Here is a 72089-nt window from a genome sequence, read left to right on the forward strand (position 1 = left end):
AATCCAACATTCGCTGCGATTTATCCACTTCTACACATACATATGGATGCATTGCTTAACTAATAGTGTTTCCTTATGTTATTCCGTTCGAGACAGACAGCCAGCCAGCCAGCCAGCCAGCCAGCCAGACAGACAGACAGACAGACAGACAGACAGACAGACAGACAGACAGACAGCCAGCCAGCCAGCCAGACAGACAGACAGACAGACAGACAGACAGACACACAGACAGACACACACACACACACACACAGTATACATTATATAAATTATAATGTTTCATGTTTGAAAATAGATTTTGTTTCTCTTAAGGTGTCACGTTACTCCTTTTCTGATCTCGGCGAAGGCTTATGATTGACACACCCACACACATATTACAAAAAGCAAATTCATTGATCAATAGATCGAAGAAAATAGGAAAATACAGCGATGAGAACTGAAAACTATATCAGATTGCAGTGATAAGCTATGTTGATAAAGCTTACTTTCATTCCATCTACTACTCACACTATTTACATTGATTCAAATTGACACTAAAAGACTTCGTACACAGGTTTCAGCCAACAATACCCTATTGGGATATAAACTGAATTGTGAGGTTGTTTCCTCCAGCTATGACGTAAAAGAACTTAATTCGTGTTTGTTCCAAAGTCAGGTATTAAATACGTTAAAATAAACCTAACAACGATTAAAGTATATCTTCATGAAATGTTTAAAAATGATGATGAAGTTTAGAATGTATATGGACATATAGTCTTTGAAGTGCGATCATAGAACGACTCGGCCGACTTATTCTCAAGCGCGCCTATAGTAATGCATGTGGAGCGGGTGGAGCGGAAGTTATGGTGTCGACCAAGAAATTGAATAGACGTTATTTTTACCTAGGTGATAGAATTGTAATGCAGGTACCGAGAGTTTGCAAACTTGGGGTATGATCAACCGTACATATATCGCATTACGCATTTAGTGTCCGCTATTAGAATGCATGAACCTAGAGGAGTGCATTTTAAAATAAATTCCCGAGGAAATCTATCTCGATTGTCCGAGTACCAATCAACAAAATGTTTAAACATTACGAGATTTGACCTGTTCGTAGTACTGTTACAACTACGTGGAAACTAAGCTACGATATATGACATTCGATATTATGAAAGTATTGCATCTTGGCGTCTTACCTTTCAGCGTCGGGTTGATAAATTATTAGACTCGGCGATGTTTTTGTTTTCAAGTGAATGTGATATCTCCAGACGACATATATTTCTTTGGTACCAGAACCCAATACTCTTTTCTGTAGTTGTGCCGTTTTATGGCGACGTCACTCCTGTCTCGATAACTACAAATGAATAAATAATACGCAATGTTACAACGCAAACATGTTATGGCGTACACCTAATCCTGCATGGCTTATAAAAGCATAAATCAATATCGAACATTATAATAGCTTACCCTGTATGATCGTTTCTCCCGGAAGGGTGATCATCAATAGTTGTACTTGCCAATGGGCAATACGCCTTCTGTTTGATAGGTTTCATTCTCTAAAGGCGGGTTATGATTGTATTGGTCGGAAACCAATAACAGTGTGTACAGATGTTGCATGCTGGTGATACAGCTGTGATGCTATAAAATCTGTGACAAAACAGTTCCAAATTATGCGTACACCCAGATCGTTTATAGCATGAGGAAACGTGCGTTAGGCTCGGAGGCACATATGCCAGATAATCCAAAGGATCAATATATATGTTTTTAGATAGTCTTGTCCGGATAATTGAATCCTCGGGAGATGCGTTTAAGCCATTCGCTTCCGATTTAAGATGTCAAAAGACACCTTTCTTTGTACTGTGCCAGCATTTATCTGAAGCTGGTGATACATGCAGATGATAAGGAGACAAAAGGACAAAATAACAAAATAAGATATCATGATACAATTTTCCATTATTAATTGATTAATATACATTGAAAACACGATTTGCACTTATCTTCATGCCTATTGCCGTACAATTAGTCCGATTAAAATCTTTCATAAATGTGGCGTTTTACAACTAGCACTTCGATAAAAAAAAAAGGGGGGGGGAACGAACTCGCGAGTTTCTAAACTGCATAAATATGTGAGGTAAAGGCTGGATAGACATTTAATCACCCTAACGGGATAAATAACAAGTATGTATCAATTTTGGAAATAATCAAACCATTACAGTCTTCGTTGTAAGATTCAGATTTACAATTTGAGAATAATATACTTATCAAAGACAAAACACGCATGTCCATTCATGCAATTGCTTTTATATTATGGATACTACGCACAGATGTATGTCAATCCGTTAGATGTCTGCTATCACTAAAGAAGCGTCTAGCTCGAAAGAAAAAAAGGATGTTGTGATTCAGATGGGAATTTGACTGTCCTAATAACAATTCAATCATTGCAGACATACATTGCTTAGTTTACGGTCAGTCATTTCCTTACTCGGCCCTCATTGTTGGTAATCAAATAGTACAAGCACGACGCACACATATGTGGCAATATATGTTTAACGCTGGTTTACACTTTCAATTGGCTTAATGAAGGTTAATAGTGTCAAAGAACCAATAAGGCAAGGTTCGTATTGATCCCCGACCCTTTATACTCCTCGAAGGACAAACTTAATACGATAGATTATATAAAACACTTAGGTATCACGTACAATTAACGGTCATGCGATGTACGATATCGAAAATCGAAAAAGACTTTAAGTGCTTGAATGTATTCGCCTTGGGTGTAACATTCATACAATGTACTCAATTTGTCTAAGTGTCTGCGTTTCCGGGTCTAAGAGAATTTTTATATAACCATAACTGATATATTCTTCATTATGACATTTTTTCAACTCAGAAAATAAATATTGTAGGATAATTTGTTATTCATTTATTTATTTATATATCTATTTCATTTTAAAGTCCTCATGGATGCAAATAAAAGATAATACCTTGGTGACATAATTCGAAAAACAAATCCTACAGTTGGGAAATGTAGAAGACAACCCAAAGGCTATCTTTACATGTCTGATATTAGATTAATGCAGGTGCAGGTGCAAGTCTTAGACTGTTTTCTACCAAGGCGTAGCTAGTCTGACTGTCAGAAAATACATCTGGAGATATTAAACACATTTTCTCAACAATGTTTGCATCAATTCCTAAGGATAGACGGTACAATTTCTTTACATACGTCTGTTGCAAACATTGTCAAATCTCCTTAAAATGATGACCCTTTTAGCCTGGAGAATGGCGTGAACAGAGCAACACCACGTGACGAAGGATTTCCAATGCCAGGTATTAAATCATACACTCCAGAGGCAAGGACAGATGGTAAAAGGTGTGATATGATATGAAGTCTACAGGAACTGCACAAAGCTTCTTATATAAATAGAATAGTGGGTGGGTGAATAGGTATACGATAAAATTCACTCGAAACATAAACAGTGAGACGGTTTGTCTTTATCCAATATTGATAAGATTAGCAGGAAGGAGTCTGTTCTGACCCGCTGTACAAACTTCAAAAATTTCAAAATCAACACCAGTAAACGATTGCTAATGCCGTACAGGCCAATATTTTGATACATAAAGGGTTTTAGAAAGATTGTAGATTGGAAAGGTAAAATGAGTGAACTAGGACTATCACCACGAAAAATAATTTCTTATAGCCAAAAGGAAGCAGATGACTTTAATATTTTCGACTAACATAAATACGGTTTCACAATGGTGACATTGTAACGTGGCGGATATAAATCATGGTAGATGGAAAGGAACTATACCGGTCATGCTAAAATTAAGAAATTACACACATGTATAAAAGGTTCACCCTTTGGTGAAATGTAGAGTCTATTCATGATCATATATGAAGATGCGTGGAAAGTGCAAGATACAATGTGTTCGATGTCTTCCCGTCAATCTCCGATTGGTAGATGGAAAGGAACTATACCTGTCCTGCTAAAACTCAGACATTACACGCTCAAAAGGATAAAAGGTTCGCCCATTGGTAAAATCTAGAGTCTATTCCCATTATGAAGAAGCGTGGCATATGCAAGATACTGTAGTCATATGTGTTCAGAGTCTTCCCTTCAATCTCCTTTTGAAGCAATACATGTGCAATAGGTCCCTTCCACTGTATTGAATTTTTGCCATATGTATTGCTTTAAGGCTCACGAAGATTATATTGTTGTCAAAAGCAAAGAAGGGGTCGTCACAACAAGGTGTTTTAGTGCATTTACACCAAACATGATGTTGTAAAGAGAGGTACCTAAGATAAGGTATCATATAAATAGCGTACTTCATGAATGTCTAATTTCCTCGATTCTTTAACCAGGTGTTCATAAACCTTTGGGCAGTTCTGTAATCGTGGTTTCTTTACGCAACATAGGGTAACGTGATATAATGTATGTATTTACGCAGTTAATAACTTCAATTATGTTCCAATTTGACACAATGTTAGTATAAATTACAAAGGCCTCTCTTCATTCGACTGATGCATTCAAATGTTACGGCTCGATCTCAGCAAGTAAATTGTAGGTTGTTTTTATCATGTGGAAGAAAACAATTCTGGCATCCATCACTACAGTTCTGGTTTTAATAGACATGTGACATACTTCCACGGGAAATTACGTTTTTAAGTTATATGTAAATATCACGACATATTACTTAATGTGCCTTTTGGCAATTTCCTTTCTACCTCTCCACATCATACCGAAATCTCGTATAACGCCATTACATGTAAGATCGTAAAATCTGCCTAATGTCACGTTTTGTCCTATCAGGTCCTGATTAGAATGCAGTTCACGATAAACACTGTGCAAGAACGTGAAAAATCGACGAAAATAAATACTGTCGCTTCTGTTATGTCTTTTCCAATAATTACGTACAATGTTATTTGGTTACAGATATAACGACATTTGCTTTTGGACAGTATCGACTTCTTCTGAAAATGACAACATTGCTCAGATTACCATATTTTATTCTGTGTCACGGCTTGTTATTTGTGTCATTATTGACTTCAGCTTTTCCAAATATCTTGGAATTAGTGCCTCTGATGAGTCAAAAGAATGTACTGCAGACATGACATGGAAACGTTTAGTGAACTTTTTATCATTATATTATCCTGCAAAATTGATACGACGATGAAGTGTTCCAATACCAACAACAATATCGCTCACAGAGAGGCTCACATGTACGTACGTGCGTACATGTATGCATATTGTCCGTCTGTCTCTGCCTGTCTGCCTGACTGTCTCCATGCTTGTCTGCTTGCCAACGTTATGTATGTATGTATGTATGTATGTATGTATGTATGTATGTCTGTCTGTCTGTCTCACTCTCTGTCTCGGGATGTAATCCTGTTGAGTAGCGGAAATAGAGATACACTGACAGATGGTTGTAGTTGAGCTCTATTGTGGTGAAAATGTAACAACCACTAAATGTTTTAGTATAATACATTCCACCTTAAACCAGTCTAGAAATATAAAAACAGCTCGGTATTCGTAGCTCGTTATGAGATACTTCAAAATATGTTAGTGCTCTGTAACATAGCTATCTTGATTGTTAATCTTGGATTTTTGAATTTAGTTGTCACTGCGCTGCATTGCAGGTCGAACATCTAGAACTCATCTAAAATGTGTTAATAGGCAACAATCGTTATGATACGAATTTACCTCTTACACAATCTGCAGCGGCCATCTCAAAATACCAATCAGTCTGTGTAAACAACTGTAGTATACACTTGAGACTACCATGAACAACTTCGAAACAAGTAAAATGGCGCCAATGCGGTACACGCGCCGATGAATGTCACCTGCAACGATTACTACAGAGTAGAAGTTAGTGTATACTGATAGACTAAGCCAGCTGGTTACCTTGCGAGGCATGGTGTCATCAAGTGAAAGCTGTGATGCATATGACTGATTAAGAAATCAAACCGTGACATTAAATTAATCCAGAATCATTGACAGAATATTGGGTTCTGTGTACCATTCAATTCCAGCAGTTCTTAATAGACACAAGATCATCTTAGGTTTAATGATGTTTTAAAGTAAATTCCCCCTCCCCCACCGGTCATGTTTGAATATTCAACAGAATATATATATACAAATTATAATTATATGATTATATTGAAAAGGAGAATGATTTACAATTGTATTTTCTCTTGTAAACAAAATTTAAGGAAAATTATTCCATTCATTTATGTGCCTTCCTTTGTAGTCACAAATTTAGTTTAAACGTTAAAATAAAAACGAACAATGTACTATAATCAGTCTTTTAACATTATAACTACATAATGAAGTCAGAACTAGAAAAACGCTTAAAAATACGCATATTCTGGTTGAATTTAAAAACGTTTGGACTTCTAATCGCTTTAACGTAAATTTTCTGAAAGTCTGGCCTATTCAACATATGAAGTAATGGAATAACTTAGTATTTGGTTAGTTTTGTTGCAGTAATGTAATATATTAAACCTTTGTTGTTGAATTATGTTGGGGACCAAGGCTGTCAAATCTACATCCACACGCGACGATTCTACATTGACATACACAACATGCAGACATTGCAGTGACGTCAATATCAAGTTCTAGGATTGAGTCATCTCTGAAATCAATTATCGGTTTACAGAACTGCACTTTAAATACAGATAAGAAGTACTTCCCCGCTTGACTTTATTACTTTGCTCTTGTGCGACAATCCGTAAACTAACACCGTTTGCCATTTATAGTTCATCAAACTAATAGATTTTTAGGTCACAAAAGTCAAGTTGATAAAAAGGTGCATAACAGGGTACACAGTTTTATCAATTTAAGGAACACAGACAATGATTAATTCCAGCATCATATGAAGTGATTTCAGGTTGTTTAGCACCGCCATTTGTTCCTAATTTCCATGATCAACCTTGTAGACTTTCCGCATGGTTTGCCATGCATGATACCCATGTTATTTCAATACAGTGAACAACGGTTGGATATGTACACAGAACACCTGTGGAACTTCCTTTAACATGCAGATGATTTCATCAGATACGGTTTCCAGATGAAATGTGTAATGGTAAAATAGACACACTGACTGTGGCGCCAACATGGAATTGATTTATTGTCAAGTCAGATAAAGTTAGGTTTATTAGAAGTCTGTAAACGAGAAAGAAGTCGTGTAATACAAGTATATCGAAAGCGGTAACTCGCCAGACGTGCCTAATCCCAGAGAACAACCTGATAGAATGAATCCACACTAAGATTGAGAATAAGAAAGAGAATGGTGGCAAATTTGTTACATGATGCGGTCAACGCTTGCATTTGGAAAATACCCAAATCTAGGATGTAAAATAGTGCCATTCTGATTATTCGGCCATTTGTAGTACTATGTATAGAGAAAATTATTTTTAAAAATACACTAATCAAAACGTTATGTGAATGTCTTTCGGACAACACAATGAAATTATTGCCACTTATTTTGTATATGACAGAATCTGATACATTAAGTTGATGTAATGTTGATTGGTTAACTGATTGATTGACTGAATTATTGATTGATTGGTTTATTAACTGATAGATTGAGACCCAACCTAGTCGCTTTTTCATCAAATTTAATAAAGTTTTTTTTTTATAATGTACGTGTCCAGAGGTAATGAAAGTCACTAAAAGTGATCAGTCACTGTCATCACTAGCTATGAAGAAATCTTCTCCGAAAACAACTATCTTAATAGGGACGGTTAAATGACCACAAAACCTTACTGGATAATTTGTAATCATGATATGTGTTATCATATGATAAAGAGGTAAACGGTTACATTAATTGGACTGTTGTCGTATGACTTTTTTGGTTACAAATGTTACTGCTATTTCATAATTTGTGATATAAGACCAATAAACGTTTGAGAAGAAACCATCTAAATTTCACTACCATAAACCGCCTTTGATATCTAGGAAAATCCCATTTTGAGTTTTCACATATTTTGACATTTTAGCTGAAGATTAATTAATTTTACGTGATGTTGTTACATCTTTCGAAAGAGATGAAATTATCTTTTCAGATTTTTATCTAGTTCGTGACTGTGTATTGTACAATACTCACAATGTGTTTGGTGTGTGCGTGACACGATTTGAGAATAAATAGAACTTCGAATAATATCTCATAGGGTACGTAAATCCAGCATTGTGTGCGGTCATAAACTGAGTTCATAAAAACGACACTAATAAAGCAAACAGTAACCCCAAATATCGTAGTGACTTATCATGTTGCTTTATAAGTGTCATGGGGTGGTGAAATACGTGGAGTTGGTTTCAAAGCAGAGTAATGGTCTTGAGATCGGCTAAAATTCCCATTGCATATATTGTCATGTATTGTATTTTAGAAAATAAATATTGTTCTTTAATATTTCCAAATAAAATGATTAAACAAATGCATGATACATAATTATACCAAGTAACTGAGCTCAAGATTTGTCATTAGTTACGTCATATATGACGTAAATACAGACTCGTTAGGCCTGGAAAATTACTTTTAAAGGGCGAAGGGATGTACTAGATGACTATATATTAGAAACCAAGCATATTTTACACAGTGAGTTTTTCTAAAGAGGAAATAAATAATATTTTCGACTTACCTTTGAATACTATTAATGTTTACACTTTTAAACTGGGTCTTATTTAAACTTGTGTATCTATACTCTGGAACCTTATTGGGTTTATTTTTGTGAATTTGCATACAGGAGAAATGACACTAATATACTTTAATTATCTTGTGTTTCTTTTCTCGTCTTAGATTGGTCGTATTCCTTTGTGGTGCAGTGAATCACACGAGATGACATGATGTCATAATTTTACACCACATTGAGTTACACAAAACATTATCAATCAGATTGACTGATTGTTATGCCAGTAATATTGACTTAAGTATTCAAAGTTATCCTTCTTCTGCTTAACTAGCGTAAATGTGAGTTTCCCAACGCATTATCATCACAGATCATTCTGTGTTTAATCAAAATTACTTTCTCAAAACAGAATTCGACAAGGCGCAGTAGTGTACCAAAGTCAGCATATGGCGAAACAAGTACTCTACCAGATGTAAACTGAATGTCTTCCATAAGGGCAAAGTTTTGAGATTGTCGTTGCTACAGACAATTGTTGGAATACAACAGAACATATGTAATAAGTTATTTTTTCTCATTGATTGCTATTTGCTCATTGCTGTTAGTGATCCCCTGGCCAAGCACAACATGTACTGTAACATTTGTTGACAATGTAAAAAAAAATAAACGCATCGTCGTACCACTTTAGACAACATTTCCTGACGAGAAACTATTTTTTCCGTTTTAGTGGCCTACAAAAATATGCCAATAATTTATTAAAACTAAAAGCTACATCAATAATATTTTCAGGACAAGTGCGCTTTGGTATCCCAAATGCATGTATCAAATTATATTGAATTTGAAGTGTGCATTCTTGAGATATAGCCTAAATACCGAAAACCATTAATTATGTAAATTGCTCATTAATATCCATGGATTTTTACCAAAACCTAATCAATTCTTGCCATTAAACTACGGAATTTCGTTTGAATTGGGCATGCCGTTATGGAGAAAACGATGACACAGACAGACACACAGACACACAGACTTCCACCCATAAATATATCTCTTCGAATTCCTTACGGAAGAAAAAATGACATACAAGAAAGACTGGATGCTGACATGTACCATGTAAGATGAAATGTAAGTAGGTTAATGGATGAATACCACACTGGGTGTGTGAGAATTTGGAAATAAGCTCACAATGTCCAATGAAACATGCTTGTTGTCACCGCAAACAAAAACGATTCTACAAGTCGGTTTTTCGGTATTTTGATCTCAAACTGAGATAATAATTAAATTGCCACGACCAAAATAGATTGACAGTATCAAAGTGTGCGCATACAAGCAAATGTAAAGAGCCTGGAGAATAAACGGCATTGCCGAAAATTAGCAGGTCTGAATATGTCGAAATGTTACAATTTGTCGTATCATTTTAGTAGGCAGGACTTTGTATACCTGCTGATGATAGTTGGATTGAATCAAACAGGTAGGGGAGAAATCAAACACTTATGTCTCAGCAGCCAATCACCTCAACCCGGCGGGTAAACTTAGAACTGTGAATCGCGCAAACAAGGGAAATTCGGTGATGTATGAAAGGAAATGCGTCATGGCTGTCGTATCAATATATTTTACAACCATTGGAACTTGTTTCCCATCAGCGACAAAATAACATAATTATACCTGCATATCTACGACTGTATAGGGCGGCCAGTATATTGGTTGGTATGACTTCTGTTCGGTTTGTCAATATTTTCCAACATAAATACTATATTTTTTCTGTCAGTGTGTTACATCAGAACTGTCATTGATATGCAAGTCCGGTCCTTTGTTGTTCTTGTTCTCGTCATCATCATCGTCGTCGTCGTCGTCGTCGTCGTTGTTGTTGTTGTTGTTGTTGTTGTTGTTGTTGTTGTCGTTGTTGTTGTTGTTGTTGTTGTTGTTGTTGTTGTTGTTGTTTGGTTGTTTTTTAATATACCATGGAAGTGTAACGTAGCTAACTATTTTCAGGCAGAAGTTAATTTATTCCGATTTCAACTATTCGTCATAACACTGTCGACATGTGTCTGTCGTCCAAGGCTGTGAACGGTTCATGTTTGAGTGATGCATCACACAACAACACCTGTTTGTTTGTGTTGATTTAGTGTTAGATTAATTTCTTTTAAATGAAATCACCAACACACACCTGTTTTATGGTGTGAATTCATTCCAGGATAAAAACCATCAATCACCTTAGATAAATTGATATATTTATGGAATGATGATGTGTCATTTAATCATTACTGTTGCTGTGAATGGTATGCAAATGATACAAAAATCTGTTGACCAGAGTTTGAAGTGAAGACAGCCAGGATATTGTGTCCTATTTTAATTAAAACTGCACAGGCTGCAACTATATTGTTATATATAATGACTAATTTTCAATGTTGTACACCATCAAGTGTGTAATCATCTATAGGTAAACTTGTGTGTGTAGCTCTACTCATTTAGTGAATTAGCATTTTACGGCACGGGTCCTTAAATCAATGTCTCCGTCGACCACAACGCGTTGACTTTTGATACCAAACGTAATCATTCACGGCACGCCATGAAATAACACATAACGATCTCTGTGACTGCACAGTGTGTGACCAAGCTAATACCTCAATATTGCATATTCAATGAACTTTGCCGTATATTTATCGAGGCAAGTCACAACTAACATGGCGTCGGATTTAAAAAACCGTGCTCACTCAAGATTTAAACTTACCGCTACCTATGGATAAAACATACCACTAATGAACCGATATATTTTATATAAATAATTGAACAAGTGATATATCTTTGGTTGGTTGATGTAAAAAGTGAATATAGATAGATACATTGTAATTTGTAATTGCGTTTGGAAAACGTGAATGACTATTATATAAGTAGTTTCCATCATTTCATTTCTCTATCGAACCATTTACAAAATTTTACAAAGCCACAAGAGACGATCGTTCAATGAACATATTTTTACTATCTTGTTTTCATTTGCCACCCTCCCTAAGTTTAAAGAACATAATTCTGTAACATTCGCTGTTTGACAGGAGACCTATTGCGATCACGTTCTTGCGTTTTGATAGTCTTTAATAACCAGGCAAGTACACTAAAACAGGGCTTACATCGATGGACAATTAGGTGCACAGATTTCAAACATATGTGACTCAATAGAAAAAAAAACCAAATTTTTTTCTTCAAAAGGAATACTACTGTGAAATATATGTTCAATTCTAATTTCAGAGTAAATGTGTGTTTCTGCAGAAATCTAAATGCTTCCGTTATAGAAATTAAACAGCGCCATCATTTAGTTAAAATCTCACCATAGTCAAGCAGCCTAAGTCCCAGTTTAGAACCAACGGCTGAATCAAGCATCTCAAACTTTGATGCATGACGTGCTGCATGGGGTGATTAGGAAGACGTGAAAAACACAAGTAAAAATAGTGTAAGCTAGATTGATTTCTTAGAACTCATACAATGTTATTCTTTTCACGTATATGGCTATGTCGTCATAACATACCTATCGGTACTTCACGATGAACAATTTTCCGTTTATGTTTTGAGTCTTACTGCACTCCATGACGTTTCAGCAAACGGTATATTTGGAAATGTTTAGACGTGATATTCAATAAAAAACATTTCTTTTCCGTATTAATTGGCGAAGTTTCAACTCTTAACATTTCAAAGATAATGTCTTTTTTGAACAGACAATTCTGAATTTTGGGAAGCTACTCGTTTTTTTCGGATTAACACTGTTGAAAGCCATGATGAATGGAACTCTTCTAGAACAAAACTCCAGTATCGCCTCCAGCGAAGCATGCGGAAATGGAGTATTTTATTGCCTGCAAGACTAGCAAATACTACGTTAAATGGTGGTATTACACCTCCTTGTGTCTGTTTCTGTGACATCTCAAGAAAAAATAGTGTCATTAACGTTGTTAAATACCGTATCGGTACCGTCTGACTTTGATGACAGCGTGAAAAATTGCATTACGGTTTTCCGGGTCGATGGAGATGTATTATGCCTTGCAGAGTCGACTATATTAAAATGAAACCGTGAATTCAGACAGAACATTTTGTTTCCTTTAGAAGTTATGGTAGTAATATGACATAAAGCGATCTCTTTAAAGAGAGGGGGGAGATCAGACTTTCATTTTCGCCATACTCTTGCGAAAAGCAAAATTAGCTTTTTGATGTTTATTTAGAACTACCGCATTCACATAGGCTGATTTATAACCGTATAAAAAACGAATATCCTCCACGGCTATGTATCACAACTTTCTTCACAGTGGGAAATCACGTAGCGCTAGGATTCAATAAAAGTGTTACGATCGCCAATATTCCGAGTGTTCCTCCACGTAAAAAGAATTCACTGCCATTCTATTTGGTAACCGTCGCCGTTAAAATAGCAGACGTTCGCCGATTACGAAGTCCTTGGACATCATCAGTGTAGACAGTCTACATTACACAGCAATATGGCATTTCGACTATCGAGTATATATACCGAAGACTACAGTTTCAAGTTGCCATCATCGAATATGCCTCTCCACGTAATACAGTTAATGTACTGAACAAACATTTACAATAAGACACAAACACACCATCTATATGAGCTCTAGTTGTTACAGTTATAATATATGAAAAAAGGTGTTTAATATCTTATAGTGTGTGACATTAAACTGAGATTATTTTTTTTAAACACGGTATCAAAATTGAGCTAAATATTTCGGGTGAATCCCCACGTATTGGGCTAAGAGGGTCGTGATTGCGAGATGAACATCATGTCTGTAATTAAATGGGAAATAGAAGCTGTGAAACGTATACACCGTCGTTCAAATATTACGACTCTGTTTAAAAAAAACACTCTCATAATGTATATTTATTCATATTTTTGATGAGAAGCTTGTTAAAAGGTGATATCAATATGATTTCATATCGTCAGCAATAAGATACCTATTTATTAGTATAAAATATTGAAAAGAACACTACAATTATTTCCACTGTTTAACGATTTACTAATAACCCGATCTTGATAATCCCAATTCAGGATCGTGAAATCTATTAACTCCCCAACCGTATAACTTCTATATTCAGGAAAACACTGTGTCTGTGTACATTGATGACAAATGAGTTTTATATTCTTATGACATGCCTGCAATTGTAGCCATTTGTGTCATGAGGTCAAACGTGATATCACCTCCTGGGTCGATCGTGTGACGTCACGGACATAACATGGAACAGTTATACAACCCGAGAGAGACATGTTGTCTTATCCAATCATGCATTCATGCCTATGCTTTCAGTGTTACTGGAAACACTGATAAAACGTGAGAGAGAGTTATAGATCTTTTTGATGACTGTATCTTATTGTGTAGTAATATGACGTCTCACTCCTTAATAAAGCACATCAACAACCACTGAAGTTCTAAAAGCTCATTTGGTGTCAAATATCTTTAAATTTACGGCTTTCCTTTTTATCTGTTTGTGATGATTGTGAATTGTTCTTTGAAATATCATTGATCACAGCTAAAAGAACGATTTTGCTCAAAGTTTTGAAAAGAAAATTGTGCTTATATAGATGGTAGATCAACTTGTTCGTCATAATGTACTTGCAGTTTAGGATGCTATGTACCCGCGTATTGCACAGGTTGAGACCAATTCTCAATCCATAATTGGAATGAACATGCCATGATATTATAAGTCTGCACTGTTCAATAATATTGGGTCAAAATATATTTCTAGATTTTCCTTTGTCCCCCCCCCCCCCCCCATATCTGGACAGAAATGTGATCAAGTACCTTCTCATAATGTTCACACCCTTGCAGTATGTCGACATGATGCCGTGAAATTTCGTAAAGAAGTAAATGAAAAAATTATTATATGATCTGTTATCATTCAATAGACCATAATATCAAACATTAATTAACAGCGTGAATGTGTTACAAATTTAGACACTGTAAATATCTGTCATTTCAAAGTGACGTATGGCGGGCGCTTCCTTAGGATCTATAATTTGAATATAGAATCTATATGGTTATTGTCTCATCCCAACATTCATGTTATATGTCATGATATATGATATGATATGATATGATATGGTGTTCCTCGACAGAGGCTGCTGTCACATGGTATATTACATAACTGTATTACTATTACTATAGATCCATTGTGAAGCACATTCTTTTAAACATTAGTAAAAATTGTGCACAAAATAGTATCAATCTAAAAGAAATTATTATATGATCTGTTATCATTCAGTAGACCATAATATTAACATTAATTAATAGCGTGAATGTGTTAAATGTGTTACAAATTTAGACACTGTAAAGATACCTTATTTCCACACTATCGCGATCGGTTCATTCCGATCAGGTGTTCTTACATTAATAGCCGGGTAACACATAATTAGTATGCAGATTTGGGTAATTAACTGACACCCAGTAATAAAGTGTCATTAGCCTCTATCCACACAGTGTAATTAAAGTCGCATGAAGAGTGCTCTCTTCGAAACCTCATTACTGCCATCTATATTAATGTCACGACCTTGCAACAAAATATAATTTGAACGACGATTCAGTTATAATTAACATGCTAATTGGCATATTTACCATCTTTGAAAAATTTCATGTGTAAATAGAGTCATGTTTGATTTGTAACATGAATTTCATTTCAATCACGTCACCATTACCTCAAAACAATGATAACATATTAACTGTCATGGACAGGGGACAAAAAAAATTAAATTCAGTAAATAGATGCGTGGACATCTACGGGAAAACACAATTATAATAACACCATATCGGCATACCCCAATTAATAACTGCAAAGATTTTATCTACATGTACATCATGAGTTAAAAGTCGACCGATCTGCGAGGTGTATCCGCGCAATCATTTTACGCAGTAAATTCGCAGACACTACTGAAAGTAACAATGCTATATGCGGACAGACAGACAGACAGACAGACAGACAGACAGACAGACAGACAGACAGGCAGGCAGGCAGGCAGGCAGGCAGGCAGGCAGACAGACAGACAGACAGACAGACAGACAGACAGACAGACACAGACAGACAGACAGACAGACAGACAGACAGACAGACAGACAGACAGACAGACAGACAGACAGACAGACAGACAGACAGACAGACAGACAGTAGCTAGCTTAACAGAATTGAAAGTAATAAAGTGAGGAATTCAGTATTTCTTGTCTTCAATGTGGAAACCTTATAACACATCATTAGTCGGGAATCATCATAATATCAGCGACATATCGTATCCTTTTACAGAAACATATATGTCGCCTCGTGGATGAATTCATCCTTAACATTTCCATTTCTAAAATTATTTGCTAAAACAGTTTCACTTAATCTAACTCGAGTCTTCGAAACATCGAGGACTACATCACAACCGGGTATTTTAAGATATCTTGACATTCACATTTCCAACCTGTAGAACTTTAAATAAGCAAATTCACTTGATAAGATTAATTAAAAAGTCACATGATTGACGATCCTGTCCCGTTAAACGTAGAGAAAACACTTCCTAAAATAAAGAGTGTGCTAAGTATTCAAAGAGCAGTAATGATTTATTAATATTTGAAAACGTACAGATAGATATTTTTTAAATGAAAAGAAAAAAGTTTGAACTGAGACTGTAAATGAAACAGCACTCCTAAACAAGACGCGACTTTTGAACTGTTCCCACGTCTAAAAGTCAGAAGGTATGCTTGTGTTATCAAACCTTTGGCATTGTTCTTTGTTTTGTCAAATGTTTTATTGTCGAAACTAGATCTGTCTCTGACTTCTTTAGAGCCAGACTTCTTTAGAGCCAACATACTGTTTTGCAATTTGTTGAACGTAAGGTATAGCTACGAGAAATCGTCACTGAAATATTTGCACAATCAACAAAAATGTGCTTACTGTATTGCAGACAAAATGTCAACATTTGAAGAGACAGGGTCGGCTGGTTTATCGACCGAATGATTTTCTACCATTAGGAATTATCGTCAAAGAGAATGCAAATAATTAACAGTGCAAAACTATATCCTCTAGGCAGGAGATGTACCATCGAATTGATTTATGGAGATTATCAAAAAATGTAGTTGTAGTAATGAGAATTTTCTTGAGCCACCTGCAGATTACTTTGAGATAAAGTAAATCCCGCTAAAACGGGGCTATATTAGGAACCCCATTACCATTCGTCATATTTTTCAAGGAGCTAAAGTATCATGACAAACCTTCCACGTTCCGCTTATTTCTTGCAAAGATAGAAAAAATCAATCGTCTTTTGAAGTTTTCCCAGTTAAGCACAATCAAAGATTCTCAATTAACGTTAGCCCACTGAATTATTTAACCTTTAAATGTCTACAAGTGTTTGAGTGTTGTTTGATATTTGCTTACTTCTGTGGGGTTGTCGTCTTCAGCTTTTACATTTTAGCTATGAATCAGTGATGGAACATTCGCTATGCATCTAACGATTGAAGGATCAAATATCACCAGCTGTAACAATATGCGAAAAACGAAAAGCTTCTTGACATGTGTGATGAAGGTCATAGTTTTTCCCTCAATGAATAGTTGAGTCCAGTGTGCATATAAGACAGTGTCCAATCAAACTTTGCTAGTTAGCATTTTAAGTGTATGATTTCTGTACACGATTCTTGCAATTGTAGAGTGACATATTTTGATAATTATACGGTCGAAATATCTGTACGACAACCATTTTGTAGAAAATTGAAGGTTTAACTAACTCACATCTGATAGAATGAAAACGATGGCTATAAGGAATATTAATAAAACAAACCACTCTCGCTCATTGTTTAATTCCCATACTTGGTAAACCTTATCGCGTTCCCGTGAAATGTCATTAACCTTGTGCCCATGTAATCCCCTAAAGAACTCAACATCTCAGAACATCTAACCATAGTCAATACAGCCGTGCGACAATCGTGACATACAATTACTTTAGCCCTCAGGGCCATATTTAACGAATCCCTTTGAAAAGTACAGTAAGAAGCGTGTGTGCCATTGCCAAAACACCGCTAATATAAAAGGTTGCTGTATCGTTGGCTCGGGGAGGTAGAATTTCTTTACACGAATATTAAAGTCTTGTGAAAGGAACGATTTTATTAGCGCAAAAACACAGCCTTTAAAAACTGTAGAGCACGATACTACTATTATGCTTCGAATGTGCAATTTTGTAAGTAGTTTTAATAGTGTAGGTAATCAATCATGGCAAATTGTTACAAAATAATGTCTTATTACAAGACATGTCTTTGGGAATAAACAAAATTACAACTACTAGTAAAACTGATATCAGATGAAACGATCTATACGTGCACGGGGTCTTGCGTAGTTCATTGAAAACATTTGTATGGCGTTAGAAGAATGATTTTGTGTCGACGACATCATTCAATCAATGACTTTTGTAGGAGAGTTTGACCTCTTCGTGTACAGTTACGAAGGAAATAGAATTTGACGGGATCATTTCTTCTAAGCAATTACACGCCCTGGTGAATAAGACCGGGAGATAACATCCATCATGCGAGGCATTGATAACTTAATCGTGAGAAAATGCTGATGACGTCGCGTTGTCTACATTTTCGGATGGGATTGTCATATCACTGTCACTTACTGCATAAACACGACACTGTCATTTGTATCGTTTCCGTACATCTCTATATAAGCATTACTAATGTATCATCTGTAATGGAGAGGAATATGCCTGTACAGTCACTCATGTGAAAGGTGTATGTTACCACTAAAACATGATTTCTTTACCTCAGACCTACCATGCATGATGAAATATAAATGATAAGGCACATTAAAATAGTTCACACACAGGCAATTTACATTTCATAACTTTTCTCGGTAAGGTATGAATGTTTAGTCGAACACCACTGAGCTCATTCACTGTTTTGTATAAACTACATTGTACATTTAATATTATGACATAGTCCGATGGACAATATATTATACATCCTTTCTGACATCTAGACTTTGTGAAAAACATATCAGAACCTCCTGAAAGAATGTTTCTTTTGGAAGTATTCTTTCGACCACATTGATAAACCCACCACACCTTTGCATAACTAGCAAAACACATTTCTAGTTCCGAACATCTGATGAAAATGTTACTCATATAGTCACTTCAATATGTACAGTGATGTCGGGGTCGAATGCTTTATTTTCTTGTGGTCAGGGATGAAAATGCTTGATCCCTGACCAAACAATTCCTACGACCATTTTGAATAGTGTACTTTTGATTTAGTACACTCTACTGTCCCTAGAGTAAAATAAAATATGTAAAATATATTTCAATATCAGCATCTATAAACCATTGCGCATTGGGAGTATGTGATTGATGTTGCTTATTCACCCCATATGTACGGTTGGGTTTATGGTGTGAACAGTGCAGAAAATTAATTCACTTTCTGCCTCCTGTCATGGTTAATGTTGCATATTGTATATCATCGCGATCATTCAATCCCTCCAGTCTTAGTGAATATCACATTTACAACATGCCCATATCATCTGTATGTTTTAATTGAACAGGGCGCTTTCATTCAAGTAACGTTCGCTGAACCGATATACTGCTTGTTTATAATGGTTCTACCAAAGTATTTTTGTCAGGTTGTGTTTTTACATAAATGCAAAGTTGTTCTGTGTTCATATATTAGACCTACTTACACATTACGCATAACCAGGATGTCATATACTGACAAAGACACAATCTGCCTGAAAGTTATGAATATATATACTGTCAGATGGATGGACAGACATACAGGCAGGCAGGCAAACAGACAGACAGAAATACAGACATGCAGACAGACAGTCAGATAGACAAACAGAGACAGAATAACAGACAGACAGACAGACAGACAGACAGACAGACAGACAGACAGACAGACAGACAGACAGACAGACAGACAAGACAGACAGGCAGGCAGTCCCAAAGCAATAAACAGGTGGAACAAAACAAAAGTAGTCAAGTAATTGTGATCCTATGATTATTCTTGTAGCATTGCCGACTTCATTATAGCTGTGTTGTTAATAAAAAGACAAATTGCTCACCAAAGACTTGCTGAAGGTTTCCATTAAACCCACACGCATCAGCTGATAAATTTACGACATCATAAAAGAGTTCGGCAGAAAGTCATTATATTTGTACCAGGGAAAAGAGATTAACGTCAATCAACAATCGAATTCTCGTAACTCAACCATGTAAATGCTCACAATTTTATGCGTGTACGAATGCTTTCGGGAACATTAAGATACAGAATCCTATTTATACAGGCGAGTTCCATTTTTTTGCAAAAGAATAAGTAGTGTTGGGTTTGTTTTGTTAACGTTTCAAAACTGTTCCAACTCCTTTAGTTAAAAGTACATGCAGAGGTAACTTTCTGAAAACCTGGAAATGTCGTGTGCTTTCTTTTCTGAAAACAGTAATACAAGTATTGAGTTTTACGACAAGACAAATTTGACATTGTGTTATTCTTTAATTTCATTATCCGTGCCATCAGATTGAAAGTGTTGGTTGGTAATAGGAAAAGACACACGCTCTAAGAACCAGTAAAACCTAAAGTTTGCCATTTTAGTGTACATCACTACACTTTGGTTAGTATTACAAGGGTCGAACCTGGTCGTTTAGATGATCTCAAATGTTAGTTTGGTAACTTTCTCTAGTCTTTGTATACAAATAAGTTTGGATAAATATAGTTTAAAATTAAAGATGGAGTACGTCAAGACGTACATGTATGACGGATGGGAAACAATGTGTGTGTGTGTGTGTGTGTGTGTGTGTGTGTGTGTGTTTGGTGGTTGGAAATATGATACAAATACAGTATATTAACAAAACGTGACGAAACGTTGATGTTTTTCATCTGTAAGGAACTATAATGACAATTCCTTATCCCAAAGTTCCTCAAGATAACGGTAAAAGTCTATCATATTGTAAATGGCACGAGGGGTGGCCAAGCTTATGATATGCATATTAACCACATATGCATTGTTCAATTCAATTACTCTCAAGTATGTCATGCAACGATCAACAGTCTTTGTACATAATTGATGCAGCCGAGAGTGATATTACCAGGACGAACCTGAAAAGCCTTTTAAATTCTGATAAAACCCTATACGTGCAAACGTTCAGTCTAGATTTTTTGGTGCAAAATTAAGTTAAATCTATGAGCTTAGATTTAATTTCTGATGGAAGCCTATCATTTACCAAAAGGTTTGAATAGCTTAGATATTTGCCGTCTCCTTATCTCAAAAGTGTCGTGAAATTGAAGACCGGGTATTTTGTTTAATCATGACGAATTGTTGGGCTAAGGACAGGCAAAGACCAATACTTTTCAAACAAGCTTTTTTCGAGAAATTGCTGATGTCCTTGTATAACACGGCATACGCTCACATGGAATTTGTTTGCCAATGGACATAAATTTGCATATTTAATAGCAAATCATTCAAACCTTAAATGTCAGGAGTAAAGGTGACTTTTACTTTAATGACATTTATTGAGTACAGCTGCGATAACGTCTACAGAAGTCTCTTTCAGTACATCGTTTTTTGCACTTCTGACCCATTCAATTGTAATTTTGGCCTAAAATTTAATTGCAAGAATCGATAGTAACCTCCTACGTACACAGTTTTCTTTACGTATGGCATGCTGATGGGTATATGTACGTATGCATGAAGTGCCAAATTTTAATGTGTACTCGATGTTGAGTTGAAGCTCGTAAATACGTTTACGACTACTTACTAATACGAATTAACTACATCATTGCGCAGTTTACTGCCTTGCATACAATTTTCCCAATTGATTATTGTCCAGCTGTTAATTACTATGATTTACGGTGGCTTTGATTCATATTGTTTTGGAGGTCACGGTTATATTTACGGTGTAGATTAATGTGGAACGCTATTTATTCAATGAGGGATAAAGTTATCAAGTGGGACGAATCGGGTGACTGCTAATGTGTAAATGCTCTAAGGCTTCGTATAATGGGGAATTGTTCCAAATTCTATGACATTGCCCAAGTATTATTTATGTTTTAAGCTCGTTAGAGTTCTCAACAATAGATGTGTTCATCGTGTAAATTTTATTAAGTTTATTAAGTCTATTAAGTTGGCCAAGGAAAATGTAAACCAACACGTATGTTTTATAAACAATACGTGATTAACAGATTACCTGAGACTCAGGTCAGTGAGTTAAAAGAGCAACACAATGTACATGTGACAAATATTGACTTCAAAGCCGTCATCAAATTATGTATGACTTAATTATAAAGTAGTATAATTACATTAGGTATAGTTTATTAGCTAGGAGATTATATTTCAAATATTTGGCAGACAACTGTGATTGTGTCACAGTACTTCATCCATTCATAATGTCAAAAATTATTCTTTATCTGTATCTTTCCAAAATAAATTTAGTCTAAACCAAACGTTTGATCATAGGAAACATTTCCACAAAACATTCCACGACGTTTTTTTTAAAAAAACCAAAAAACTCAATTCTAAAGCAACTGAGGTTACCAAAGATTTTATCTTTAAATTCGTGCATTTGTGTAGTTGAGGTCTTTTGACCCAATACCACAAATACAATTATATAAGGAATTTGATTACTGGAGATCTCTATCTACAACTGCAATCAAATATGATAGCAATAGTAGATTACCAGAACATCCTGTGACCCTGGAGTAGTACGTCAAGTGCCATTTTCGAATAAATGCACATCCCATTATAAACATTTCGTCCAACTGCTGTCGTCCATATTGCAACATTCTTTCTCCAAGAACGAATATTTGTATTTTATTAGCTTCCAAAGTGACACAAGCTAAAACATTGAAGCGAATTAAAAGTATCGTTCGCATTGAGTGATTTTTCACTAGCTCCCATGAACGCTGGGATATGAGTTAAACATTGGCCAAGAATTTGTGAAAGTGGCGAATTTCGATGTAGCCATGAAGTTTAGATCTTTTGACAAAAAAAATCTACAGTACGTTTTATTTACCAGGAATCTGGACATATTGTCTTGGACAACTTTCCATCTACATGAAAATCACGACCACGTATGTGGTGGCCAATTCCCTCCATGATATAGTACTGTTGTTAAGACGACATGACATTCTGGATATTAAATACTATCAGACTGTATGAGTATTTTATTTTGAACAAGATACAGAGTAACATCACAAGGAAGTACTATAGAAGCGGTTGAAGCGGTTTTCAAACGATAAAGCTTTTAACCAAATTGGATAAATTTGCATACTATGAGATCATTTTACATTTACATCGATTGTCTTTTTATCAAGTCGTGTCTATGAAGACAGTTAATTATGCCATCAAACTTGAAAACCAAGTCTGCTGAAAACATCTACAACGACCTATTTTACATGCCCGTTTATTTTACTCGCCGTGACAACCAAAAATCCAAAGTATATCCATAATGATGCAATGATGACAGTTACACACGATTTATCAATGTAAGTCCTTTAGCCAAAAATGACATGTTATTTCACATTCTAAGAGAAATCTTGCGTTGAATTGAACATCTAGATACGAAACAGTGCACCTGAATATCGTACAAATTTACTTTGCAGTTTTTCAAATCAATCGTTTTTCAAAACAATTTTCTAAAATGCGATATCGACCGCAAGGCTCATCACAACCAACATCAATACAACGCTTGTTCAGTTTAAGTTTGTTTTCTAAAGCGTGTAATCCTCTTTCTACCTCTTTGTACACGAAAAACTACAAGCTGGGACAGGATTGACTGACTTTTATGACTCCATTTGCATATTGAGACATAGTTTGTTTACTAAGGGGCCTATTGAGTAAGAATAAGCATGTAAGTGTTGATATCCACAGTGGTTACTAAAACTCGTAACTATTTCTCATTTAACACGCTTCCTATTTAAAGGAGTGGGCTGCAAATAAACCTCCAAAACACTCTGATTCATTAGAGTTCCTGCAGCTACAAAAAACAACTAAGTACTAAGTGGTATCACACCAGCGCGGACTACACAAACGCTTATTCATCCAATTCATCGAACATCATCAAATGAAGTGACTGGGAGATAGCTGGACGCAATAAGCCTAAAACCTTGTTCTGTCGATAGAATTATGTGAAATAACTATAGTACTTTGCAATAATTGCGTAACCGTTTGATTACATACTGTAGCAATCGTTTGATGTACCTCCAGGGAAATGTCGGAGTGTGTTTGTATTGATCTATCATTATAATGAAAAGTACATCTCATTCACATCTATCGTTTCTAATTACACTTAACGCATGTTGTATTTCACTAGACTATATAACAGTCTTTTATTCATGGCACATAAAGATATTAGTCATAAAGCCCAGCCGACGTTGTTAGGTTCCATGATTCATTAAGGCAATTCCTCCGCCAATACTACTATGGGCATTTTAGTCTACATCCTACATATTTTCTCGTGACAAAAGGGTCTCACTAATTAGGTAACAGACAGACAGACAGACAGACAGACAGACAGACAGACAGACAGACAGACAGACAGACAGTCAGTCAGACAGACAGACAGACAGACAGACAGACAGACAGACAGACAGACAGACAGACAGACAGACAGACAGACAGACAGACAGACAGACAGACTCAGTCGCTGTATCTAATACAAATTTCTAAATCTACTACAGATACACACAATTTTGAGCATACATCTCTTCTCAAAATAACACGTTGGAATAATTGCACCAAAGGCAACAAGGGAGTCATGTTTTGCCATGCTTTGACAGCTGCCCAGACGAATCACGCTAGCTTTTTCATAATTAAATCTAACAGTCCCTGAGAGCATACATTATTTCTAGAAAGTACACTTAAATGAATTATATGACTTGACTCTATTACAGAAATTCTCTCAATTCTTTATCCAAATATCACAATTGAGTGAATTAAATAAGCCTGTAGGACATGGCTGCGGTAAAGGGACATAAGCTCATTTGATGTTTGTGTTTGTGCTTAAAATATGTCAACGCTGTTGTGCTTTTTTATGCAATGAAAGAGGCCAAATATCGGGGAAAGAAGCCTCGCGAAGACCATTTGTAAATCTTTCAAGTTATGCAATTATCGTGATAGAAGTAATTTTAAAAATGTTTTGTGAACCATGTACTAGACAAAATAACCATGTGCTCATTTGTTGTAGTTGTGATAAATGACAACTGCACTGATTTCCCTGGCCCAACATTAAATATCACATAATGAATAAACTATCATATATGTTATTTACATTTTAATTCCTATTTACAATGAAATTAAAATGACCTATCCAACATTCTGACTGATGTGACTTAAGTGTGTGTGTATATGTATGTATGTATGTATGTATGTATGTATGTATGTATGTATGTATGTATGTATGTATGTATGTATGTTATGCATATTGTAATGTATATCCATATAATTATGGACTTTTGCTACATTTACAAATGTATGTGTTTGATAGATTTTAAGCTTAATTGGAAACATGTTATGTATTGGTAAGTTTCAAATGTAAGTGATGTTATTCATATAAATATGAATTTTATGAACCGCTGTGAAAAAATATTCTTTCAAAAAGAAGGGTAGACCAAGACTGACAAATCGGTGTTTGCTACTTGATTTTCTCGGAATATAAGTTGATTTAGTCGAAATTCATCTGAGCAGCTTCACACAAAACTGAAAAGGTAAACGACCACCAGCTATAGATGGAACATTCAGAAGTCTTTGATTTTTCTCGATCATTAACCTGGGGTAGCCAAATAATCACCAGATCAGCGGTAACCTCGTCAAAGAACCATTCACTTTGTTGACACCGCTGGACAGTCGCTAGAAATGTCTATTAAATTGTATAAACCGAAGCATTCCATTGCGGCGATATTATGCGAGAAAAAAAATTGTTATCTGTTTATTTTTGCTAGAGGACACAGACTCGGTTTGAATACTTAAATTTAGCAGAATATCTTGCTGCATAGAATGTTCTGCTGTTGTGCACGCCAAGACATTGTTCAAGATATAATCCGATATCTATACTTTTACTGTAATGATACGGTTTAAATATCTATTAGAGCTTCCAGAACATCTAATCTAATGTTACATTTTGTTCATTCTATATATCTATGATGTAATGTTTATGGATTGCTATTTCGGAGGTCCTTTAATGTCTTGCATGTAATAATACATGAACGCGTATTCTATAGTGCAGATGATTATGCATGTTATATACATTTTAATTCCTATTTAAATGACCAGCGTGAAAGGAATAGACACAACTGTGATTTTCAGGATAAACTCCATGATAAGACCCCTGTATATAAACAATTGCACTCTTTGGAAAGTCAAACGATCAACGCCAAGTGTGGTATCTGATGACAGGAGGTCGTAAACTAGATGTCTTGTCAAACCACTGTATTCAAGATTGTCTATAAAAATAGTGTTTCTAAGAAAGGCCACCTTCACTCGGTCTAGATATAGTCGTCGTTGTATTTTACGACCTCCTGTATCAGATACCACAGACAGGCAGGCAGGCAGGCAGGCAGGCAGACAGACAGACAGACAGACAGACAGACAGACAGACAGACAGACAGACAGACAGACAGACAGACAGGCAGGCAGGCAGGCAGGCAGGCAGGCAGGCAGGCAGGCAGGCAGGCAGGCAGGCAGGCAGACAGACAGACAGACAGACAGACAGACAGACAGACAGACAGACAGACAGACAGACAGACAGACAGACAGACTGACTGACTGACTGACTGACTGACTGACTGACTGACTGACTGACTGACTGCCCTTTACTTTTCTATGTCAAAGGATTCGGACAGACAGACAGACAGACAGACAGACAGACAGACAGACAGACAGACAGACAGACAGACAGACAGACAGACTGACTGACTGACTGACTGACTGACTGACTGACTGACCTTTACTTTTCTATGTCAAAGGATTTGGACAGACAGACAGACAGACAGACAGACAGACAGACTGACTGACTGACTGACTGAATGCCTGTCTGCCCTTTACTTTTCTATGTCAAAGGATTCGTGATAGCCTACGGTTACTTAAAAAATCCAAAGGATCAACATTACTTGATATTAGGATTAATTCAAAAGCGGCTCTGGGCACATTTGTAGCGAAGTATTAATATTAATAATTATGATATTACTGATAGAAAACATTGGTAAAATTCATAGATAACAAACAAAACTAGTGTTATTCACAGTTACAATTCTAAACTTTCAAATTATGTGGTTTTTCAAAAAAAACTAGCTCATCGTGTGTTTGAATAATTAAACTACCTTTTAGCCGTCATAATTTAGCCAGACAGTGTTTAAATGTTTCACGTCACCCTCCTCTAAAATATTTAAAAAATTACCTTCAGTAGCTATAGGTAGGGTGTAGTTGTATTGCCGTTTTTCTGTAAAGCTTCTAGCCTCAGGACAACGAATGATAACCTCAAATTGCGTTACGTCTTTGCCCATAAAATCTTTAGTGATCTGACCGGCAGTTAAACAGCGGAATCGGTTAAAGAGTTGGCACATCGACGTTCTTGAATAATATATACTCTATTCACATGTAGGGGCTATTTGTTGGAAGCCATAAAGATAAGAATTCACATCTGATATTTTATTTACACAAGCTTAATAATTTTAGAGCTGATAGGTTCACCTTTCACTTTTTTGCGTGATTAAAGTGAATTTTGTGGTGTCGTAAAGTGCAAGTGATTAGTAGAACTGATAGTAAATATGACAGGAGAAATTGAAAGGTTCGTTTCCTCCAACAGGATAATATCTCACAGTTTAAAATGTTATTACTTTGCTTGAGCATGATACTTTTATTAAACAGTTCAACGATACAACCACTGAGTGGGATATAGGATGTGCTGCAGACGCCTAGTCAGTGGTTATATCAGTAAGTGATCAGATTCATTTTGACAATGTCGTTTCGTCTGTGATCCTGTACGCAATATTATAGCGCTCTAAACGCCACCTAAAATGATTGGGGTCACTAGTTCTTCAAGACATTGCTGATCGATAAGCTGCTCGGTTATTTCCGTGCAATTTCAACTTTTAAAAACGAACTACAAACGTGAGGTGGGGGTAAGTCCAAAGAAATCGCAAACAATAGAGGCTGACTTGCGGTAAAAGAAGATGTTGGTTCCACTCTGGAGATGTTTAAATTTGCAGATAAAAGCGAGACCTGTTTAATATGTAGTTTATGCGTATACAAGGCGTACCCTGAAAACAGCTCACAAACTGAAAAATGCAGAAACTCCTAAATTTTTATATTTTGACGATGTTCGATATCCTGCCCTCTGAACTGCAAACGATTTTATATTTATCTCCCCTCTCTCTCTCTCTCTCTCTCTCTCTCTCTCTCTCTCTCTCTCTCTCTCTCTCTCTCTCTCACTCTCTCTCTCTCTCTCTCTCTCTCTCTCTCTCTCATATACATACATATACATGATTCTAAATTACACCATGTATGTTATTTCTCGATGAAAGATTTAGAATATCTCATACTTGAAAAATGTATATATTTTCTACTTTACGATGCTATCCGTTCTACCAACAATACACTGAAAATACAGTAGCAGAAGGCGATAAAACTCAGTATTTTCACATTAATATTTCATCTGCCATCTGGACACACTCCAATAAGTAATTTATATAAATATAATACACAATCAAAATATTCATCCTTGCAATTAAGAAAGGCTAGCAAGACAGTTTCATAAAATTATTTGTGGTTACTGTTTACAAGCCTTGAAAACAGAAAACCTGTATATCATTACTGAAGCGCAGAATTCCATATACAGTATCCCATTGATTGCTATATACGTGTGTACTTTTACCAATGTTATGAACAAGGCGCAAGTTTATTATTGATTTTGGATTTTCTATTCACTTAAATAGGACTTTATTAGATTTCAATTGTACATACGACTAATGATTAACATTCCTTGCATTTTCATATATATATATAGAAATCAAACAGACTGCTGGTGAACGTATAGTACTTTCACTTTAATTTCCTTAATGACTGTATTATATTTTACTAAACTGAATTTACTTATTAAGGCAAAGAGGATAACTTACTGTAGTTTCATTTACTGAAACACATCAATATACTTGTTCCCAGTTGAAATGGGTTAGACAGACGTTGAAATGGGTTAGACAGACAGACAGACAGACAGACAGACAGACAGACAGACAGACAGACAGACATACAGACAGACAGACAGACAGACAGACAGACAGACAGACAGATAGACAGACAAATAGTCTCATTAATGGTAATCAGCAATCAGTAGTACCTTGAGTCATGTACATATAGGTTAAACATACATGCCATTATTTGCTATCTTATAACATAGGAAATGAATAATAATTACCCTCGATGCCAATAAGGTATAACAGTTTACGAAGTATCAAGAAAGATGTGATAAAATACTTGAAGTTTGAAATTGACATAATGATTTATGTTATTTGTTTTAAATGACCATTTTTGTGACTGTCTAATGGGTGCCATTTATTGTTTTTCAGACGACAAATCCATAAAACAGTGTCATCCTGGGACTCATCATTTGGGATTAGACAGTGATACTATAAGTTTGACATTGCGGACAGCCATGTTAATGACGCAGGTATGCTGTGGAATACCTCAATAACTAGCAAGCCATATAACTTTACTCATTCAAACCTGAAGATATATAGTGGTTAATTTGCTTGTTTTTGACATTTCAAGTAAATCATGCCCCGTAGGTTTACACTGAAGACCCACAAAGAGAGGGGAAACTGACACACAAAAACGAATGTTTGATTGTTTCCCAGGTCAATGGATATCATGCACATCTGCTGGTTTTCGTTTCATGGCCGGGAGTCACTGGAGAAGACTGCACTATATTTTTATTTATTCTACGTGTCAATTCTCTTAGAAATGATGAATGTCACTCGTGTCAGTTTGATTTGCATAAAACGTATCTTCCCCACTCATTGGTCGGCGAGAACTGTTATGATGTTCGCAGAGCTGATATGCCTTCTATTTTAGACTTTTTAATTTTTCCAAGGAATTGACAATTTTCATGAAAGGCACAACATTGCGATCAACTTTTACCTGGCCAAATAAATATTTTGTCATGTTTTGGGAGAAATAAATTAGAACAATCATCCTATGAGTCCCAGCATGTAAAAGGCTGAAGCTGTGCAAATGTATTGTACGTGGAGTTCCGGTACACATGAACTGGTGACATAAACACGCATTATCATGACGTAGAACAACATATTGAAATTTAGCATTAAAACCTGAGGAATCACTACGCATATTCCACATTACATCTGTTGGAAGAATTTACATTCGTTACAACTATACATGCGTTCAGACAACCCTAATGTTTGATCGTACAAGGCGACAGATGCTTTGGTAAAATATCTCATTCATATATCAAAATGGAAGTCAGTCGATGCTTAATTGCAACTGTTATGGCCACTCGCTCGGATTGAGAAGTGATACGATCGGCCGTGACACAACTACTCAAAAAAATTGGCTACTACTGCAACTATACTAAATGTATCTTTTAAAAATGTGTCTCTAAAACTGAGATCGAGTTACTGAATAGAGGGACGACACAATAGCTCTGATGGAAAGAAACCTTCTAGTAATAAGCTCACAATAAGATATTCACTTCTTACAGTCAATACTGGTGAATAGCGTTGTGTCACTTCATAAATTAATTACAATAATAAAAAGACACATCTCTTGAATTCAATATTACGTAAAAAGTCATGTAATAACGGTACAAACTATTATCTCATCTCCGTTTACACACCTGTAATGTAGTATATACAGGTATATCAAATTCACCGTAATCCTTGGCTAAGAAGCTTTAAGCCAAGGTATTCCTTAATGATTAGAAATCAGTTGGTACGTATATCAGACTTTTCACATTGCACTCCAAACATACTCTTTCTGATAAAAGACACACTGTCAATATTTGGAGACGGTTAGAAATCAATTTCTAAAATAATAATATATTTTCTTATTTCACTCAAAATTAAAAAGCATGCCACAACTATATCAGTTGCATCCAGATGTATCCATATTGTATTGTATTTTTTGTGTATGACATTGCAGACCATTTTAAGAAATATTGTATATATTTTTGTTGCGTATATTCACTTTGGATATCTGCATGCTATATTGTAAGCTTCGTAATGAAACGGCATATGTATTGCTGAGTGAAAGTTAAGAGTCTGGGATCTGGGATGTCAGAGCATGGCATTTCAATGTTCATTAGGTTGATACTCGAAGTGTTGAAAAGAGAAGATTAACCCATTCAGAATGTCAACCATATTAATTCTGTTGTGATTATGTTCACTGTATTTAGAGTCCTTTAATATTGATTCGGCGTTACTCAGAAGACGTAGGGTAATACTGAAAAATAACCTGGCAATTTCGTATAGTGGGTGATGATTTCTGCCGGTTTGTTAAAATAAACCCGAATCTTGAACCATAAGATATACAATCAGTATGGGGAAGAACAGCATGTGAGAATACATGTAAGTAGTGAAATTTAATAATCAATTGCATTCCGTTTTGATAAGCGGAAGTCTAAACTAACCGTATTTAGCAAGTAGTTCAACGTAAGGTAAAGTTTATGTATTCAAAATCCTGATATATTTCTAGCGATCTGACAAGAATGATGATGCTGAAGTATACACATATCAAAATGAAACATTTCATGAAAAAAAATTGACATCTATTTTGTCCATCTGCCAACAACCGCACATGGAATTGTACAGCCAACCCATAAACTTTAAGAATAGAGGGGAGGTCGTCAAATTAAAGAGACCCCTGAACCAAAGGCAGCAGTATGAAGTTGCAATTGAGCTTACCTGCAACAAACCAGCCAGTTATGTCAAGTCCCGTGCACACGGCTTCACCTGGTAAAACAATTCTCCCAGAACCACAACAAAAAAGTACAGGTACAGTCGGAAGGGCAGCAGTCCTAATAAAAAGTTCAGGTCGCCCAGGTAATACCACCTTCGATGAAAATCGCCAGTGATCAACGCAGTGAGTAAACCTGAAAAGAAGGTACGAGACATTAGAACGCCTACTGTCTACTGTTCATACAATACTTCAGAGCTCCGTACAAAGCCTGCCGATAATAATTTATTCATGACGTTATTGTTGACCCGCTAACCCTATGAAATCTGGACTGTCTTTTCAGCGAAATAGGCGGGGAAAACACAGTTATTGACTATTACTGTCCATTGGACTCGCTGGTTCGAATTCTCCTGAGAATTATATACCGTCCACATCTCACCATATAGTCAGCAATAATTCAGTGAGCTTCTTTTGGTGAATTTTACCGACGCCAACTAGAGCAGGTGTCGAAACATGCACCGCCCTATATCAAAGCTTGTATCTTATTTCAGCTGTCAATCAAATTCATTTGAATAAAAAACTTTAAGCGGGATGCGCCGACACATTTTTATATTCAGTAATGATGTGTGGTCACGTACGCATCGCACGCGTCGCACTAAACATTGACAGTAAAATTATCAAAAAGTTATTTCCTCTCTTGTACTCTCGCTTCTCGACTCTCCAAAATGAATGGATCAATCAATCTGGTTTGTGTCACGTTGTGCTGATTACGGAGGTAAAATTTTAGTAACGGGTGGATTTTGAGATTAAGGGTAATTCCAAAATTGCCCTGCAGAAGATATCATGAGAGGATTGACCTAGTTTAAGTGCTTACCACAATTTAACATTATCCCGCCCTGAGTTGTGTTCATTTTATACTGGCTAATGGTTAGCGAATGAGATAGGAATGGTATTTAGAGCTTTTTCCACTAAATTGCTGAATTCTGGTTCACTTATTTTAATGATTATCGTAAATCAACTGTCATTGCAACACAATATTATGTACCTTTCCTAACGGATAAACACAGACAGACAGACAGACAGACAGATAGACAGACAGACAGACAGACAGACAGACAGACAGACAGACAGGCAGGCAGGCAGGCAGGCAGGCAGGCAGGCAGGCAGGCAGACAGACAGACAGACAGACAGACAGAGAATATTCCGCTCACTTTGCTCCGATTATGTTCAAGCATCACACTCACTGTCAAAAATAGAACAGACGCCCTAATGTTTCGACCTTGAATGTGGTCACTAAACAGCGAACAAATAGAGATTGATAGACAGGTGCAAGATTACTCTAGCCAATCAGACGAGAGGGTACTAGGACTAATTTGTATAGATAGTAACCTTAGTCTTAATACACTCACATCTGATTGGCTAGAGTGGTCTGTACACTTGTCTACCATTCTATCTTTGTTCGTTGTTTGTAGTGACCACATTTCAGGTCGAAAACATCCGAACACTGGTGACTGACACTAGTCCTTTGGGAGGCTGTTAGTAACTGCGAACATTTTTTTAGAAAAGGTGACCACATTGTCCTTCCGGAAATTTGGAATGAATAACGAATTCAAAACATTTTAAGATTATAAGGCAAAAAAGCTCTCTCTCGGGACTGGTGCCAATCTACTTTCATGTTCAATTCTATGCAATCCTCTTTGGGATTTGGAAAGTTCATGATCGGAAGAAATGTATGACATTGGAGAGACGTCACGACCTCGAGAAGGGCACCATGAAGAACGGCTGTGCTTCATACTTCAATACTTTTCCAGGTTACATGAACCAAACGTACCTACAGCAATGTCAAAGCTTAGCATACTTTTTTTATCGGCCACGGGGTGTAATATTCAGGTTGCATTGCACTCAATCAAGCAATCAGTCAATCTGAGGAGAAGCGGATTTGAACTATACGTTTTATTATTAAAGCACGCTAAAAGGTTTTGGTTGAAATGTTATTGTCCGTTGAATCTCTATCGTTTACTATGTAAAATGATGTTCCTGGGTCGATACAAGTGCATTTGTACATGTCCCGCCTTCTATTAACAACACGCCAGTATTAACGATGAAATTCAAATTCAAATAACTTTGAAGTTCAGTATACCTATAAAGCTACTATATAATTACCACCTCGTGACAAGCCTGTGTCATTGCAAAAATGATGACCTACAGTATATTATGTTATACCGGTTCAGTTTTAGTGGAAAATGGGACCGCAAAATTGACAATTTCTCTCAAAGATATTGGTATTGCACTAGATTTGATAAAATCTCAAACATAACTTCCTTGAAAAAATACAATTGACAAAGGACGACATTATGTTTACTTATGGGGATGTATTGATAAAACCGAAATGCCGTATTGTTACTTGATTTCTATGGTTACATATTCAATTACTGATGTTCGAAAGTAAATATTGAATTGGTTTTGCTAAATTGTTGAAAGACCCTTTAGTAGTATTGCCGACAAGTTATAGTCATGTTTCTATCATTATCCAGGTCCGTACAAAATCCATAATCAGCTTAGAATGGATATTGTTAGCTAGACTGGTCTGTATATATTCTTGCTCTTTAGCATCCACCCAAGTTGATTGGCACAGTCACTGACCTATAACTGGGTATCTGATCACATGTTTGCTATCAGATTATGCGATTATGAGATAATCTTCCACATGTTAACAACCTTCCTGGTCTGGTAGATACTATGATCGTAATTATGTCATAACACACGACCTGTGTCAGAATATAAGCAAATGTTTCGCGAAAACTATGTGTATATGAGATACAACTAATCATAAGCACACTTCAAGTATATATGATGACATCCAGTTAAGAAAACTTCGAGTATGCAATGTAATCTAGCCATGGGAAATATTGTGCCATTGACTATTCATTACATAATATAAACATAATTGAAATTTTTCAGAACAGTTTGAATCCTTTTTTGAAATCATATACATTGTACATATTCTTTCATTTCGATCGGTCGCTGTGACTTCCTCATGTTGAGTATTAATTTAGGTTGTCACCTAATACTTGCTACATTCTTTCATACTATAAACTCATGTATGACAACCATATGCTTGGCGTCACATATTCCCTCTTTATAGTGTAGCATATATGTTTCTTTTCCCAAGTTACAGAACAGTGGCATTATTAAAAGTGCTATTATTAGTCCATCATTGTCCAATGCAAAGAAAAAAATATACGTGTTTTGCAAGAATTCGACATTTTTCGCGGGGTTACTATAGAATACTGTGATCACTACTCAGAAAGTAATCATAACATCAAGCAAATTCGTAATGACTCCATAAAGAAATCAAACTATAAATAAGCCACATTTTTTTACATTCGACTCGTATCCTCTAACAGTTACGACAGAATATATCAAATGACAACAAAAGGAAAACATTTTGGACAGGAAAATTTATTACACAGTCCTACGTGATGATGTATAAATGATCATTTGTTACATAATGTCTTCATGGTAGATATACGTTCGTTTCCGTGGATTTTACAGGCATGTGAATCGCAATGTGTGACAAGCTGTTATTTCACCCAGCTCAGATTAATCGTTATCTTGCTGCAAGTTCTGTCTGTTTAATGATTACTAAACATAATTCATTGGCATTCATTCTTCAGATCCTATTTATAATATATGGTCTAAATTACGGTAGTTTAGGTAAATTCTACGGGACAGGTCGTTAGTTACTTCACTGACTCTTTACACATAATAGCATATAAAAGCACACTTCCATTATTGGCTTCGCTTGTTGAAGAGTGGAGACTAGGGTAAAAGGAACATTTGTCAATTTGTCATTTGTCACATAATGATAAGGTAGATGTAGGTTCTTATTTTTGAAACAAACGCCTCAGTTTTCTTAAAGCTGAATGCCTCACACATGCCGGAGAATAAGCAAGAGATTAAGATAAAGAGGGACATTTATCAAGACATAGAGATAACATAGTGCTGTTTTAACAGTGACTGTCATTTAGCTTCCCGTTTTCTCAAATGTGAGCATACCTCACCCGAGTATAGCAGGTATAGTAAAATAACTCCTGTTGTGTAAGGAGGAGATTTTTGTAAAATAACAACCGTATGACCGCTCTCCAAAACTGTGAAATTCCATGTTTGTGTTGGCCCTTGAGGGTTACTCACATAGTAAGAGTATATACATATGTACCACAGATTTGATTCCCCTTTTTTTCCGAATTAAAGTTGATATTTGACTTCATTTTTAAGCATTATGCAGATATAGATACCTCCTTCATCAACTATGTTGCATGATCGAGTTTAATTTCATTATTTTAAGTAATTCTAACAGTTGCGGGGGAAGGGCGTAATATGTATACATGTTTTCGAGTATGACTTCAACAAGTACGTCAATGTACTCCCTGTACCTCTGTTGACAACCATTTATGTATCAGTAAGAGTGATCAAAGTACAAATGACTAATACCATGTACTTCTTCCGCGTTGCAATGACAACTGTATGTGATGACGCTAAAGAAAAGCAATGTACTTTGACAACCAACATAAAAGCAACGTACTTTGACAACAAATATTTCAATTTGAATGTTTTCCGTTCAACTGCCAGAACTCTAATTTCAACGCAATGTACAGAGACATCGAGTAATCTCTTGGGAAAGACATAATTGTGAATATGGACATGAAAGGCTTGATAGACAAAAGTGTATTACACACATTACCAATATCATTACGAGTTACTGTAGAAATGCTCACAACGTACCATTGAAGAGATTGGTGTATGGCAATTTGCTTTCAGGAATTTTGTACAAACCGATAGATGCATAATACATACACATATGTATGCGTGCGTGCACACATACACACACGCGCGCGCACGCACGACAGACATGGACATATTGAGAACGGAAGATAATATAAATTGGGACATTTCCGATGTACAGAGCGTCATTAATTAGCCTTCTCTTAAGATACACACGCATGACATTAAAATGATAAAATAGTCATTATTTTCACTTTGTTGTAATTATATTGTTTTTTCATCCTGAAAAAAATAACAAACTTGATCCCCGCTGTCTCGTACCTGCAAAGAGCTTCTCATAAAACACAGGAAACATTACATGAATGAGTATCATATCGTTATAACATAAAATGATAATGATTTTATGACTCCCTGTGGAGTTTATAAAGTTGTGTGTGCTAATTATATGGTCAGAGCATTATCCTCTTTCTGTGTGCATACTGTCAGAAAAGTTATTAAACATTCCAAATGATGATGGTAAAGTTCCTCCTCGAGATAATTTCTCTGTTATCTTTCCACTGAATTGGGAAGGTAAGACAACACAAAATAAATCGAATTTCGTGTACATTTAGTAATCCCTTCCCCTTGATAAATGTCTAGGAAATGAAGATCGGACTGGAATGTACTAGACGACGGCAAGATTTGGATTGTCTTGTTTCTTTATACTCGTATATGTTTATATCAACTTGTTACCATTAACATCAGCACCGTGAACATCAATTGTTAACATCAAGGACCCAAATCTTCATTTTCACATTTCGCACATTTTCACTTGTTTTATGATACTTCACTATTTTTTTCACTCTGTCTGTCATAAATCTTAGGAATTAAGATTCTTATATCTTAAGTGCTCTTCAGCAATAATGTATCCAACATTCTCATCGCCCATTAGAATGAGAGATACATTGAGACTGAAGTGGACATGAGGCTATTTCAATTTGTATTGATGGTGTATCATCTGGTCGTAAAATCTGTCATTTTGGTTCATTGAAGCGTCTAAAACGCCCACGTGATTGACTTGCTATACAGTAACTAGGTCAAGAATTTGGTTACTTTTTATTGGATTTTATTTCGGCAATTTGTAATGTTTTCCTAAAAATTATAACCAAACGTTCTGATTAAGGTGGCACGCTGGAAAATATACCTTTCGGGGATATATGAATAAAGGTTTTTGTATGAAATTGATTTAGAAATTTAATTATGATTTTAGTCAGGGCACGTCGTACGCCTGGTATCCGCTCCCCCTCCCCATCATCAAAAGATCCTAGAATTTTGCACGAAAAATAAGGACAATCACCATGTAACAATGATCTAAGAATGTTTATGCCTCTCAACATGATCATCCAAGTGAGTGTACATTTTCCTTTGACCAGCTTGTAATTCTCAAAGTCTTAAGTTCGTTGAAAATGACGATTCCGATGAGACCCCATTAAGGTGTAGTTGACACACGGAGGCAGTGAATCAATGTTATGCTCTGAATATTTGACCATTACAAGAAGTCAAATCGGACAAAGTTATCGGCTCAAGACAGCGATACTAAAAACTGCAACAAGGTACACATGATCAGTAACTGTAGTATCTCAATACACTCGATAGCTACCTTCAGCACTTTCTTTTTCCCAATACACCCTCGAGTTTTTCAATTCCCTCGGAAGTTACGTCTAGTCTATGCCACTTTCCATTTCCCAATACACTCTCAGACTATTACTGCTGCAGTTAGCAAGTAGCAGGATCTTAATTCAATGGTAACCCGGTCTTAGGTAACGTGAACTGACCTAGAATATGCCATAGTATCCTACATGACCGAGTTTACCTTACATTCTACTGTGTTTTAGGTATTAAAGTGTCCGGGACCATAAATCAATCAATTAAGTCATTTATACAGCGCCAGTATCCAAAACTGAGTTCAGTTCAGAGGCACTGTACAATTATGTATACATGGTGAAAGCTCTGCTGAAAAGATATGCTTAGGTTCTTCCTAAAAGAACAAGCTGTGGGTTTTGACGTATTTTCAGTGGCAAAGTGTTCCAGAGGTGCGTGCTTCACGCGAAAAGGTACGCCCACCAAATTACATGAGTCATGGGCTTGTGGAGAAGATATTAAATGAGAAACTGTTAACCTGGAGAAACCTAACATTGGATGACCTGAACAAACCAAAAGTATGTAAAAGTATCTTTACATGACCTTACACGACCTCACTTGACCTTTCATTAGTTTTGGTCAAGCAGGGTACATACATTCGTATACCTATCAATGTTTATCATGCCTATGTGACCTGACCTGACCCTTAGTTGATCCAAGACTGGATGGCCTGCAATAAATACTTAGCATGACACGAGTTGACCTCAGATCCTCCGTACAGGTATTATAGCATATATGGGTCTGAGACACATAAGGAAATTTTACCTAGAGTAAACTGACCATATATAGGCACGCACAACAGAAACACTTTAAGAATTTCAAATCTAAAAGTATAAATTTCTGAATATACTTAAGTCAAACAACGTTTTGAAGTGATGATTTTAACGAAAGTTGATAGTGGAGTTAGTTTTGGCCATAACGTTTTAGTATCCTCATATTCGTGGGTTGTATATAAATATGAATATAGATATGAGACAGATATGCTTTTAATGTGTTGTAGGTTTACATTATCGACAGTATATATTCTTTACGACATTTTTGAAGTATCGGATGTCAAAATAATACAGTCGTTACATCGATTCAGTAGCATCATTAATTTCTCAAGAAAAGGAATGTTGTGTTCGTCTGACACTGCACTGCTATGTATGAAATTTAGCTGACACTTTGTCTTTTTTTTAAATGTCATTGATGAATTATTCAGCGTTCATAACAGATAAGCAGTGGTTTGTTTTATCTGAGCTAGATGTAGACAGGATCTATTACCAGATATAAACGAAATACCTCCCTTTAGTACGATAAAGCCAGACTTTTGATCGTCCCATTGGTATATCAAATTACATATGCATGGAAGCGTGACGGAAAGCTGACAGCACCCTCTCTTGGTAGAAACTAAAACTATCTCACAAGGAAATATATTTTAAGGTGCAAATAAATGTAATTCGGATTTTGTATAGAAATGTAAATGAACTAGACACTCATGAAAAAAAAATAAGAAAAAATAAAATAAAATCTACCTACCTATTCTAAAACTGAGCGTAATCGGAAACACTGAATTTGTTTTAGGCTTAACGACCATGCGTCCCTTCCGCTTGGTCATTATTTTCACATATATATTGGGCATATATGTGCAAATGTAACCCCTCACGAGTATAATCAAACCGTTAATCAGACATGTCAGTCATGGTATCCTCAACATATCTGTTACATAGCATTAACATTTCAACAACAAGATATGGCGATATGATATGATAGGATATGATATATATATTCTGTAGACGTTCTACAATCCAACGATCAATTTTTACGCTTACTTTAAAAGTGCACGTAGTAGTGATATCATCGTTGAATTGAGAATTTAGAATTTTGATAAGTAAGATTCAACATGAATGTGTTTGCAATATTCTTAGGTGATATATGTCTTATAATAAATCGAATCAACACTATAATGGCCACCATATTCATTTAAGTTTGTTATGTTTTTGAAGTGATATATTTCTTGTAATATATCAAATCAACATCATTATGGTCAAATTTCATTTCATTTGTTTTTAAACTGTGCCCAATGTGTGTAACGCTACAATGAACCAATTAACTTGTGATTCCTAAATGATTATTCCAGCGATGAATTGTATGTAAGGTAAAATGACCCCAATTCATCATGGCAGCAACGAGTGGAGTCGGTTTGCAGGATCATTGACTCGTGTGTCACGAAGACATATTCATCAGTGACAAGTTCTCTCTCTAGAGAAATATGTCAATAACGGGCTTATCAACACTTTGATAGCCAAAACGTCATGCGGTGTTCTCGATCGATTTCCCATTATAAAATGTCAACACTTTCGCTCATGTCATTTTTCTATGATTGTCTGTCAATGGATGTATTGAATATCCCAGTATGGTCGGTTCTGATACATCTCTAGATACATCACTAACACAACAGTTTGATCTACACCGTATATTTTACAACTGGTAGTAAGTCATGTCATGTTGCTGCATACAAATACATGTAGCTGCAATGGTGATGGTGATTTTAAGTGTTTAGAATGGTACTTAGGCGAGTCATCAAATATCAAGACTCAATTCCTTTAAAAACAGCAAAAAGGAGTGTTGATAATTGTAAACATTGCTTTAAAAACACGTCTTTTTACACAACATTTTAAAGACATGTGTGATTTTCATTGTTTGGTTTACTCACAAGACGTTTTTACCTTACTCTACCCTCTCCGTTATTTCGTTATTTTACTTCCTGCTTAAGGACTTATCTCTCTCAGAAATTAATTAAAATACTGTTTTAGCTTTGTTTGTTTTTCCATGTGTAAGCTTTCTTGTGTTTTACACTTGTCTGGTGATCATTTAAACGCGGTTTACAGACCTTTATTAAATATTTGGTGGTGGTGGAATTCATTTGATTCCATCAGGTGTGCGAATTTATTATATATAACTTATTTTCTGTGTATGTGTGTTTCCGTATTTGACTTGTTTGTCTTTGCTGTGTGAAGAGAAGATAATCATAAATAATAATGTACACACTTGCAGCATGTTATTCGTTGTTTGTTATTCTTACTACAAACAGTCCAAAGTAAAGTTCACTCTCCTGTACTTGTCTACATTGACTTCTTCATACTTTGTTCCTCCCAAAGTCAAGTGAAGTTTTAGACAGAAGGTTACCAAGTTGACAAGAAAAGTCAATGCCTCTACAGTTTCTGAAACCTTTGGGGCGTTTGCGTATACTCCTTTCAGAAAGAAATACCTCTTTTCTGATTATTAGTTTATATACTTCATTTAATTGCTTTGCTACACTTCAGGCGAATTAATCGTCCAAGGAAAATAAAAACCGCCCATATTTCAACGGGAAATGAACAAATTGAATGGTTTGCTGTCAGAAAACGTCAAAATTGATTCCAAATTGCTGAATAAACATATACTGTGAAAATATTGCACATCACTAACATGATTCAATGTGTATACTGCTCATGCGCAAATTCGCTCACGAGAGTGTGTGCTTATTTTGCTATTATATCGCAAATAGATATTTCCGTTATTTTTCAACAGTTAATAAAACAATATTATAAAGCGTGTAAAAACTGCGACATCTCTTTCAGAAACCAACACAATAGATAAATCATATTACCCTCCTTCTATATCATAATATTCTCAACCACTAATATATATACAGTTTTAATTTGGAGGTATACCTGTACTTGATTATTTGCTAAAAGAACGTGATACAAAAATGAAGACTATTTCAGATAACATTGAAGCAAAATTAAACATTAAGGAGCTTAATACACGCAGACCTGAACAAATCGATAATTTAATTTGGGGGCATTGAGATAATCAAATAGAGTGATATCCAATCTATGACAGGTGAAACAACACAGCCGGCAGACCTATCAGTTATGCAAAGCAATACACCATTAAGCTACTGACTCGAGGCCTATTCACTTGCGCAAAACCTGTTACCAAAGAATCTGAAATGTCAGAAGGAAATTTGTTATGATAGAACTGATGACATCTCAAAACGTTAAATAGTCTTAAATTTCAAAACAAACTTGATGTATTTTATTTTTGTCAAAGACAATATATGCACAATCAATAAGCCTTTGCATCTATGTTTTATTAAATCTAATGAAATGTCCATTCCATTCGTCCTTGACTTAATCTCATAAGATTTTCAATGACTGACAAGAAGACAGCACATGTCCGATGCTGGCATTTGGTCTATTTTACTAATCTGGTATGATAGAGTTCAATGGCCTTAAATCCCTGTCAAACAATAATTACACTTTATGCAAAACATAACATTTATGGATGACACAATCTTCAGTAAATGACTTGATGATTTGACCAAGCTTTCGTTATTCAAGTAAAAGTTATAATACAAAGAACGATAATTGTTAATTGGTTTTTATCGAACATTTCACCTTTTGTCATTCTACATGAAGCACAATTTAAATCACCCAACTTCTTGCTCCACACTTAGAAGAAAGCCAATTTATTTAAATCATCTGGTATATGTTAAAATGTAAAAAGAAAATGCTCACCACGATAGCAAAAATTACAACAACAACAACAACAACAACAACAACAACAATGCAGCGACAACAAAATCAAACAAGATCAGTACTTGGATTTCCTACACTTAAATGGAAGGCTTTAGCATTTAGTAGGGTTATTCCTGAAATGGCAGCTATTTATGACTTTGTTGGACCAAGGACATTTAAGACCAATAATGGGTTGTCATCTGTATACCATTTACCGTAAGCCATATAGTGGCTAACCTACATTAGAGTGTCACGCTAAATTTCTATAATGTGGTGTTAGTCCACTTATTTGTAAAGACATTACACAGCTGCTGCGGCACTTCAAAAAGTTCCCTTGTTTGCTTTTCATTTATGTTTATGACCATGAATTGAAAAAATAACGATCATGGAAGTTAGTTGTAGCCAACTGTAATTATGACAAAGAACATCAACAGAAAATAAACCATCAATATTTGCAACTTATGTACATTAAGCTTTTTGGCATATTTTGATAAATCCATCGATTTATTGATAAGTCTTAGCAATAATCCTGACATTACTTCAGCCTTGTGGTACTGTTTGTCTATTGATTAAATTATACTAATGGAGTCAGTGTGTTAATGTCATGCTTCTTTTGACCTTAAGCGTACATTTATTTTCATTCTATACAACCCTTCCATCGATTTCTTAGTACAGACAACAAGTGTTACAATCGGTAAATGATTGATGTCTGTTTGAAGTTAAACTATGGAGTACTTTAACAAAGTTAATGGAAATTCTCGTAGATGTTTTAATAGCATCGATTCCATTTATTATCACAAATATCAATATAAAGTAAAGTTGAGCTACAAATATACTGAACTGTACCTATGCCGTACAGCCTATTTAGCTAGTATGTTAATATATTCATCGGTACATTCATCTGCTGTGTGTTTATTTGCTTACTTGCTTACTTGCTTCTTTATACATATTTTCATTTTCGCACCAAATGTGATAATTTATTTTAACAATATTTGTGTATGTTGAACAGTTCTTTAAGCATATAAAGGTGCTTGTCTCCCAAGAGGTCCAGTGAAGGTCATCACTCATGGTTTAGTGTCAGTGCAGGAGGAGACTGGAGTGTCAAGGGGAAAAGCTCTGTTTCTCGGTAGAGTCAAACTGAACGATACTCTTCTTACTTACAGCATGTTAAATTTAATCAATCCCAGATTAATGCTCAAACTCCGGCCGCAATGGTAGGAGCCATGTAGTTTAACCACTCGGCGACCGAAAACCTATATTGCTGTGCGAGTAGTAAGGGATTTAGCTATTAGGATGACTTATTTCCGACAAATCAGAAAAAGAAATTACATAATAAAAAGCGAATGTGTTAAGCAGTTATAAGGTTTGTATCTTGATAGACAATTGCGTAATGACTCCCGGTTCATATACTACAGCACTAGAAAATAAACATGGCAGAATTTGACAGCAAATACAAGAAAGATGGGGTTACCTTGTTATCCAAGCATAGAACTATATAGACATACTTGCCTACACTTAAAGCCTTGAATTTCTTACCACGATAGATTCTCCTCTCATTTGACAGCGCTATGCTTTTTCTCCATTCTGATACTTTTGCAATGATGTTATGATTACATTGTGCAACAGTGTTGTGTCATACGACATAGCAAGATTTATGATGTTATTGACAATAAAATGAACAAGGCTGTCTTCAAACATCACCCTCCTTGCACGATATTACACTTCAGAAAATGAACTGTACAATGCAACACTTTTGTCACAAAACTCAATTACATGTACTTCACAAACTTGTGATTTATAGTTTGCTGAGCGCTTAAACTCAATACTCCATTCTTACCTTTATCATAATATATTAAACAGGCATTCTCACTCTCTCATTGTCGATATATTCAAGGAGGATATAAAGACGCATCTGTTTGCAAGGGTTTTCTAACTTTTACTAGGATCTACTATTATAATTGTTTCTTTTCAGTGCCATAGAACATTACGTCGTATTGGATTTTGGCGTTTCACAATCTTTGATTGATTGATTGATTGATTGATTGATTGATTGATTGATTGATTGATTGATTGATTGATTGATTGATTGATTGATTGATTGATTGATTGATTGATTGATTGATTGATTGATTGATTGATTGATTGATTGATTGTTTGATTGATTGATTGATTGATTGATTGATTGCTTGCTTGCTTGGTTGGTTGGTTGGTTGGTTGGTTGGTTGGTTGGTTGGTTGGTTTACTTTTTCATGGACACCAAACGTCCTCGAGTAAATTTATTTTAGGTGTGAAAAAATATTTTGGAAAAAGATTACCTACCATTTATTATTAAACAGTGCATAGCGATATCACAGGTAATGGTTCCCATGGGAACCATGTATCAACTTTTAATTCCTGAATTAAAGTTATTTTCCTGTTGTTAACATCTGATAATCAGATAGTAGGTGTTCGTTAGTATTGTAATTGCGTGATTATCGATTAAAACATCCTGCTTTGGACAGTTCCCAATAGGGCATCTTGTGCAAATCATTCCATTGCCCATAATGATCAAAATACGTGTTCTATATGTGAACGCTATAATCAATGAAAAGATATGTTAATGAGAAATTTTGATTTAAATATTGGGCAAAATTTAGTGAGTCTACATCGAGATATTGTAATACTATTAGCATCGGCCAGTTTATAAAGCCACGTCCACAATGGCCATTATCAGTATGCTTGATGTAGACATTTACATCATAGTAAAAGGCATATTTACATAATAACTTCATTTGAATAGTGAAACTACAATAATGGTTTCATGTTGATTGTACGTCACGTAATACAAGCGGTTAGAGAAACAGGAAAAGAAACAGTAAATCGCGAGGTAGACAGGCTAGTCGAAATTTACATATAAAAAGTATGTCTATTCGCCATTGACACTGAGCTATATAAATGAAGATAATTTATCGTACTAAACTGTGTCAGACGAATGTAGAGTTGATTTTAAACTCTACGTGCATTTTCATTATATTCAGTATAATCATACACGTACACATGGTACAAAGGGGAAAGCGTTGTCACAAATATAACAGATGCCTCAACAAATTCACGTTACCATTTGTTAGTCACGTGCTCAGTCATTTCAAGTGAACATCTTTTCAGCTACACATTTATCATTTAGAGACCAGAGAACACAAAAAATATCCCTTATTCATAGGCCTTGGTTTAGAGTAATAACAACTGTCGAGTTATCATCTGCTCTAACTGACAATGAGTGATGTGCAATATATAGATACAACTGATGGCCTGTCTCCGTCTCCCACTTAATTTAATTAATATTATTGATAAGAAGCTTTTGAAGGGTAACTACAGATGTGTATCTCATATTAGCTTTGCCGCTAATACTTACATCGAATGGATATCTGGCTAGCAGAAAAACAACAGTCATGAGGCAGGATATTTGATATTCTCCTACAGACACAAATCAATGTTCATTCGTTTGATTTCCTATGTAGCATGCGATAATAACATACCTTAGAGACTGATAATATCCTGGGAAATAATTTATATTGACATTGAAAATGAAAAACACCCACATCGACTAAAGAGTTCCCGTGTATGATCACTGCATTATTCAGAAGAAGTTAGAAAAATATCGCTTAATAAAATGTTTGTGTATTGTGTAGGCGTCATGAACCTGATATAAATCTGTCAATATCCTCTTGTAATGTTAATGAATTAGGATCCCGGGAAATTTAGCTGCCATCCGGAGGACCTAACAGCCGTACTTCTCAGATGAAACTCCCCAGCTACTGATAAATTGTTTTGATTTATTTCAGTACCCACGCTCAGTATTTTCATTGTCCCTAATCATAACAAATCTAATACAAGTTAAAGTAGGTACGAAACCCGACACCTTACATTGTTATTGACATCTTTCATATCCGCCCCTGGGTAACTACCATCTGTATGCCGACATACCACTATTTCCTCTGTGTACAGTAAACGGCACAACACTTGTGAATTGTGTTTTCCTGAAATACGTACTTGATGTATTTTTATCTGGAATGCATTACACGGTTAAGTGTTATATATTGTTAAAGAATGTACATATTTTGTTCAATGTTAAAACGCAAAAAAAATGTTGCAGCATCGAATGAATGATCTAATGTACGAAACTTTACATCATTGGATAATATCTCCCAATAGCAATCTTGAAATAGTTTCCTGTAATTTCTAAACTAAGATGTATATTCAAACTGCATATATTCTCTGGGATATGTAATCCCACCATTCCCTTAAGTAATGAATACAGACAGCACTCTAATGAATATTATGTGTATGTACTTCTACGCGATGTCATACATACATACATACATACATACATACATACATACATACATACATACATACATGCATGCATACACACAGACATATGTACGTACGTACGTACGTACGTACGTACAAACATACGTACATACATACATACATACATACATACATACATACATACATACATGCATGCATGCATGCGTGCATGCTAGATACATACATACATACATACATACATACATACATACATACATACATACATACACAGACAGGCAGGCAGGCAGGCAGGCAGGCAGGCAGGCAGACAGACAGACAGACAGACAGACAGACAGACAGACATACATACATACATACATACATACATACATACATACATACATACATACATACATACATACATACACAATCCCCATGGTACATGGCAGCATACGTTTTGAAAATTTCGATAAAACATAGCTATCATAGATACAGTTCGATGGTTTCCACATTCCATCAGTTCATCTTGAAAAGAGAATGAACTTTGATTTTTCCTTGAAATGTTACTATTACATTTAGATCGACTTTCCTTCATCGTGAGAGAGGTATCGTCAACATGACTTTTAATTTAAGTAATATAGTATTTGAAATAAAACTTACTATTTTTTAGCATTGAATAGGACATTGTAAGAGTTGAAACAGTTCTAACTTTTGTAAATTGAATATTCAAGGTTTGACTATCGATCAATCGCCGAGTAACTTTATTCATTAAGTTAAACATGTTTCCTAAATAGAAATGGTGTGGGTGAACCTCGTTAGGTAAAATGAATCATTCAACTTATCTATGCTTGAACACTTTAACTAAATGAAGCAACACTCGAGTCGTCTTTCAATAGACTGCCATCGGTCAAGCAAATTCTTAGGGGAAAAAGTACATTCACAAACCAGCACCTTGTCTGCATGTCAATGTATAGCGTGAGTTCACCGCAATGTTGCCAATATGCACACATTTAAGTCTTATGTAATGTTAAAATTCTTTGCTTGTGACGTCATCCTTTGAGATCCTACGAAGGGACAACATAACCCTTTTGACTGTGACATTTTTTACGTGTAGGATGATTAAATTCAATGTAATACAATGGCTATGAACTATCTATGTAACTATACATATGTAATAGTCACAAAAATGGTATTTATTGCTGATAAGGTTTACCTAGATCAGCGTCAGGCCCCTTAAAATATAACATGTATGTATTTCCTGGAAGGTTTGTATTTAGTGTCCATTATCAACAGACTAAGTACACTTATACTGTGAGCATACTACCTGACAATATCCATTTTTATTTTTGACGGCTAACATGTTATATTGTATACTGAATTTAGGTAGATACCAGTTGACAACAACATTGTGGAAAACACTAAATTTGAGACTTTATTCTAGGATAACAAACTTGAAAGATATAAAACAAACTTGAAATATTTCCTTTTTTATACAGCTGGCAGTCAGCTGTATAGCGTATGAAATAATCAATACAACATTTGGTACAATATATATTGTCGTTTCCGCATTTCTATTGCCGTAGTCAAATGCAATTACAGAGTAACCACGATAATAAATAATCAGCTTTTCTTACTTTTACATAATAACAAAATATTGTTTAATGGGTCTTCTTTCTATCATTGTAGGTATATCAAACACACATTGCACATGTATTGTTTTTGTATAAACTTTTACGAGTTAGATTGGCAAAGTTCCATTAATGCTGATTACACAGAAAAATAGTAAGAAAACACTAGCAAAGCAGTGAACAACTTAACCAAGATAAGGCTTGATTAAAAATGCTTGCAACTATAAATTATTGGGGAAAATAATAAATGGGAGGGTATACGGCAAACTGTAAGCAGACAGCAGTAAGGATTACATGGATTTTCACAAATAAATGCATTGTGGATCAAATATCATAGAAAAATCCCTTTCATTTGTAACGTTATCTGAACCCATGCTTAATGATCAGTGTACATATTTTCTTAGAATTATCAAGATATCTAATGGCGACTGGTATCCCAGTCTAATCTACTGTAAAAAATGTTAATGCCATTTACATGAGTTATTCTTTTATTTTCGGACACGGATACGAATAAAGATGTAAGCTTCTTAAACTACTAATCCAATGGCAGTCATCATTTACCATAATATTTTACCATCTCCTTTACGTTTTAAGATACTTATCGATTAAATGATATGCTTGATCATAGAACGTTTACAGGGAAAGGGTTCCATGATAATTATCTATGTTTATGTTTTGAAAGATTGAGTAGTTTTTGGATCTTAGAGTAAAGTTGTTAGCAAAAACTGTCAACTGGTACCCTCATTAATAACGTGACTAAGCCTCATAAGCTTAAAGGTCAACTGCACAATTTTGAGACAAGATATACCACTTACAATATTATCCCTTGAGTGGCTCGTTTCCACGCATTTGGAGTCTTGTGTTACAGATTGATGGACAAGAACCATCGAAAGAAATAATGATTTTTATTTCATTTTTCATGGGATTTGAAGTTAACACAGTTCAATTTCAGATGCTACCCAGAGAATGCCAGCTTTCAACCACGCTATCCCATGAACAAGAAATCTTCCTTGCCTTTACCCTAACATGAACAATACTGTATGCGGCAAGGCGATACCTTATTTTTATTCTATTAAAATACGGAATGTTGAGGCGTGAAACTAGATTTGAAAGGAATAAGGGTTGATCAACTTGGGCCTGGTTGCAATCATTTTATAGCTTGACGGTAGTAAACCACTTGACTCTAGCTAACCACTTCGGCCGTGGTTCCAGCCCTAGTCCAGGTTTGATTACATTTGCCACTATAAGCAGAGTGTTGTTCAGCGTGACTTACTAAGTTACTACCGATAACACAGGTTTTCCCTGTGTGGCACTCAGACTTCCTCCTGTATTAACACTGAACCCATGAGAGACGGCCCTCACTGGACTTCTTGGGGAAACAATCACTGTTAAACAGTGTCGTATGCTGATAGAAATATCCAGTACGACTACAGATTATTAACATTTTAAATGATTGTACATTTTTTGTATTAGTTCCCAGCGTTTGTTTTGACTCGAACATATAGAAGTTCTTAGTGGCGGCAAATACTATTTTTGAGTAAAGGAGGATATATAAACGCAACACAACGCAACGAAACACAACGAAACGAAACACAAGACAACACAACACAACACAACACAACACAACACAACACAACACAACACAACAACACAACACAACACAACACAACACAACACAACACAACATTGTAAAAGGAGAAAATATAAACTATTTGTTGCGAGGAGTACGTTTTAATAACCAACTTTTTAGAGCAAATATAACATATGGGTAAACATTTTGATTTAAATTCCGCTTATTACCACCAGTATTCCAACGTATAACCATCGCAAATTTACTTTTACTTAACTTAATTTCACTTAACTTTCTTACCGAGAATGGGCTTCTTCCAATATCCTGAGTTAATGAATACATTAATGTCACACTCATACAAGTTCAACCTAACGTAAACCATATTACAGTTGTCTGTATAAATGCCTTGTATCAAAATTCGTCACAGCTCACGAATCTATGATAATTCGTAAAACTCACCTGAGGAAAGCTAAACTCTGATGAGTTCTGTGTCTTTATCAATCTTAAATCCTATATCTCATAAATCCGATCGCACTTAAAGCTAAAAGCTTCTGGCTTATAAAATATAACCGATCACCACCTAGCGAACCCTTGATCATTCATCAAACCTATCCTGTTACTTAAGCAACTATTCCCAGTCCTCTGTCGCAATTATACTCAACTCTTGAGTCTATGACAGGTCATCTAGACCATCTAAGCTAAACCAACTCCTCAGAGTCATGCATCATACAAGAATTTGATCTTAACTCATGAGATATTGATAACAATCTAAACGTAAATACGATTGTTGGCTATGATAGCACTACTTTTGAAATGTCAGTTCACAATATAAACAACTCAAGACTCTTTCCTACGTTAATTCATGGTAAAACATATGTATGCCTTTGTAATAGTTAGGATGTGATTCCCAGTATGACGTAAGATTTTATTTTTTGAAATGCCCTGCTGCCCCTGAAGGCGATTGAAATTTGTTGATAATGGTCCCTAGAAATCATGCATGATTTGCTTTCAATGCATCGGTCTTTATTTCAACAGCGTTAGTAGTCTCCATGGCTTTTTTCAGTTTCACTTCTGTGTTCTCTACCACCCACCAATAATATGCTAAATTTGTTGAGTGTTGATTTTTTATCTCTCTCCTTCGTTTTCAATTCTGAACCGTAATGCACCTCGACATCTTACCCTGTTTTCAAGATGCACATCCAAGAAGCAACGAATTAAGTATTCCCGGGCGAAGCTCTCTGATCCTGGGATAATCTTTTTCTATGTGATTTTAAGTCAATGAGTGAGTGTCGACTAACACTAAGAGCTGCTTGTCTTTCGTGATCAATTGCACATGTCAATCTTGTTCTCTTGAAGCCATCGGCCTACATTATGACGTGTCCTTTGGGGTACAAGACAACATTCGATATATTGTTTTCTCAATCACCGTTAGTTGTGAGGCGTTGGATTTTGCTGGATTAAGATTTATCAAACATAGGCCAAACTCGTACTCGAAATTGATTAATTTTTTCAAACCAGTGCAAGTTCAAATTTAAACATAGTTAAATTATGTATTAGGAATATTTCTCCACGCAAAACGTCAACGTTACTTGACATATGCTATCTCAAGAGGATCAAGATGTTAAGAGAATTGTGTAACATATTTTCCAACATCAGTTGAAGAATATACTTGAGAGAATGCAATTCTGAATTTTCGCTTAAATGCATATGCACTTTATCTGCACGCCATTAGCGAAGACTAGCAAAACCAATACACGGTACGAATCCACTTAATGTTTTAAGAAGCACCATAAGGTATATACACGTATTCGTTGCATTCAGTATATTCAGTATATAGTCGTTTTATTTTATGGTATACTTCGATATCTGTTCTACTACAAATTCAATTCAGTTTCTTCAAAGCTACAACTTGAGTGTTATTTTGTTCAATCAGAAACCAACAAATGTTCACTGACAACTGTTTAAAATATCAATATCAATTAGACATTGTACATGTTAATTTGAAGCGATTTTATTCATTTATAGTAATTGTAGGCAATGATTTTTTGATGCAAACCAAAAATCAATTTAATTGGATTTATTATATATATATATATATATATATATATATATATATATATATATATATATATATATATATATATATATATATATATATATTATTATTATTATTATTATTATTATTATTATTACCATTATTATTATTACCATTATTAATATTATTATTTAGACAGACAGACAGACAGACAGACAGACAGACAGACACAGACAGACAGACAGACAGACAGACAGACAGACAGACAGACAGACAGATAGATAGATAGATAGATAGATAGATAGATAGATAGATAGATAGATAGATAGATAGATAGATAGATAGATAGATAGATAGATAGATAGATAGATAGATAGATAGATAGATAGATAGATAGCTACAGAAATGCTTTTACCCTCATGTGATTCAATATTGTTCAGGGTTTACATTACCAGTGAGTCATTATATCTAACATAACGTTTCTAAACCAAATTCCAATTGCAGCTTGTGCAGCTTTGATTTTATCTTAGTTCTATCATATTCTGCGCAGTCAATATCTTATTAAACCATACTCATCCGAATGCTGTAAGTTTGAATATTTGAAAATTTCAATTACTGTCAACATCACGATAAAATAGATTTCAGAATGTGTGTTTTTTTGTATTGTTATATGGGATTTGTTTTGAGCAACCTCTGTGTTTGTTCATTTTCAGCAGCATCTTCTAATCCAATATCATGCACTTTACCCAAAATAATATTTCCTTGACATGTGCGTCTACTCTTATTTCATATTTCTTTCTCTGTCAAGGCTTAACTAGTTGGCGCCATCAGGACTAATGTTTAGCCATTACTAACTGCAAAATCTCATGGGACAAAAAATAAATCGGTAAATATAAAATATTGACAGCTTACCCAGTCAAAATACGCAAACGAATCAACAGATCAATTTTGAATGCATTAAAAGTAAATCTAGCCGCTTTTAGATCGTATTTCGGCTTAATTGTACCAATAACCGTTATATATATGACTGTCTTCTAAAACCTACTTGGCATATGCCAAAACATTGCAGAAATGTACGAGTTGTGTTCAATGGGTCTTGGCGGAAAGCCGCTGTAATAGGAGGGGTTAGCAAACAAGGTCGAGTCTTCATCGAAATGTGAATACTTGTGATCGGCTGATAAGTTATTGAATTTGACAGGGGAGCACCTGTTACATATAACGTCGATAAGCCATTCCTCCTAGGCATTGTTAATAGTGTCCACAGCCTGTCAAGTCTACATCAATAGATTGACAATTGCTACAGGCCAAAACAAGCACTGTATCCGGAACCAACTGCCACTTTTTGTCTTGTCAACGTTCATGCCTTCAGCATCCGTTACGAGGTATAGGTTCTTTTTTTTGTTATCGAGAGAATTAATGAAATAATATTAGACGCCGTGTATTTTACGTTGTGTAATTTAAAGTAAGGATTTGTATAAATAGATGGATTATAGTACTTGTAACCTAAAGTGGGCATGATATCGAAGTGGATGCCGTGTCTAAAAACAGGCGTTGTTGTTGTGTTTCACGGGTGTAATTGATGGTTGTAATGTCCCTAACTGCTAACTAAATGGTAATTACATGGCAATCAAATGATTGCCATCCTGAATTGGGGAAGTTTACTATGAGGAAACAACTCTTTTAAATGAACCGAAAGTCTAACGAAAGTAGATTACCAAATACAATATCTACATACAGCGGCAGTGTGTTCATACATCAGTTTTATTCTCAGTCTCTCTCCCTCATTTTCTCTCTATTCCCATCTCTCTGTTACAGTTTCTATGTCTCTGCGTACCTTGGTTTACCTCTAAATCTGTTTGTCTACCTCCTTGCCTTTCTGTGTCAGGTTCTGCCTCCAAGCCTGTCAGCCTATCTGTCTATCTGTCTGTCTGTCTGTCTGTCTACATTTCTGTCTATGACTCTGTCTGTCTGTTGTCTCTTTTTTCCCAACTTCATTTAATATCCGCACGTCAGGGAAACTGAACTATCTAAACAAAGCCAGGGAAACTGAACTATCTGAGCAAAGCTCGGAAAGGGAATGCCAATGACAACTAGGTATTATTGTTCAATCAGTGATAGGTAAAAGATCTAGAAACCGTATCTATATCTCAGATCAAGCAGTTATGATATTGTGTATCAACAGAGGTGTCATATAATCCTAACAAATGACCATAGGACAAAATGTTAACACCCGACCTTCACTTTGAAATCACTACCTACCGATCGGGTATACAACAGAAATGGATTCAATGCAATACTGTCAGGGGATCAAAACATTACACAACATATGCTCTTGTATTATTATGCTAAAACACATTTCACCAGTAAGATGTAACTTCCGAAATAACTAACATCATGAGGTTCACATACTTATTTGAAGAAAAAAATCCACTTCACTGAATAACAAGTTAATCCCATTTTATCACGGTATTGATTGTATCAATCCTTCATTTTGATGTCAAAGACACCGTACTGCCAGAAGAGGGAATGACTTAACGCGTCGTTGCCAAGAACAACAATTTCTCACAGAGTAACCATCGACATGATGTAAAGGCCACTTGCTGTGTAATAAAGATATAAAGGAAAGTCGCCGTTATTGGTTTATTTTATACCTAAACTAAACAATCATTCGGGTTTTGTCAAGTGATATACGAAAGCGTTTGATCTACCTTGATTAAATGGACCAGAATTCTAAGTGTACATGTCATGCTAAAGTGGGATGTTTAGATGACTAACATTGTGACGAATAGATTTGCATATTTAATGGGTTATCTGAATATAATTTTACATCTATTAGTTGAGTTTGCCTCCCTTCCTTCTTGCCTTGAAAATATACCAATCATTCTATGGATAACGTTTGATACTAGAGGTGAGATATTTATGGAAAGTTGGGAATTAAAGTGTCACTAAAGAGGTTTTTTAATTATGCATATGAAAAATTTAATGTAAATATTATTGTAGCTGACAGCATCCACGTTCGAGTTCGTGGATGTCGCTGGGTTTGACAGCAGGGCGAGGAACCGCAAAAGTATGGCTTGTCCTACCGCCAACTTTGACTGACTGGTGCGGTGGACCATGGTAGTCAGGACCATGTTTCCTAATAATGTTCTTTAATGAGAATCCGCAATAAATTTAAATAATATGACGTACAACATAATGTATAATACAGTTGACTGCGATTGATTGATTGATTGATGCGACCACACTGATGGGTATCGAAGTAGTAACTAATATATATATATATATATATACGACAACGTTAACGAGAATGTCAACACGGTCGCACTTATATCCTAAAATTGCCACTTTTGAGCACTTATTGTAAATTTATTATACTTAAAGTTCTGACAAACTTATAACTGCGTGTGGAAGTTAACGCCATACGTTCAACACTTAATACAACAACATCAATTTGAACCTGGCTTTGCCTACGATAACGTCCCATGCCTGTCTCTCTGCTATTCGATGATTTATGCTTACAAGGACATATTACGAGGCATGCCATAAAAGTCAGTCAGGTAATATATCAAATCTGACATGCACAATTTTATCTCAAGACCGCAACAGTGATATTCTTACTACGCGCTTTTTAAAACATGTTTCGTCTATTTGTCATTCAGATGCCACGTTCCGTTTAAATATTATGCTTGATCCTGGTGCTCTGAAAGTTATCAGATACCACTTACGAACTCGGTCACCAATCATACTCATTATCTCCTTGTACGTGTGGAGTTTGCAAATGTAATCATTTCTTAAATTTTGACAGTTTTGTACGTATCTTGGACGATAATCCAATTCGAAAAGCCTATGCTAAAATTAATGTTTTAACCAGCTTCTAATCATACCTCACAGAATGTACTGAAATTGAATGTTCATTAGTTTGGATATTTTTAACCCCAAAAACATAACTGATCGATACTTCAAGATTTCTACTCTAGCTGACAAGAATGGTATAAGCAAAGATGGGATATCAAATTCAGTTGTTAGCTCCACACATCTGTTATCATGGAGACTGGGTGTATTCAATATGCACATATATATAATACGATCTCCACCTCAATCTTCTGTAATTTTTACCTCTTGGCTATATATTATTATACAACTTCTGACATTGACCTGTGGGAATTAAATTTTTGTGTATACAAATATCTCGCACAGAAATACATATTTGACATTATTCAAGAAGTCGAGTAACACACTTAGACTTCAGCTATCTTTGTGTTTGTAGTCTAATAACGTTTCAGAGCAATATAAAAGATTCGCCTTCCCATGATCAATAGTATGCTGTGTGAACTTTGTCATGCGAACAACCAAATCTGCCTAACGTCATTTGTGATTGCACAATATTCTACGATTACTAGATGAACTTAAAGTGATTTTTGATTTATATAGTATTCGCCTGGAAAATAATAATCCTGAAAATTCGCTGTTACTTTGTTCAAGAGAACTCAAACCCATTCTCTTTATTTTTTAAAAATGGGTTGCCTTACAATTTATTGTGCTTGAAATACTGGAAAAAGTAATAAACAATTAGTCATGTGATTTTAGACTTCAATTTGGCCGCCAAACACTGTGTTAACTCAATGGTTAAAAAGAATAGTGTCGATCGTCTTGAAAACATGACGACAAACTCAAGTTTCTGTCATTGTTTCGAATTGGTAATTTTTTTCTTTTTTAGCAAAGATTTGAATGATTTTAAGAACATTACTTCAATGAAATGATCCCCGAGGCGCAAATAACCTTAATATAAAATGTATCACTTAATGTATCGCAATATGTATTTGAATTGACAGGTGTCTATAATGGAGAAATATTCAATGGTATTTTGTAAATTTGGTTTCCTTGAATATTATATTTCCAATGCGATGTGGCATATCCCTATAGAATAACATCCCACAGTAAATACTTTATGATATTTCCAAATAACTCAAATTTCTTATCAAGATTTGTGGGGTGTTAATGAAAGCATAGAATTACAATGAATTCCTCGACCGAACGTAAGGCCATATCGCTTGCACAAAAAAGGAATATGCGAAAGGAATATGCGAAAAGTATAATCATTCAGTACACCCTGGGGAATGGAGATAAATAAGTAGTTTGTGTAATTAGCCTTTGCTGTGCATTCATCTATGTATTCATCTACAAAATCGGATCGCATTGTCTTCATTAATAAATTTTCTTTTCATAAACCCATTAATACAGTTCAGACAGAATTTACTCCCACAAGATTTTGCTTTATCATTGAAATTAATCTTAAAAGGCTTTTCTACCTGAATTAATAAGTACCTTTCCAATGTTTATCGAATGAAATGAGTTCATCAAGGAAAAATGGCACTCGGGCCAAAATTTTGCTGCTTTGGCATGTATCTAAAAACACTGGATGGGATACTCATGTAATGGCAGTATAGTGGTTTATACTTCCATGGTATACTTAAGAATATCCAAAGACGGAAATGAAGATTCAATGCAACTTTAATAACATTGAAAGCTAGATGGGAAATAACACTTTCAACTGAAAGGTTACATAAAAAGTACAATGGCATTGCTGATTGAATGGCAGTTGAATTGCATGGGCAGCCACATTGATATCTATATATATATATATATATATATATATATATATATATATATATATATATATATATATATATATATATATATATATATACAAAACTATATATATATATATATATACAAAACTATATATATATATATATATATATATATATATATATATATATATATATATATATATATATCGTTTTTAGACTGGATTTATATTGTAAGTGTAATAAGGTCACCGTAATCCAACAGAGTGCATTGACCTATACATAATTTTATAGATTTGTCAAGGATATCTATCTTATCATGAGTTTATCGGAAATGTCTTCATTTGGGGTTTTATTCAAATATCCAAGCTTCACTAAAATCAATGTTTCATAGGTATTTGCCAGTATGATTTTTTTTTTGAAATAAATGATAACTAAATTACGTGTCCTGGTGACGAAAGAAGCAACAATAAGATAAAAAAATCTGCGAATACATTCTCGGGAGTGGCGGATACCTTTATAGGTTTCCCTGTACCATGGATGGACACAGAGGGATCATTATCCGCTTTGATAGTGTCATCCACGATGCTTGGTTTGACAGCCTCACGTAATGACGATAGACAGTCGACTAATACCGGCGGGGAACGATATATCTCTGCTGTATAAAGTGATTACAATGTCGTGACCGTTGTCATAATACTTCTTGAAATCCCAATCCCGCTCGGCCTACCACAGACATACAGAATTATAAACATGGCACACTTGTGTAATGTATACTTTTTGAATTGTCTATGCTCGAAGTGACGGTCGGTATTAAGTAACTTTAGGTATCGAGTTATTAACGCTGAAGCCTGGAAAACTGTACAGTATGATCAAGCCATACAAGTACGGCATGCATTTGTTACCTTTTGTGTAAAAACCACTTTCACATCCTTAATTGAAATAGCAGATTCAAAGGAATGAAGACTTAGGACTGATGATTGGGCAAAATATCTTACTCTCTATAATGTGATGACATCCATTACTCACAATTGAACAGCACCAACGACGTATACTTGTAGTAGCATGATACCCTACATTTTGTTTCCTTAATGATCAATCCATTTACCCGTAATCGGTTTATGTTTCGTGCTGAAAAATGACACCAGTAGAGTGAGTCAAAGTGACTTCAATCGTCTTCAGATCTCTTTTAGTATTTTAAATTGTGCAATCTGGACGTTAACTCTTACTAAGATCGCTATAGTTAAGGACGATTTCATCACAACTAGAACATTGGTACACTGAACGTGCACGAAAATCTATTTCAAAGTTTATTTGAAATAAGTTTAAAGCTGCAGTAATGATCGTACACATCAAAGTATATAGAAAGACGTGTTCTGTAGAGCACCGAAATACAGGATCGTTCGGTAATAAAATGCGGACTGTATGCTAAGTCTGTTTGCATTTTAGTAATGCCAAACATAAAACTTTATTACTGTATTCAATATAAGGCAAAGCTCCTCAGTGGTGAAACGACTGTACGATGTGTGTCTATGTAAGTGGCATCTACAACACTTACGTCATAAATCATGGGATTTCATTGTACAACACAATCAGATTAATCGACTTTACGATATGTGTTTTTTCGAATTACTTCAAAAAAGCGTAACAGGGGTTCTAGGGCTAACACTAACCACGATTGTGTCAGTTATGGAATATTTATTCATCTGACGACCTGTCACTGTTGCCATTTTTCAATCAGACAAACAGCAGTGTGGTAGTTTCTAAGGGCTCAGTCTATGTTAGTAAGCTTATCTGAAATGGTGCTACCCTCTGGCTGTTGCTATGGGTTCGGTCTTCGTTAATAGGCACATTTTTGGTCTTCGTTAATAGGCACATTTTTGTTCTCAAATGTAGATTGCACGCCCCTTGACGAAGTTTTTACGGTTATCTTTAACAAAACACAGTGCCGCTATGAGCGCAATGTATTCATTCCTCGGTGTGTTCATGCTCATTCATATTGAAATCCCCGCTAATGTTGCTATTTTTGCAAAGTACGCTGCCATTTTGATGTTGCTAAAGGCATGATTGCGGTTGGCAGGCATATTTGTGTTAACTCTTTTGTTATTCACTTGTTAGTCACTTGCCAATCCGTCAATGTCGGTCATAAATTATGTAAAATCAATGTAGTTTGGTTGTTGCTATGGATATGGTCATGGTTGTTACCATGTGACCAATCAAAGCCTTTTTTTGCAAACTTGAAAGTTTCAAAGCCTAAGATGATATTACACAAGATTCAGCTCAATTTGTTCATTGGTAGAAAATGTGTCATACCAAATAAAGTATCAATTGGTTTACTGGTTTTTGAGGAGAAGATCGTTAAGTTTTATCTTAAAATCCAATATGGCCACCTCCGATTTTCGTAAATCGACTATTCTGGACACACGAGTGGGCCAATCAAAATGCACTTTTCAAACGTATAAGAACTCAGCTCCAATCATGATAAGGCTTACTATTTATTTATTCGATCTTGCACATTTATTTTCGTTGCACCTAAGATAAAATGAATAGATACATGCATGCCACTTGCATGTACAACTGCTGGTTGGTTCTTGAAAAGAAGATCGCGACAGGCCATGAGAGATATCGGTTTCCAAAGATTCTCCGAACCGGCTCCCATCATTGGATTATCCTAATTACCAAATCTTCTCAGAAGCCATAATAATTTTCTATGGTCGACTCTCTCTTCTGAAACTATTTATTTCACAGTGTTATATAGCTAGATCGATTAAGGTAGGTCTGTGACATTACATGGTATTCTGACAAATGCTTTAGGCAACACATCAAAGGCAGTGACTCCGACACGTAGTATCGTAAAATGTGTATGAAGTCTTGGAAGCTCTAACTAAGCAGTCTTTAGTCGTTTCCTATGTTATGCCATGGCAACGATTGAACGTTTACAATGTACGTGATAGTAAGTTTCACATTTTTGTAATTGTGGGTTATTTATCAAATCACAGACTCGGGTCACACAATAGGGAAACTATAATAAATATATGTCACTCAAGCTCTCCTTTCAACATAGTTGCACTGAAAGAAGACATTTTTTCCGATGAAGCAGAGGACACACAATTCCAACAATGCCGCCAGTCTTCGTCTCAAATGTTGTTAAACCGGTTATTTTATATTTATTTTGAATGAAAGTTTTGATCTCATCAGATATTTTAATTTGTGAGCGGATTAATTACAAATCATTCATTTTATTATTCTTTCCTAATAGAGTTATAAAATTTACAAAAGTTTACAAAAATTGAAATTCAATGGGACACAATTAAACGTTTTAAGTTTATATATTTTTTACACGGAGTCCAGTGAAATACGTCTCACCCATGACTGAGCTAAGTAGCCATATAATTGGCAAATGTCTTAATGTGTAGCTTTGACCGACACATTTCGAGAACCATGAATTACTGCAACGTGCAGCGCTATCGCACAAGCCGTGCATAAACGTATTGTATCACAGCGTGAATTCGTTGACGCCAATCGGAAGTCTTTTCCGTGGTCAAAGCTAATAATGAGTGACGATACCGTGAATGTATGGAAGTCTGATCCCAAGATGAGATAATCGCATTTAAAGTATGTAAAACACACGACCCTGTAAATGAAAACATGATATGACAGAGAGTCGTTGCAAATGTGTATTTTTCCACGCTTAAGTAACTGAAAAGTCGCTGGTGATCCACAAACTCTTATTTCACGTCCCTAGATGATGCCAAATGACTATACAGACCATCTGGTCACATATACGATGACAAAAACACCATACATCATTTGAACAACCCACAAATCACTAGAAGGGTTCGATGTTGTATACATTTACACTGAAGATAAAAATCCTCAATTACCTTAATATCTGCTATGCTATAGTCGTGCTGAGAAGCAATTGATGTCGCCTATATTTCAGCGGTGACAAAAGAGCGTCTCCAAACTCGAGTACACGTCTAGATCACGTCACAATATTCTAGAAAGAAAACAAATACGAATGGAATGAGTCTAAATGGTGTATGAGTACCTAACATCAAGATTAAACCCGTCAAAGTACAGAAAAACCCAAGCATTGTCAGGAGGTCACATCGAATTGGGAATATTGTGAAATTTCACGATTGCCTCCTACACTGTGAGTAAACCATTGTATATGCGGAATCATGGATGAATGTTTGCTTGACGCAAACATGTTTCCTATGACGACATCAATGCTACTTTTTATATCCCTATGTATCAGATGCCGTATAACTCAACCAGTGGAACTGAAAGTTGTGAAAGTTCTTCGAAGCTGTTGTGTTCATTAAGTGCTTACTAAAATCTGAATATTATGTTTTTTAATCAAGCTTCCATTTTTTGTTTCTGAATATGTCAAAAGGGCGACTGCTTCTAAAGTGAGATTTCTCAGTCAGCTTGGCGAGAAAAAATATACAAAATCAAGTAACACAAGCTTACAATAAAAAGGAACATGTTTTTATTCAAATAGCATGATTCTGTTGAAACATTGGGGTCGGATCATGAGTAACAAAAAAAGATCGCCACTAGTAAGATGGTTTCATTTACGGATAAATATAACTAAGAAAAAGATTCGCTGTCATGATTGGGTATCGCCTAATAAACTGTCACTAGCCAACGGTTACGATTACATACTTCGTTCAAGATGGGTCATATTCCGATTGTGTAATCGTGTAGTTTCCAATCAATAATAGCTTGGAGGTCTAGCACCAGTAACATTAAACCTCAGATAACCTTAACTTCTCGTTATTTCCTCGTTAAATTTTGCCCGTTGGAAATACATGAAATTTTACTTGCAACAGCCCACTCGTTTGATAGTACTTTAAGCACTGGCGCGATGTTCTTATGGAAACAGTCGTAAATAATAATACCTGACCGTTACTTGTCTGTCAATACTGTCAACTGACGCGAAAAAAATACTAACACTGCAGCTACATTTTATCATCTGTCTCAACAAAATTACTAAAGACTGCTACGTTTTATCGTCTGGCTCAATAAAAATCTTACTAACATTGCAGCTACATTTTATCGTCTGGGTGAATAAAACCTTCCTAACATTGCTACGTTTCATCGTCTCGCTCGACAAATTCTTTGTTGGTAAGACTGATGGAATTTAGCTCTGCTGGTAACATTTTTGTGGGCTATTTCTGTGACGTAATCAACAAAAACAGTTACGTAGTGAAATGTGTTGCATACGTCCATGGTGATCTCTTTTGTCGATTACTATAGATATCACATGTTACAGTTGCAATAGCTGGCACACTAATTCTGCTAGGCAAAGAAAGACCAAGAACATAACTATTCGGCATACGAGCTTATTGTCCCAAAAACCTGTAAAAACCATGGTAACAACCTCTTGTGAGATATTTTTCGAACTCTTCACCGATCTACATAAATACTCTAGCCTTTAAAGAGCCTGGGGAGATATTTTAAAAAGTACATTTATCATGTTTCAATGTATAGGAACACCCTTAAGTATGACCACATCGTATCAATCTTCCTCATCTCAGGCTCGTCTAGTGTTTTCAATACGTATACGTATACAATGTTCACAGTTTTGTTCTGAAAAGCATGGAAATGCACTTTGAAAGCCAACGTGTTCTTAAAAACGATAAAGTGACTCATTTGAAAATACTTATGCCGTGGAGTTGGCTCGATTGCAAACAGTATATAAATAGGCAAACGAAAGTTGATAGTACCAGTTAATAACTATCACTTTTACTGATGTGTGACCAGGAGATTTTCAAAACCGAATCACTATAAAGTTCGCCGTAACGCGCCGATCAAGAATTTGCTCAACGTTGTTTACGATCGCTGTTGATGGAGGGAATTCTTAGCGTGACTTGAGAAAGATGTATGGTCTGAACGTCATTATCTTACGTTATTGTACAGGATTACTTTTCGAAGTGCAAACCCGATCAAGAGTTTTCGCAATGTAATTTCTGGTCGCTGCTGATGGAGTGAATTTCTTAGTGCGACTTGAGAAAGATAGATCGTCTGAAGGACATTATGGTTATGGTACATAGTTACGTTTTGAAGTAGAACGTTGTTCAAACCCGGTATTAAGCCGATTGTCAATCACACCTGGGGGCTTTCTAAGTTGATTCAACTGTAGGCTATACAACTATTTCTAGCAATAAACTACTGAATAGTGCATATACCTCCACAGGGGCTCTGTGTCACCTTGTCGTTTTCAATAAACACATATTTACGTGTTGTAAAAGTATCACGTTACTTCTGTATCAAGGGAATACATCAAACTGACCAAGTAACCGAGTGAATTCTAAAATAATAAAATGATGAAAATATATAGTCTACGGTACCTCGTGTTTGCTTACTTCAGACTCCCTCGAATCGGGCTTATAAGACCTCGGTTTTTTATCCCATTGAGGCTAGTTAAGAAACAGACTGGTGGTATCCGTTGTGCAATATTAACAATAAATTCAGTGTATCTTTTTACAAATGAAAGACCATGAATCTGCCTTCACAAGTTTCAAATGTTTCACAACCAAAGTATATTGCCCTTGTAGACAAACTGTGGTTACTTTTTTCGAAGACTATGAATTTCATAGACCGAAAGAATAAAAGTCTCGTGACGTGTACGGAAAATGTCTCCAAGTTGTCCGAACTGCTCAGAATGGGGTCGAGGTTTCAATAAACCGCTAACTTATTAAGAGTGGTTATTATTTTATATGCCAGCACAATCATAAATCATTAATGATATCGAATACTCATCGAGAAACTCTACACTTGCATTTCTTACATATAAAAAATATGTCAGATATAATACATTGGACGTGACGCAATGAAAAGTTGAATAGCGCCCTCACATACGCTTAAGAGGCGAGACGATCGATCAACATCTCCCGAGTACTATTTTATAGTGATGTTTGTATATAAATCAAACAAATTGCACGCCAGGTCAGTATCGTTAACATTTCCAATAAATAGCTTAGTTATATTGAGATTATATTTTATTGTATGGGGCAATATAAAATACTTTTGAACACAAGTAGAAAAGAAAACAAGCCAAGCATTTAACGACTTCATTTACTCAAGAATACAGTATAGTATCCAATGTCGTGTTATTACATACAGAATTTTACCACAACACTTTACATATCTGAAATGATGCTTAAATAAACGTGTCTACTTTGGCTGTTAAATGATTTTAATGATAATTTATTGGATTCACATTTGCAATCGATGCTTCTTGTGAGGGGTACATATGGCGACAGTTAACGTATTGGTATATCCATACATGGCTTAGAAATTGTTTCAGGACATTTCTGGTTTTAACCACAGGTAATTACTTTTAGAAGGTCATGTATATAATGAACGACGATATCCAAAGAACTTGTAACTAGAGAGGACATACACTTCAGAGAAGACTTGTATAGTAGGCAAATTACATTACTTTTTAAGGTAAAGAAGTTATAGCTGATACTGCAGACAATATTTATAACAAGTGTGGGTACATTTTCACTCAGAATGATTCAAATATAGTACTGTACAGTATAATTAACGTGACAAAAATTATCGAATTCGTACTGTAGAGCGACACTAACCATGCCTTGAGTATGTCAATTCCATGTATAGTGATAGTCATAGTCACAGAAATAATTTTAATAACTTTGTGATGCATCCTGTACAATCTACCAATATAGTTACTGTTGTTTGCAATCACTTGATACAATATTCCGAAATTTGAACTCGTTGCAAAAGTGAGATTTGACATCGATAGGGGAAAGCCTTTGAACATCTGTTAAGTAATCCTCACAATATAATACAGTCGATTTATCGAGATTTAAGGATTGTGCGGCTGTAATGAAACTTCGTTTAGTAGATCTTTGGTGAATGATTTCGTTGTTCTAGCTAGTCATCGAAGGTACATGACAAAACATTTAGCATCAGATTGATATGACTAAAATGTGAGACAACTGTTTCCCCTTATGAGAAGATAATAGACTAATAAACAAAAGTACTTTCTAGTAAACGTCTGTGCTATAGCAAGACGTTTCGAAAAAAACACACGTTCACAATGCCTATTTACAAAACGGTAGTGAAGCAACGAACGACCACATCAAACGTACGATGGGAGATCACAAGTATGCATTACAATAGTAGGATTGAAAAATATTGTAAATTGTTTAGTGATTTCGCATGGGGTCAAGTACTTAAATGGAATAAACTTTGGGGTATCCAACTCAATATATCATGGAAATACGCAGCATGTAATACAACATACTAGTTTAAGCACACAGTAAAGCGCATGTAACGGATGTCACATGTTGAATATTAACATGAAAACTTTTAGTTTATCATGCGTACAATTCAGTAATATTGAACCTCAATGTCAATACCCAAGGTCAAATATCTTTCCGCAAAATGGTATTTGTGACACCCAAATAGAACAGTTTAGATAAGAAATGTATAATCAGTCATGTGTCCAGAGCAGGTTTCCTGTTGACCTGCTATTCGAGAAACATCCTGCCCACACTGTCTTCTATGTGCATGACCTTTCTGGCTCTCAAATAGAACCAAATCCAATATGACTTTTTCAAAACTGTCATAAATTAACATATGCACCTATCAATCAAATGTCAAAATATAAATATTGCGTGTTTGGAATTAATTACAATTATGCTGACAGGAGCATGTAATAACGCCATGCGAACTCAAATATTTGAGTACGTTCTGTTAATATTTATTCGACGTAATTAAGGATGTCTGTTTTAGTAATTTATTCATAGACACAGTGGTATCTCTTACCTGCTTCATCTCTATGAATTCTTAAATGTGGACATTCATGGAATAAAGCCCAGTTTTTTCTTCAATGTCGCATTTACGTGAAAACTGAGTCTTACTTACTGCAACAATCATAATGATAACTGTATAACGTCAGAACGCCAAACTGCCATTAGGAATAATGCATAATTAAGTTTTCTAGTCTGAATAATGTAATATTTTTGAGTGAGAAAATTACGTCATTAATTCATTTACATATTTAAAATAAATGACGATTCAGAGATGCATCATCACCCTACAACGAATTAATGTGCTTAAGGATTCAACACATTTCAATCAGCCTTGTTAATGAAAAGAAATATCGGTCAGTTAAAAATAACGGCTGACCCCTTTAATAATCGAAGTATTTTAGCCGTGCTAGTTAAAAATATATGAGTAATATTTTGAACGGGAACTGTAACTAGTATTCGAACACTTTTTTGAAATGTGTGATCTTCAGAAAAAAAGACTACAAACTTTCTAGATGTTGTAGACTGGACACATTTGCTTGCTTGCTTGTTTGTTTGTTTGTTTGTTTGTTTGTTTGTTTGTTTGTTTATTTATTAAAGCCAACCTAATCATAACAATTTACAATAGTTGTGGGTTATGTTCTGGCTTTCGCTTTCCTACTTGCTAACTATAACGGAGGTCATTTTACTTGTTATGTCCGACCACCTAGCCTATTATTTCTAAGGTGTTACTATGAGAAATATAAAAAATAAATAGGATTGCCCTGAGGTATCATATGTGGTCACTATGTGATCGAGCTTCGCCATACAATACAGTTTAAAGTTAGCTACTATGATCATTAGGAAAGTTAACACTCGTATGATGAACAGCTGAAACCGTAGGCCAAACGTCACTTACATTAACTACTTCTTTCTATATAACTATATCTGATATTTTGAACAAAAAGAACACGACTCAGTATAATGGTCAAACTAGAACATTTTAGTATTAAAAACAACAGAACTTTGAATTAAAATAACGTGTTAAAACATGTCTTTCAATACTACTGTCCCCTGTAGCTACAGTATGCGATGTTACTTTTGACATCGACTGCGTCTTATATACATTGAGGTCAGATAACAATAACAATATCTGTATATCTTTAAGCTGATGATCCACATAAAACGACTCCATACATGTTTGAGGTTGAACCTAATTCCCTTCTAGTCTAAAAAGCTATATAAACAAAAATTGAGCGTAAATTAAATACCAACACCAAAAGCAATATATTCTACTCGACTAAGGCACTCTATTAATGTGTCTAGGTGTGTGAACCTCATTATCTTTATTTCGTCGTGACATTTAAGTTATAATAAACGATGAGGTATTAGCAAACCGTGGTAAAAGCTGCATATCAATTGGGCAAAACACACAGACTTTATGTGTATTTAACCTAAGGCATTAAAGCTATAAATCAAGCCAAGCCATCTACGCCTGATCGCTTCTTTCAACAATAAAAAAGTAATATAGCTCTTTTTGATAGACTTGCAAACGATATTTGTCAATTCTGTGCTACACGCAGAGTTAGTTATAATTGGGCTCTAAAATAGACAGACTAAAAGGAGTTCTTTTCAAATTAATTCGCGCGTTCCTTTGCGTGATAGGGAATCTGTAGAGTAAAGTTTCAATAAAGACTGCTTTCCAATCCACAATAGTTCTAAAATATTTGAGGAATTTTATGAAACCTTAAGAACATTCGAATGGATCATAAACATACAGAAGGAAGTCAAATAATCTTGTCTGCTAATGTACAAGAAGTAGCTCGGAATTGCTTGCCACTGTGTGGAATACTTTCCTCATCACTGGTTCAACTACTCTTAATCGTTTGGCGATGTTGGAGTTCTGCCCCTTGCTGGGATTGTAAGGATCACTTGGCCGAATAGTCATATTGCATTAGCGTCAACAATAAAATGTTTCGTCAAACTTCTACGCGATGTCATACATACATACATACATACATACATACATACATACATACATACATACATACATACATACATACATACATACATACATACTCACAAATATATACATACATACATACATACATACATACATACTCACAAATATATACATACCAAAGGGTCCCAGATTACTGCAGTGGTACGTCAAAGGGGTCGATTCCTTAATTCCCAAGCTCTGTTACATCCCCTAAACGATATTTTGGCGATTATATACTGACGTTTATCGCCCGGTATCTAACATGTCACCAATGAAGTGTCAATTTCGAAATAATAAGCAAACACTATATGTCGATGTCGTGTTGTAGTTTTTACGAAATTTGAACTGCGTCCCTAGTCATAAGTTGGTATTGTGTAAGTCCCGCTAAACACATACGCAGCTGGTCGTGGAATTGTGTGTTTGGATAACGCTTTGTAATTCATATTATAACAGATGAATCTGAGGCTATCGGTTATTTGCTCAATAATGTGTAATAAAAGCTATATAACGATCAAATGAATTGAACCGTTCCAAAGCACTAACATTCGTTCCCGGCTGCTGAACAAGCTTCTATGCTCATTAACTTACAACATTTGCTACCGGCTGCTTGTCAGTGGAATTTGTGAAGATTCTGATGGAAGTTGTGGTTAATTTAGCCATACAAGTCTATGATTCAAAACTACAATGCTTGAATATATGTGAACCTCAAACGCAGAAATGTATTTCTCCCCGCCATGCCCATTAGACTCTGCATTGAACAATGCTAGGACACATTGAACAAACTCGGTGATATTTTGAATATAATTAACGTGTTCATACGTATGCAATACGTTCGAAGAAATGTTTCATTTAATTGCAAATTTTAGTGGAATCAACAATTAATTTTGGACTGAAATCGTAAAAAGGACCCTGATATAAACGATTATGCAAAGAAAATTAGGTATAAAAATTTGAACTCGCTAATAAACTTTACTTATGAAATAAAGAGTGTCGCCATCTTGTCTTCGTTTTTCCACGAGAGGGAACACACGCCAAAGTGCTACGATATTTTACTGAACGGAAGGAATTCAAAAAGTTATCTCAGATGAACAAGTTAGAATGAAAGGTAGTGACAGATATTCCAAAACTGTTGTAATAAATATGCACATCTGTATGTATCTATGGTAGTTTTGACAAAAGTGTAATGATACTCCTAAGACTCGGAATAATTCTAAGGGACCAAAGATCAAACAAGACATTCATCATTGTGACCTTTTCATTCGGGAAAAATTGTAGTTATATTTTTTCATGCAATTTTGATTTCTTGTACTATAGCTTGGTATCGCCGTAGAGTATATTATACGTCTCCAGACGAAATGTGTAATAACCAGCTGCATATACAAAATGACAAACCATCTGGGCAACATCATTTCTCATCTGAGATAGTATGACAGTAGTGTCCCATTTTGAATAAAACCGTTCATATGGATTGGTCCATTTAATAGTATTTAGTATGACCTATACACTTTAAAATTGGCATATCCCATTTGAAAATAAACGCACCAACTGTGTTCTGCAAACGTCAAGTGCATGACACGTATCTTGCTTTTCCAGCCTCTGTTATTTCTTGTGTTTATTATTTTGTGTCTGAAACAAATGTGCAAAGAAAATCCCACAATACTGATAAAATATACACGATATATATTCTTCATTTTAATATTCACAGCGCCATCTCTTTGTCTTACGTAAGATTAGTTGGAGTAATCTTCCATGTCAACGTCATATTTTCCTAATCCAGAAATTAATATATAGCTTTCTATATTTGCCGCTTCACTTATGAATATATTGTCGCTAAAGGGTACAATCACTATGTGGACCTTACCGACCGTTTTACGTTAGCTTGAAGTTGAACATTAACCATGTCAACAAAAGAAGATCGCCCTCGCCTCAACTCGTCAGCCTTACGATACGATGTGTTGTTTCTCAACAAACGTACAATTGCTGCACATTCCATGTCAGCTTTGAATCTTCGACATGTGTTAGCATTGGTGAAACCGAAGCTAAGTATTCAATAAACAATGTGAACGTTCGCTAGGATGAGTAAACTAAAGTCACGTAGAATTCTTTTCAATACTAGAGGAGTGGGAAAGGTTATAAACCGCACGTTCAAATCCATTAAGACTGTAACTAAAGTCATTTCAATAAAGATGAAGCGTATCTTGTGAGAGCGAAGAGGTGCCTAAGTGCAAATTATCTGTTCATGTCATCTCAATTGTCACGATATCATCACTTCAACATTGTCAAAGATAATGAGCCGCGTCAGGCACAATTAGTTCCACTGCACTTTATACAGATTATCATGTCAATATCCAGTTATTTGAAATCAAGTCTTACCTCTCAACGACGGTGGTCTGACAAGAGACCGTACATACCAGAGAAAACCATGCCGCTATCGATAAGACGCTGCATAACCAAGTCGACGGAGTTTTTTTCATCCCGCGAGATATATACACCACGTGATGTTATTGCGTCAATGATTTGCCGTTGGCTACTTTCTGTCATGCATTATCGCTCCTATTATGCAAAATTAATTGTAAATGCTGATAAAACTGTGAGAAGGAAATTACTATGCTGTGCAACAACGACTTTCTCTAAAAGTGCCTCCAGATACAGTTGCGTCATTATTAAACTATAATTTTCAAGTAAAATATTAAAAGCAATTGACGAGTTGGTAATGTTTCTTATCAAAGACAATTTGCACTCAGTTTGACGTATAGAGTTTCAACAGTTGAATCACTAGAACTAAGCGTGCTTACATATAAAGTAGTTTTGTGTATGTTTAATCTGGTTCGTTTGTTCGTTGTAATCTTCGTAAAATTGTTAATGCGAGTCTCTGCTTTTCTGAAATTAAGTCGGTGTGACGGATTCATTGAATGATGGTCGACTAGGTTGTTTAAATATTTCATCCAAAGGATTTATACCTACATTTTCTCACTAAAACAAAGTGACTTTCGAAATCAAAAATATTCATCACTTTTCGTGTTAATGCATGATATTGAGCTTGTCCCAATAGTACTTCCGTTTCGTATTTGTGCCGAGAATTTAACTGCATCGACGGCAGATGGTACTATTTTGACAACTATGTGTCTGTTAGCTGAATTCAAAGTTGCCATGCTAATAAATACTTTACGAGTAACACTGTATGTGACCTTGCAGAAATACAAACAGTGCCGAAATTTCTCATTTATTCACTCACTAGAGAACTAAACCCGCGACTCTTACAATTGCGCATGAAATTTCACACATTGAATATCCGAATTGTAAGATGAGTTACACTTAAAATTACAGACTATGAGTTGATATGAATAATTATATCAATATAGAATAAAAAGTGTTTATTTTCACATCACTGACTATGTTAAGCTTATGACAGATCTATAACTAAATTAGATTAACTAAACACATTAAAAATTATTAGTCCTTGATGATGATATATTGCCATGGAGATATTTTTATGCTTTTATTTACATTAATCTAATTGATGGCACCAAAGATATTATATGTACAAAATATGAACTGGATGGTTTCAACAAAATTCAGCTCAGCTCAAAGGGTACATTTCGAACATTTGGACAAGCTTTCGCGGTGTTATCAGACAGTCCAGCATCAGGCTATATGTGTGTATACTCTGTTGTATATATATATATATATACAACAGAGTTCGC

The sequence above is a fragment of the Glandiceps talaboti genome, chromosome 20 (genome assembly GCF_964340395.1).
Source record: "Glandiceps talaboti chromosome 20, keGlaTala1.1, whole genome shotgun sequence".
Taxonomy (NCBI): Eukaryota; Metazoa; Hemichordata; class Enteropneusta; family Spengelidae; genus Glandiceps; species Glandiceps talaboti.